This window comes from Loxodonta africana, chromosome X (assembly GCF_030014295.1).
Source record: "Loxodonta africana isolate mLoxAfr1 chromosome X, mLoxAfr1.hap2, whole genome shotgun sequence".
Lineage (NCBI taxonomy): Eukaryota > Metazoa > Chordata > Mammalia > Proboscidea > Elephantidae > Loxodonta > Loxodonta africana.
In genome coordinates, this window is record NC_087369.1 from 121,724,199 (window position 1) to 121,795,823 (window position 71,625).

Here is a 71,625-nt window from a genome sequence, read left to right on the forward strand (position 1 = left end):
ATCATGGAGATCACTCCATAGCAGTGTATATAGAGACTTTTCTAATTCCTTTTTAATCTTGCTGCTGCTTTTTAATGTTTAAGAAAAGAACAAAAACCTCAACAATCTCTCCCCACTCCCCACTGAGTATCCGTGCCTTTGCTAACAAAGTGACGGCTAGGCAATTGACAGAGAAATAATGTCTTTGCCACAGCAGGCTAGGACTGAGTTCCTTCCTCATCCTTCAGAATTCAAGGTTTTTTTTTTTGTTTTTAGCAAAAGGGAGATTTTTCTGGAATGGGATTCAAGGGTCAGTGCAGAAAATTTAGTTGCTAATAGTATAATAATTCCATCTGCCAAACCTCATATCTACATTCGTATTCATAGCACTTATCACTGCCTGGCGTTATAGTGTATGTGGTATTTCACTGTTTATTGTCTGTTTCTTATTCTATATTCTAAGAATCTAGAATGTAGGCTTCATGAGAGCCAGGACTTGTTTTGTTCACTAATGTATCCCAAATACCTAGAACACAGTCTGGTACACAGAAGTGCTCAGAGCCTGCTTCCTTCCATTTACCAGAGGTCATGATTGCAGCCCCTGCATGAGAAGGTGGGTAATCACCCAGAGACCAAGCCCAGGAGTCGCTACCATTCATTCATTCATTTATTCCCATGTGCTGAGTGACTGGTGTGTGCCAAGCAGTGTTCCAGACAAGATGGCAATGTTTGTGTTAGCCCTGAGGTTCCAGTCAGCTACTACCACTTTGCCTGACCAGGATCCTGACTGGACATTGATAAACTTATAGCCAGACTGATCAGGCAGCAATGATTTATCTCCAGTAGTAAACTAGATGTAAAGTAACAGGGCCAAGGAAGCATGTGGAATAAAAGGAAATGGTTTGAGTATTTTCTTGCCCTTCTCCCATTCCCTCAGGACTCATCCCACAACACAGGCATGGCACGGAAGTGTCATACATTATACACATGTGTGTATATTTCACGTCTTGCTTTCATTTCCAGATGCTGTCTATGATAGCTGTGTTCTAGGTAGTTTGTATCAAAATACTCTCTTCTACGTGAGAGAGAAAGCAAGGCAGGCTGAGACTAGCATTTGTTGAAGTCCTATTGTGTGCCAGGTATTCTTTATAGATTTCTCATTATATTTCCTATTATAGTCAATTAGAAGATAAAGTAAAGAGAAGAAAGCACATTTAAAAAAAAAAAAGAAATGCTGTGAAAAATTTCCATTCTTTTCCCACCTCCAGAAAGTGATTCATTTTATAACACAGAAATATCTACAGACACCACTTGCACAGGATTTCCCATTTAGTCCTCGCATCACTGTGGTGAAATGGGGGAGTTTATCATGTCCACCGAGGAGACTGAGGCTCAGAGAAATGATAACATATAAAACTCTATCAGTCTTTTATGGATGAGAGCAGAGGTTCCCAAGCTTTAGGGTGCATCATCTGTAGGGCATGTAAGTAGTGACTGCCGGGCCCCACCCCTAGAGATTTTGATTCAGTTCATCTAGATAAGGCCCGAGGATGTACATTTCTAACAAGTTCCCAGGTAATGCTGATGCTGCTGGTCCAGGGACTACAGTTTGATATAGATAATGAAAAATAAACAGATAAACAACAATAGCACTTATCCTTTACGTGAGTATCTAGATATCACATGCTGAGAGGGCCAGTGGAAGTACAAGGCCTGGGATCAAAGCGAAAGGGTCATGGTGCACAGTGAGCCCAGGCCCATGACTTGGCCTATGGACTCAGCCATGGGTGCCACTATGTTACTCCCCTAATGAGTGAGGGGACCAGTCATTGGTCCATAGAAGAGCCCAGACCCAATCCTCCAATGTAGGCATTAGTGATTTCATCATGTGTCCCATCCTGGGAAGCCCTGTGGGTAAGGGATTAAGTGCCAGGCTCCCACCACCTCCTTTGATCTTAACAGCTATTCAAATTACTTAGTATTAAATTCATAATTCAGACCAGGGAAGTTGGAAGAGGTTAAGTAAATCAAGGAAACAGCCTTGTAAATGCATGCTAATAGTTAAACCTAGAATTGTTTTAAAGCTTTTCACATTGAGTCCTGAAACCTCCAGGGCTCTGAATGTGTTAATCTCCCTGGGCAATCCATGTTGTTCAGGTATTATTCAATTTCTATGACAATGATCTGTATTGCTTTAAAATTAAAATATTTTTGAAAAATTTAAAACACTGTGTATGGCAAAAAAAAAATCAATAAAGCTTGCCTGAAAAGGCTAGAGTAAATATTTGCACATATAATTTGTATGTGGCTAATGCTCATGACATATGAAGTATGCTCAGAAACCAGTATAGAGAAATGGGGAAATGATGCTGTGGTCGGCAGCCTCTAAAATGACCCCCAATGATCCATGCCTCCTGGTATTCACCTTCATGTGTAATCACCTATCCTTTTTTTTTTTAAATAATTTATTTTTGTTGTTGTTGAGAATATACACAGGAGAACATACACCAATTCAACAATTTCTACATGCACAATCCAGTGACATTGATTATATTCTTACCCTACTTTTCTGAATTGTTTCTCCCCATTAACATAAACTCACTGCCCCCCAAGTTTCCTATCTAGCCTTTCAAGTTGCTGTTGTCAATTTGATGCCGTATAAACCAAAAAACCCAACTCATAGCAATCCTATAGGACAAAGTAGAACTGCTCCATAGGGTTCAGAGGAGAAGCTGGTGGATTCCAACTGCTGATTTTTTGGTTAACAGCCAAACTGTTAACCACTGTGCCACCAGGGATCCTGATTCCAGATAAACCAAAACCAAACCCATTGCTGTGGAGTTGATTCCAACTCACAGTGACCCTATGGGACAGAATATAACTGCCCTATAGCTTTTACAGGTAGTGGCTGGTAGAGTTGAACTGCTGACCTTTTGGTTAGCAGCTGAGTTCTTAAACCACTGCACCACCAGGGCTCCACTGATCTCATATAGATAGAGCTTAAAAAAGCACAATGCTCAAGGCAGGCTTTTTTTTTTTAAGGAAACCCTAGTGGCATAGTGGTTAAGAGCTACAGCTGCTAACCAAAGGTCAGCAGTTCAAATCCACCTGGTGCTCCTTGGAAACTGTATGGGGCAGTTTTTCTCTGTCCTATAGGGTTTATAGGGTTGATATGAGTCAGAATCAACTCGAAGGCAGTGGGTTTTTTTTTTTTAAACTATTGTTTGGTTTTAAGAAGACTTCAGGGGATTTTCTGTTTTGAGATTTAAAGATTTTTTTTAGGGCAATAGTTTCAGGGGTTCATCCAGCCTCCAGGGCTCCAGGGAGTCTGGATGTAATCATCTATCCTTGAATACTGGTTGGGCGTTCGGAGAGGGTAGGAAACCTGGGAAACCCTTGTGGTGTAGTGGTTAAGAGGTAGTCTGCTAACCAAAACATTGGCAGTTTGAATCTACCAGGCACTCCCTCGAAACTCTGTGGGGCAGTTCTACTCTGACCTATAGGGTCGTTATGAGTTGTAATCGACTGACAGCAATGGTTTTTTGGGGGGGTTTCAGTGAAACCTGGTGGTGCAGTGGTTAAGAGCTTGGCTGCTAACCAAAAGGTCAGCAGTTCAAAGCCACCAGCCGCTCTTGGAAAACCTATGGGACAGTTCTACTCTGTCTTATCGAGTCACTATGAGTCAGAATTGACTGGACAGCAATGGGTTTGGTTTTTTGGTTAGTGAAATCTGGAATTACTTTAAATCTTTCCTTTTGTATATATACTGAAGTCTCCAGGGCTATGAATGCTGTAATCTCCCTGTGGCTGCCATTACATGTCCCCCCTTCCCCGGTGTTGCTAAATTCCTGTTACAATGAACTGCATTATTACTTATTAAAAAAAAAAAAAACTATGTTAGAATAATTTTAGATTTACAGGACTGTATGATTTTAATACATAGCATTATTGAAAAATTTAAAACACTGCATTTGCCAGGAAAAAAGTAAAAGTTATATGAAAAGTAGAGAAAGAATATTTGCAAACTATATGGCATTCATATCCGTGATATGTTAGAAGACTTTCTAACCAACTGAGAGGTAGGTAAATTATGTCAATAGAAAAATGCACTTAAATAGCAATATTTGTGCCCAATAAACATTAGTTTGGGGGCCAACTCGGTGCCAGCTAATAACGACAGTGAAATGCTAGTGAAAATCAGAGATCTCATATTAAGTGAAATAGGCAGGTTGCAAAAGAATATGTATAACATGATGACAATTTTGAAGAACATGCGTACTTTTGTATATTTTATCTACATATTTTTGTTTCTATATAACTATACATTAATAAGGAGCCCTGGTGGCACAGTGGTTAAAAGATACCGCTGCAAACCAAAAAAAGGTCCGCAGTTCGAATCCACCAGCGGCTCCTTGGAAACCGTATGGGCCAGTTCTACTCTGTCCTACAGGGTGGCTCTGAGTTGGAATCGACTCCACAACAACGCGTTTGGTTTTGGTTTATACATTAATAAATTAACTACAGAGAAACACATCTGGAGAACATGTACCTATTTTCAGTGGATCTTTCTGGGTCACGGAGTGGACGTCGGGAGTTACAGGATAATTTCAATGTACACATATACATTTTTGTTGTTTGAAATTGTGTCATCAGGAAAATCTATCAACATAAAAATTTGTAAAGAGCAAAAATAAGTAACCCAACTGGCAAAAATTATGTACACATATATTACGTTTTGGAAATATGTTCACAGTATACTAGTTTGTTGGGAAAAGAGTAGATTAAAACAATTTATTTGACAGTGTATCCGTGTCAGTGGTTAAGTGCTCCACTGCTAACCTAAAGGTCAATGGTTCCAACCCACCAGCCGCTCTGAGGGAGAAAGATGTGGCGGTCTTCATCTGTAAAGATTACAGCCTTGGAAACCCTGTGAGGCAGTTCTACTCTGTCCTATGGGGTCGCTGTGAGTCGGAACAAACTCGATGACAACGGGTATATCTGTGTATGTGTGTGCTTCTATGTCTCAAACTTCTTCACTGTCAATATTCACACATTCACACATGCCGCTTTCTTTTCAGCTTAGAGACCACAGAAAGTCCTATATACAGAGGGACTGCTGACCAAACCAAAAAACTCGTTGCCTTAGAGTGGAGTCCGACTCACAGACCAGGTGGTAAATTCCAAAAAGGTCTGGCAAAACCATCAAATCTAAGCCCCTCCCTCATTCCCTCCTCCCATTGCAAAGCCTCTTGTTCTGAGACTTTCAGAATTGCAACTCTGACTCTGATCACCAGGTGGCATGTCTCCATTTCTCTCTCTCTCTTAAAGCAATATTTTTGGAACAAAATGTTATTTTTAAAGCAGCCTGTGGAACAATATATATAGTGCTGTAGGGGAAAAACATCACAAAGTTTAGTAAAGCAAAAAGAAAAAAGTGGGAAGTGGACAAGCATGCTGCTAGAGCCATGTCTGCCCGAGTCCAAAGAAATATTAACAGAATAGACAAAAGTGGGAAAACGGACAAGCATGCTGCCACAGCCCGGTCTACCCGAATCTGAGGAGGGTTACAGAATCATCAGGATATATTAACGTTACAAATGGGCAAAACCATTGAAAGCGTCACCTTTTCACAGATTGGCTAGAAACTGTGATCTTACATTTTGAATTGCCTTTCTTAACAAACAGTGGTACAGATTCCAGTAACAACAGTCAGGAGGGTCTTCATTAGTCCAACAAATTTCTATTCACTATGGGTTTTATATGTTAATAGAAAAAGATAAGAGTGGAAAGTCTTTTGTGTTCTGGCTTATGTGAAAGGTTTCTTAAAAGACATTTTCTACGATTATTCTATCTATTGTATTTATACCTCAGGGCCCAGTTGATGTGTCATTGTGAGCCCTTGTAAACCCAGCTCCTGCTGGGTCACATTCTCTATGCTCAAGGACAGGGAATAATGACTCTAATATTATTTCCTAAATCAACAGGATGATAAAATTGCTTTTTAAAAATGTTTTTGTATATAAAAAGACAAAAAGGATATTTACTCGATTTCATATACACTTTATTTATTGATCGCTCTCTATTTCCTTCTCCCTCAGCTCATCAAGGTTAGCTGACCTGTCTACACTGTAGAGAGGGCCCCCATGGACAGATCAGGTGGTTCAAGCTCCCAGACTTTCTTTCCGTCCACCCCTGTGTTGATTTGGGACATGATATTGGAACCATTATTCCCTGTCCTAAAATCTGACCCAGCTGGAGCTGGATTCACAAGGACACATCAACTGGGCCCTGAGGTATAAAGATAATAACCCACTACCAAACCCACTGCTGACGAGTCGATCCCGACTCATAGCGACACTATAGGACAGAGTAGAACTGCCCGATAGAGTTTCCAAGGAGCGCCTGGCAGATTTGAACTGCCAACCTCTTGGGCAGCAGCCGTAGCACTTAACAACTACGCCACCAGGGTTTCCATAAAGATAATAGTTAGGACAATTTGGGAAGATATCTTTTAGGGAAACTTTCACATAAATCATGAAAAGGAACACAAAAGATTTTCTATTCTTAACTTTTTCTACTAGCATTTAGTGTGTAGAAAGTTTGTTGGACCAGTGAAGACCCTCCTGATTGCCGTTACTGAAACCTGTACCAATGATTGTTAAGAAAGACAATTCAAAATGTAGGATCACAGTTTCTAGCCAATCTGTGAAAAGGTGAAGCTTTCAAAGGTTTTGCCCTTTTGTAATGTTAATATATACTGATGACTGTAAAGTTCCTCTGACTCGGGCAGACAAGAGGCAGACAAGGCTGTGGTAGCATGCTTGCCCATTTTCCCATTCTTGCTTACTCTAATTCTTCCCCGGATTCAGGCAGATATTAGCTCTGGCAGCATGCTTGTCAGCTTCCCACTTTTGCCTTTTTGAACATATGCCGAATAAAACTTTCTTTTTGCTTTACTAAACTTTGTGATGTTTTTACCCTACGACACTGTCATCCCTTCTCCAGGCCACTTTACACACAGCTGCACAAAACAGTTTCCCTGAAGTGGGTTCTGATATCATCACACAAACACCTTCAGAGGTAGTCCTCTGCCTACAAAGAGAACTATCAACTCCTTTCCCCAGCTGGCATTCAAAGTTCCCCATCCCATGGACACAGCCTACATTTCCAGTCCTGTTTCCCAAGCAGTCTGTGCTCTGGGCAAACCACACCATTGGCGGCTCCCTCAAGGGACTCCTGCTTCCTGGCACCTCTTTAACAGGTTGGGGATCAATTTGCACAGGGCTTGGCCCCTACACACATGTAGCGGCGTTGCGTACTTACACTTTGAGGGAGGGTTGTTACCTCATGTTAGAAATGTGGAAACTGAGTCTCAGGAAGGGTGGGAACCAGCATTGTCTTTGGGAAAGATGCTGGCATTACAGAAATAAGAGACAGTGATAGCTTGGTAGGGCTAAATAACAGTGTTATTTTGCTCTGTAATAGAAGAATGAATAAGATGCTCACTACTATTCAGTGCCTGCGGTGGGACAAAGAACTAAATCTGGCTTTTTGTATCCGGTTCCTGAAAATAACTTGAGCAATTAAGGTTCCTTTTGTCTTTCTAGGAAACCCTGGTGGCGTAGTGGTTAAGTGCTATGCTGCTAACCAAAGGGCCGGCAGTTCGACTCCGCCAGGCGCTCCTTGGAAACTCTACGGGGCAGTTCTACTCTGTCCTATAGGGTCGCTATGAGTCGGAATGGACTGGATGGCACTGGGTTTTTTGGTTTGGTTTTCGTCTTTCTAAAACAGCCAGGCCATACTTAAACATATGTAAATGAATTGGGAGCACCCAATTCATCTCCTTGACCAGAGGCCTCAGAGAGGGAGGGGGCACGATGAGGTTTCCATTGCCCCACCCTCCGAGGTGTGATGCTTGCCCAAGTAGTGGGCCACGTGGGCTTTGGGATATAAAAAAGACCTGCTGAGGAATCTCATGGTCTCCTCAGCTGTGGTGCTAGGGGTTCCTGTGTAGCATTAATCTTACAGCTCACCGAAATGGACCTACCTGGCCAGAGGACTACTGGCAGTAGGTAGGTTCCCATGTGTCCCTCACCCACAATGCTACTCAGAGGGCTTGTGTGAAAAAGTTCTTTTTATCCACTGGAACAGTTTCTAGAAGCCAGGGGTTGGGCATCGGTGTGTCATATAATTGTCCCATTTAAATACCTTACTCATGACACAAAGTGGGGTGTGCATGGAGAAATCATCTCTGCCTTGATAGCTTTTGAGCCTGGGGGACTGCTCTCCTGTTTTATGCTGTCTGCTTCTTGTTGTAAGTAATAAAAGCTATTTTCCACGTGCTAACATGTGTTCAGACTCTGATTGGAAAGACATGATGTTTATGGAACTATCCATATTGGTAGTTCCCTTTTTCTGATGGCCTCCTGGCTATCTAGAAATTGGGGACCACCTGTAAGTGCCACCCAGATTTGGTGTGATGCATCTTACCTTCTATGTGCAAGATTGATTTTATTTTTTCCCACATGTTCTTTGTAGAGAATTTGAAAAATACATTAAAACAGAGAATGGGAATAAACACCCACGATACCAAAATTTGAATATCTTACATCCCTTCCTTGGAAACCCTGGTGGCATAGTGGTTAAGTGCTACGGCTGCTAACCAAAAGGTCAGCAGTTCCAATCTGCCAGGCGCTCCTTGGAAACTCTATGGTTCTATAGGGTCGCTATGAGTCGGAATCGACTCAAGCACAATGGGTTTGGTTTTGGTTTTTTATTTAGGATTTGCTGACATCTAGTGGTGGATTCAAGAATGTCAAATTAGAACTGTAAAAGATAAAAAAAGAAAGATAAGAGGGTCAAAATTTTTCCAGATTACCCAGCCTGGGTTCTTACCCTGGATTCAGTACCTATAACTTCCCAATTTTATCACAGTGCTTCCCCTTTCGGATGATGGACTTCTAGAGTCCAGGATCCGGCTGTGTTGAATTTGCTTGGAAGGGTGTGCATACATTATGAGGAGAAACATGCATATTGGGTGCTAGTTCATCAACTTCTCTTGGTGAAGGTTTTTTTTCTAGTTTTAGAAAATAGTGAAGATAAAATCCCTTTCCTCATGCTAAAAGACCAAAGTGTAGGCCCGACATCACTTGATTGGTCTCCAAGGCAGAGATATATAGAGGAAAAAGCACATATTTTGGATTAACAGATAGGAGTGGGGGATGCAAAAAATAAAATAAAATAAAATAAAAACCTTCGTACCTCATATTTTACACAAAAAATAATTCAACATATATAATTGATTTAAATATAAAAGTTAAAACTATAAAAGTCTAGAAGAAAGCAAAATAGAAAATCTTTGTGATCTTTGGTCATACAAGAACTTTTTGATAGGACGCAAAGAGTACAAGCCATAAAAGATAAATCGGACTTACCAAAATTAAAAACTAGTGCTGTTTGTAAGGAGCTGTTAAGTAAATGAAAATTGAAATGGCAGAATGGGGTAAAATATGAATGAACATAGCTAATAAAGGACTTGTATCCAGAATATATAAAGAACTCAAACAATTCAATAATAAAAAAAGCAAGCCAGTTTAAAAATATGGGCATAAAGCAAGTATAGATAGATAGATGATATATAGATAGACAGACAGACGAAGAAGCCCTGATGGCACAGTGGTTAAGAGCTCAGCTGCTAACCAAAAGGTAAGCAGTTCGAATCCACCAGCTGCTCAATTCTACTTTGTCCTGTAGGGTCGCTATGAGTCAGATTTGACTCCATGGCAATGAGTTTGTTTTTTTGGTTTATATATATGCAAAATATTTGAACAGGCATTTCACCAAATAAATATGGATGGCAATAATCACAAAAAAAGATGCTACATATCAACTAGTCATTAAAAAAAAAGTCATTAGGGAAATGTAAATTAAAACCACAATAAGATACCACCATACACCTATTAGACTGGCTTAAAAAATGATGAAAGCAAGTGCTGGTGAGGATGTGGGCCCCCTGGAACTCTTGTATAATTCTGGTGGGAATGCAAAACGGTACAGCCACTTTGGAAAACATTTTTTTAATGCAGTTAGGCATACCCTTACCATATGATCCAACAACCCCACTCCTAAGTACACAAGAGAAATAACAGGCTAACACAAAGACTTGCAGGCACATTTTTGTAGCAGCTTTGGTTTCACTGGTAATTGGCACAAATGTCTATCAACTGGTGAGTGAATAAACAAATTGTGCTACATGCATGCAGTGGAATACTGCTGAGCAATAAAAAGGATGGAACTATCGATACAAGTAAGATGAACAAAGCTCCAAAGCATACATCAAATGAAACCCAGGCACAGAAGATTGATTTATATGACATTCTGGAGAAAGCAAAAGTAGAGGGGCAGCAATCAGATCAGTGGTTTCCAGAGGCTGAGGCTTGAGAGAGCGGATTGAGTACAAAGGGTGTGAGGAAACTTTCTGGGGTGATAAAGACATTCTATACCTTGATTGTGCTGGTACTTACATGACTCTACGAATTTGTCGAAGTTCAAATTTTTATACCTAAAAAAGGTGACCTTTACTGGGTGTAAGTTACACCTCAATAAATCAGACTTAAAAAAGCACCCTGTGAAATTAAGAAAGGCTGAAAATAAATTATCAAAGCATCTATCTTGAGAAGCTAGGGGGAAAAGAAAACAAACTGGGCTAAGCTGGTGATTCATGATTCCTCCTTTGTAAAGTTAGGTTTTTCCCGTCATGACCAGCGCCTGATGGTTTAAGCAGCTATTGATGATCCTTGCCCGAATCAATTATTTCACTGAGGGTGAGATAATATTTGAATTTTATTATTCTTTTATGTTTATTGATCAACGTTCTAATCTAAAAGGAAGAGTTCCCCCTAATCAGCTGGGCTATGTGGTTACCTAAATATCCTTTCTGCTGAAAATGCAGGCAGTAGCAATTTATTCTTTAATGGAACCAACTGCCCCTAAGAATGCTCTGCCTTGGTTTTGGTCAGTCTAACAGTTTTAGACAATATGAGATATTTGCTTTCTTTGGGTGTCATTAAAAAGGCATTGGTTTGATTGGATAATGTTAAATATATAATTTGATGACAAGCATATTACAGAATAGTATGTATAATATAATACTTGTGTTTAACCCATATATTCTCACAGATCCAAGTGTATATTGGAATTACGTGTGTGATAAAGGTAGTATTTCAAATCAGTAGGGGATAGGATGGGCAATTCAATAAATGCTTTTGGGGAACTAGATATCCATTTGGAAAAAAATTAAATTACACCCTTGTCTCACATCACTTATTAAGTTCCAAATGGCTTTTTAAAATTGTCTTATTGTGGTGAATATATATATATAACAAAACATTTATCAATTCAACATTTTTACATGTACGATTCAGTGACATTGGTTATGTTTGTTATGTTGTATAACCATCACCACTATCCGTTTCCAAATTACTCCATCACAGTTAACAGAATCTCATGCCCCCGAAGCAAAGACTTCCTTTTCGCCCTCCGTCCCACCCCTGGTACCACTAACAAACTTTGGTAGCTATATATTTACCTATTCTAGATATTTCATGTATGGGGGAATCATACAATATCTATCCTTTTGTGATTGACTTATTTTACTCAGCATAATATTTTCGAGGTTCATCAATGTTGTAGCACGTATCAGACTTCATGGCTCTACCTTCAGAGAAATGGACCAGACCAATCGATCATTGTTATTTGCCATCGGGTCGGCTCCAGCTCACGGTGACCTGATGTATAACAGAACTAAACGTTGCCTGGTCCTGCACTGCCTTCACGACCGTTAGTATGTTTGATTCCATTGTTGCGGCTATTGTGTCAGTCCATTTCATTGAGGGTTTCCCTCATTTTCCCTACCCTCTGCTTTACCAAATACAGCGTCCTTTTCTAATGAGCAGTCTTTCCTGATGATGCGTCCAAAGTAAGAGATTGTCTCGCCATCTCGTTTCTAAGGAGCATTCTGGTTGTATTTCTTCTAAGACTGACTTTTTAGTTCTTTAGGCAGTCCATGGTATGTTCAATATCCTTTGCCAACATCACAGTTCAAACACATTAACTGATATGTTCAAAGTGAGTCTTATCAGGTATTAAACCATACTAAATAAGGATCCCTGGTGGCGAAGTGGTTAAGAGCTTGGCTGCCAACCAAAAGGTCAGTGGTTTGAACCCACCAGTTGCTCCACAGGAGAAAGATGTGGCAGTCGGCTTCCATAGAGATTATAGCCTTGGAAACGCTATGGGGCAGTTCTATTCTGCCCTACAGGGTCACTATGAGTCAAAATTGACTCCACGGCAATGGGTTTGGTCTTTTTTTTTTTAATAAGCTACTATAATTGTAACAATGTGGTATTGACACAGTAACAAACAGAACAATGGAACAGAATAAAGCCAAATCCAGTGCCGTGGAGTCGATTCCAACTCATAGCGACCCTGTAGGACAGAGCAGAACTGCCTGATAGAGTTTCCAAGGAGTGCCTGTTGGATTCGAACTGCCGACCTCTTGGTTAGCAGCTGTAGTACTCAACCACTACACCAGCAGGGTTTCCATGGAACAGAATAGAATGATTTAAAAACACTCATTTCATATGAGAATTTAGTGTGTGACCATAGCAGAATCTTAGTTCAGGGAGTATATCAATCTTCTGAAGAAGCCAGCGCTCTAAGTAGAGGAGTTAACACACTGCCACTGTGTGCTAGGGAAATGGAAGGGGCACTGGTCCCTCTGCAACATGTGATAAAGGAACAGGCTGTCAGGTTTAGAGAGAATGAGCGGTGGAAATCAAGACTTCTTGGTGGGTATCTATCTACAAAAGAAAACGTTATCAGGGCTAATAAAGGGGGGTAGGATAAAAACAGAAATGCATAACCCCCAGGCTTCTATAGGTAAAATAAATCAATGCAGCGTGAAGGAGGAAAAAAAAAAAAGGTGTAAAAAAGCATGGTAAATAGAAAATGTAAAAAAAGGTGACAGGAATAAATCCAAAATGTATCATAATCACAATGTGAATTAGGTAAATTTATTTAATAAGAGACAGACTCTCGGATTGTGTTAAAAATAAAATAGAAATCCACCTCTGTGTTCTATTAAATAAAAAGATGGAAAAATATAAACCAGGCAAAAACCGATGAGAGGAGGAGATGCAACATTATCAATATAGGACAGGGGAGAATTTCAAACAGAAAGGTCTAAAAGGGACAAAGAGGGGTACTTAATACTAATAAATACGGTTATAAAACCAAAACTAAACCTGTTGCTGTCAAGTTGATTCCCACTCATAGCGACCCTAACTCCCCTTAAGGTTTCCAAGGAGTGGCTGGTGGATTCGAACTGCTGACCTTTTGGTTAGCAGTCAAGCTCTTAACCACTGTGCCGCCAGGGGTCTAAACATTGTTATAGTGCCTAAAAACATAGCAGTTATAAACTTTTATGCAATTAACAATATAGATTCAAAACATGCAATGCAAAACATGATATAAATACAAGGAAAAGTGTTAAATTCACAGTCATAGTGCACCTCTTTCAGTAATCCACGGATTAGCAAGTATACAGAGGATTTGAATTGCATAATCAATGAGCTTTAACTAATCTCTCTAATACAAACAACTTGGTACATAACAGAGAATAGCATTTTTTTCAAATACACTTGGTTTACAAAATTTGCCCATGTATTAGAACATGCGGTATGGAACCAAGGAACCCTAGTGGCACAATGGTTAAGCGCTTGGCTGCTAACAGAAAGGTTGGTCATTGGAACCCATCCAGCAGCTTTTCGGGAGAAATACGTGGCAGTCCTGGGAATCCCATGGGGTAATTCTACCCTGCAGGAGTTAAAAAGAGTGAAGCAGCTTTAAACATACTGGCTTGTAGGGTTCTCTGAGACATAATTTTAAGCTGGGGGTGGGGGGAAACAAGTCGCAAAACTGTATGTTAAATATGATCTATTTACATTTTAATAAGACATGTTTGTCTATATAATGTATAGATAAGGGTTTAACGCACCAAATTTAGAGCAATGGGAAGTAATTGATTTGAATGAGGATAGTGGAGTTCAAGGGGTAGGTATTACTGCTTTTTCTGAGTTTGAATTTTATACTAGAATGTATTCTTATGGAATTTATGTGTAATTACAGAATAGAAACAACAAAAAAATAAAACAAAATACCCCAAGTATGTTTCCATCAGGACACATAGACCCAACTCCTTTTTTTTAAATCAGCCACATTGTATAAATCTAACATAATTTAATCTTTCCTCTACTGATGGGAATCTTATGTTCCTTCTGTTTTCTTTAACCTTTTCAAACGCTGTGATAAATACCCTAGTACACATACCTTTGTGAAACCGTGTAGGTATATACCAAAAACCAAAAACAAACGTTTGTTGTCAGGTCGATTCTGACTCATGGCGACACCACGTGTTACAGGGTAGAACTTGGGTTTTCTTGGCTGTGATCTTTACAGAAGCAGATCACCAGGGCTTTCTTCCGCTGTGCCACTAGGTGGATCTGAACTGTCAATCTTTAGGTTAGTAGTTGTGTGTAAACCATTTGTACCACCAAGGGACTGGTATAGGCATATAAAAAAAATTTTTTTTTTTTATAGGCTGGCTAAATTCTGAAGAATAGAATTGCTGGGTCAAAGAATTTGTGGAACATTATATTTATTATTTAATAGATTTTGCCAAATTGCCCTCCAAATAAAGATTCCATCCAACAGTTTGGGAGTGTCCATTTCTCCACAAACCAGTCAACAACACGACCAAATTTCTAAATTTTGGCAAACTCATAGCTGAAACGTGATAACTCACAATTATGTTGATTTGCCTTTTTTTTTTAATTGTTGTAAATATGTAGGTAACAAAACATTCGTCATTTCTACAATCTTCCCAATACAGTTCAGTGACATCGATTATGTTGATCGTGTTGTTCAGTCATCACGATTAACTGTTTCCAGATTTCTCCATCACCCTTAACGGAAGCTAGTTGTCTCCTAAGCATTTTGTCTTCTTTTCCTCCTGCCTATCACCCACCCCTGGTAACCACTAATAAATTTTGATCTCTATATACTTGCCTGTTCTAGATATTTCATATAAATGGGATCAGACAGTATTTGTCCTTTTGTGACTGATTTATTTCACTCAGCATGTTTTCCAGGTTCATCCATGTTGTAGCATGTGTCAGTACTTTATTTCTTTTTATGGTTAAGTAATACTCTGTTGTATGTATGTACCACATTTTGTGTATCCATTCATCCATTGATGGACATTTTGGCTCTTTCCACCTTTGGACTATTTTGCCTTTTTTTTTTTCTGAAGTTGAGCATCTTTTCATATATTTAGCAGTCTTTTATTATCTGTGAACAAATCTGTTCATGTCTTTGGCCCATTTTTCTATTGTGTTGTTTATCATTTTATTAATAATTTGTAAGAGTTTTTGGATTGCTATAAATTAGCATTTTGACATGTTTTTTTAAACTTTAGCAAAGATTTCAAATATTATGTAATGAATTTATTTATCTTTTCCTTTGGTGGATAAACGTAAGTTTGTTAACAGCAATTGTGTTCTGAAAAGCCATCTATCAGGTTCTGTGGCACTGTGGGCTCCTTGGCTGGCCTCAGGGAGGCCACACAGGGGCCCCTCACAGGGGGAGCCTCCTGCTGGGGTATCCGATTTCAGCATTCTAAAAAAGAGGCTGCCTGGAGGGTCTATATTTAGAGTATGACCGGATGATGTCTGGGGACTAACTTCTGCAAATATTGTAGGGGAGTTCTGGGATTATTCTGAGGGGCTTGAGCCAGCGGTGCAGTGAAATGGGAACAGAAGGCAGGGAATGAAAGGGCCTCTTTCTCCTGGGGACTGCTTGGGATCCTGTACACTGTCATCTGAGGGGTATTGCAGTGATTCACAGTCACCCACAGACCCTCAGCACCATCTCCACTGGAAAGTGTTGAACACTTAAAAAAAAATCAAAACAGTTGCTAATTCAGACTCATGGCGACCCCACGGGGTTTCAGAGTAGAACTGCCCTCCATAGGATTTCAATGGCTGTAATCTTACTGAAGTGTTACGGTGGTGGCGCTGGGTAGCTTGGAACTGCCAACGTTTCAGTTAATAATTGGGTGCAAACCATTTGCGATACCTGGGGACTTGTTGTTAGGTGCCCGTTGAGTCAATTTTGACTTATAGTGACCCCATGTAACAGAGTGGAACCGTCCCTTACGTTTTTCTAGGCTGTACTCTTTACAGGAGCAGACTGCCAGGTCTTTTTCCTGAAGACCCGCTGAGTGGGTTCAACGTTAGTAGCCGAGTGCTTAACTGTTGCACCACCAGGGCTCCTTACCCAGGGACCTAGCCACTGCTATAATATACAAGAGACTGATACTGGCGATATCGCACTAATGCCATGATAGAAAGATTCCACTTGCTAAGCCTCATTTCCATCAGTGGGAAAGCAGTTGGCCCTTTCATGGGTGTAATGAGGCCGATTTCATCACATGCTGTGGAAAACCCAAAAAAAGCCCCTTGAATGGAGAGCAGGTTACTCTGTGACGTCACTAGTTTCTAAGGCACTGAATCCTTCAGGAATTGGGTCTTCATTGAGTCATCCAGGAGTCATCTATGAAGTTCTAAGACACCTGACAGGAGACCGACCATGAGTTCAGCCAGAACTGCAAAAAGTCGTAAATCCCTTGTGTAAAATGGCCAAGATTAGAAAACTGAATGCCTTTCCAAAGATTAATTTATAGATCACATTGTAAATGTGCTAGTTTTGTTTGGGAAAGTTTTATATTTAAAGTGTCAATAATTGCTAGTCTGTTTTGAAAACTGTGAAACAGCTTATAAAACAAAACAAAACAAACCCATTGCCGTCGAGTCGATTCCGACTCATAGCGGCCCTATAGATCAGAGTAGAACTGCCCCATAGAGTTTCCAAAGAGCGCCTGGTGGATTCGAACTGCCGACCTTTCGGTTAGCAGACGTAACTCTTAACCACTACGTCACCAGGGTTTCCGAAATAGCTTATAATAACTAGAAAATATGTTTTAATGTAGTACCAACGAACGAGTCTCGTTATTTTTACAACATGAATTTTTTTTAATGTCGAATGGAAATGGCTTTACTGCACTTTCCGACTACAAAAACAGCGAATGTATGGTATGGTAACGTTAAAAGAAAAAAAGGAGGGGTTGGGGGAATGTAACCCAAAAGAAAGTTAAAACTAAACTTGTGCGCGCCACTTCCCTTCCTAACACCCCCTTCCCTAGCCAATTTTGGTGCAGACCAGTGGACTAAGAGAGAGGAGGTTGTGTAGGGAGGGAAGTAAGGCTGGTGTTAGAGCTTAAGAGAGAAAGAAGATTCCTCAAAGAAGCAGAAAAGGCCATGGCCAAGCCTGTGGAGGAGGGGTGGGGTGGGGTGGGGCGCAGACCCTCCCTGGTAACCAAAGAAGCGCAAACTCCATCCTCAGGGCTGCGATGCCACTTGTGGACCCTGGGATTGGAGAAGCTGGAGATGAGTGACAAGCCTTGCGCGCAGCGACACCGCGAACAGAGGGGTGAACGGGAACGTCTGCGTGTGGGCGGGGTGGGGGGTTGGGGGGTCCTGCTGCGCTGCCCGCCCCCCCCCGGGGGGAGGGGGAGGGGGAGGGCGAGCTCAGCGGTGACGCGCGGCCCTCACGTGACCGGGAGCTGCAGAGCGACGCAGTCTTAAGTGCAGTCGTCACTCCAGTCTGGGTACCAGCTCCCCGCTGCCTGGCGCAAGGCGGGCTGGCATCGGGCCCGGGCAGAGTGCAGCAGGTAAGACCCAGGGCTCGCACGCCTCGCCCAGTCACAGTGGCCCCCTGACACCAGAAGTGGGAGGGGGCAATGCAGGCTCAAGTTGGAGAAACCTTCGCCTCCGATTCTCCCGACTCCTTCCCTCTATCTCTCCCACCCCATCCCCCCACCTCGCGTCCCTTCCCCCTACCCCATCTTCCCACCCTCCCACCTACACAGGTGCAAGGGAACGGTGAGCTTTGACCGGGCTGAGTGGAAGGTGGGGGAAGTGTCTCAAGAGGGAATTAAGAGGTTAATTAAGATGCCCATCCTCCTCTCTGATTCTAATCACGGACTGCACATACCTGTCCCACCTCCTGCCCATTTCAGTGGAAGGGGCTCGCCACTGTGGTGTTTGTAGAGAAAATGGTGGGCCTTAGTGACTGGACGGCGGGTATGGTGGGGGTGGTTTCTTGGAATGTAGGGAGGGATGTTTGACAACCAAGTTCCTGAATCCGGTAAAGGCGAGTACTGGAATCTGTATGCTGGATGCTGGTCCCATCACTCAGTGCCTTTACTCTTTCCTGTCTGTCGCACAACAGTTTGGTGTGGCACCGTTTGTGGCAAGGCAATGGAAGAAGGAGAGGAGCAAAATGCCCAGGATCTGTGTCAGTGCGTGATCATGGGCACTGTCTGTGAACCACAGAGTTTCAATATAAACTCTACATGACAGGCATTTAGGTGTGCTATGACGGCACTGGGTATTTGGTTGAGCTGTGGGACGGGGCTAGCTAGAGGACTTTTCTTAGATTGCATTTACTGACCAAGTTTAGGATTTTTAACTTAGGTGTATGTTGATGATTAATAAAGACAACAAACTTTTTTTTTATAGATGCTTTTATTTGCAACTCAGATAATTTTGATAATATACCAATTGTTGTCTCAAATGGTATTACTCTTTTTGTGTGTGTGTCTTTGTTGGGGGGGAGGTAGTGGTTTTACAAAAACAAAAGCCTTCCCCTACATCTTGTTTCCTCTACTGCCGGAGACTCCTGGAGATGTTTCCTCTACTGCCGGAGACTCCCGGAGATGATGGGTTTAATGCGGAGCAGATGGCAGGAGGCTGTGATTCTAGAGTGTGGGATCTAGGGGCTTCCATGTCTCCCACCATCCTCCAGTTTTTCAGGTACCCCCACCTACCTGACTGTCTTGATGAAGAAAACGGTGGGCTTTTGGGAGAAAGCCCTAGAATCCTACAGGTGATTTTCAAACGAATTGCCTGTCTTTTCCCTTTTATTTTTCCTGCTCCCCTTTTCCACTCAGCCCATGTCAGTGCTGGGAAGCCACAGGTTCTGCCTGCCAGGAAAATGGGTCTCTGAATCCAGAAAGGCAGGTATGGGAACCCATGTCTTAGATGCTGGGATGTCACACACACTCAACATTCATACTCTTCTTTTTTTCTATCTGTTCCTAGGTCTTCCCATAGGCCCATAGTAGAGTGTTTACCACTGGAAACAAGAGACAGGCAGAGAGATTGGCTTGGAACCATGGAGGTTGGTGTAAAGGTGGGCAGTGCCTGGGGATGACAAGGGAGGGGGGACATAACAGGTGGCTGAGACTTGAGAGTGTCTCAGAGGAGGGAACTTCTGCCTTTCCTATACTCTGCCAGATTTCCACAGTGCTGCCATATCCCCTGTTGATTGTGGTGCAGGAGATGGTAGGATTATTGGGGTAAGGGTGGGCTGGAGTATGAGTGAAAGATTTGAGAGGAGGACCACAAGATGGGACACATTAACAAACTGGACCTGGGCTCTGGAAAGACAGGTTTTGGGGTCAGGGACCAGGTGCTTGTCTGTTCTACCAAGGCCTCAGTCTTCATTACCTCCTGTTTGTTTACTGGTCCATAGATCTACCTGTAGGTCTGCTGTAGGGATTGGCACCACTGGAAGCAAAGAAACAAAGAAATTGTCCCAATCAGTATAAACCGGTAAGAGGATGGGGACTGCCTGTGTACACCTGTAGGATGGGTTGGTGGAGACCAACATGCATCCAATAAGGATCAGTGTCCAGTCTGGAGGATCCTCAGCCTCTCCTTTTCCCAGTTACCGTTCCCACTACCCCTGTTACCTACCCCAACCCCAATCCTCAACTTTGTTTTGGTACAGGGGAAAGAGTATGACAGCACTCAGGGGAGTGGGGTGAAATGAAGCGGGTAGAGAGGTAGTTTGCTAATAATATGCCTATCCCATCGAGAACAAATCTCTACTCCCATTTATCCTTCCATTCTGCCTGTCTGTCTCTAGGTGTAAAACTCTCATGAATGTATAGATCTGCTTTATGGTGTATCATCAATCAAGAGAAGGAAAGAGGAAGGAACTGCCTCAGATCATTACAGGTTGGTATGAGAATGGGGAACTATGGGAGTGATGACCAGAGTAGGTCCAGTAAAAATCAAGCTCTGGAGACTTCTCAGTCTCCCACTCAAAGCCAGCTCTCCTGCCATCCTGCCCACTGTTCATTTGGTGTAGGGAAATGTGTATGGGAGCATCTTGGGGGAAAATTGTTGGGAACTGGGAAAGATGGGGAGGGGATGAAATAAGAGGGATGGAGACAGTTTGTTAATCATCTACTCTTCCCACCAAATATATGATCTTTTTTTCCCGTCCCACTGTGTATCAATCTATATGATGCAACTGACTTAGAAGAGAAATTTTAGTCCCATTTCCTTCCTCCGCTTCTAGGTCCACCTCCAGTGGCAGCTGTAGTGGCCTTTGAGTGGCTAAAGACCTACACCCAAACCTACCATCGTCTTTCCCCAGCCTAAGTGAGCACTCTCTGTTCCTTGTTCGTGCCTTCAGCAGGGGTGATTACATGGGCCGCATTCAGGAAGTGGGCTGGGTGACTGCAGGACTGGTGATCTGGGCTGGCGCCTGTTACTACATTTACAGATTAACCAAGGGAAGAACCCAGAGTGTGAGGAGATCGACCAGAAATGGGTCCAGAGTCAAGAAGGAGACTGTGGTTGAGGTACAGAACCAGATTTTGGCCATGAGTGAAGCCGTGGCTAGGGCTAAGATTGAGACTATACCCAAGGTCAAGATTGGAGCAGAAACTGGAGCAAGAGGTGAGACTAAGGCTGAAGTAGCCCTAGCCACTGCTATAGCCAGCCCCAAGGCCAACTCCCAGGCCGAGGCAATGACTGGGGCAGAGGCCAAGGCAGAAGCAGAGCCCCAATGTGAGGCCAAAGCAGTTGTTGGAACAGTGGTCAAGACAGAGGCAATGACTCTGACTACGGCCAAGGCCGAAGCCAGGGAAGTTTTCAAGAAAGAGGCAATGACTCAAACTGAGGCTGAGGCTGGGAAAGTAGTAAAGAAAGAGGCAGTGACCCAGACCAAAGCTAAAGTTTGGGCACTAGCTGCCAGGTCAGAGGCCAGGAAAGAAGCAATGACCCAGACCAAAGCTGAGGCTCGTACATTGGCTGTAAAAGAGACAGAGATTAAAAGAGTAATGGTGACACAGACTGAGGTCTTGGCAGTGACTAGGGAAGTGGCCAAGATGGAAGCCACAAATAAGACTGGAGTTGTGACTGAGACCGAGGCAAGAGCCATGGAAGAGACTGTGAGTGTAGCCAAGCCTCAGTTTGAGGCCAGGCCTGGTGCCACGGTTGATGCCAAGGGAAACTCAGATGTCATGTCTCCAGTAGTGGCTGGAGTGGGTATGAGGTCCTGTGTACAGTCTCAGGCTGTGGACAAGATCCAGGTTGACGACATGCCTGGTGCCAGGGTTGAGGCCAGGGGGAATTACAAAACCACATTTAGGGCAGAGTCTGGGGCAGACATGAAAGCTTCTACTCAGCCTCAGAATGTTGCTGAGGCCCAGGCTGAGGGCATGCCTGGGGCAAGAGTTGATGTCAAGAGTAGTACAAATGCCATGGGTAAGGCAGGGGCTGGGGAAGATATGACAGCTTATATACAACCTTGGACTGTGGCCAAGAAACAGGCTGAGGCTACGCCTGGTGCCAGGGTTGATGGCAGGGGAAATACTAATGTCATATATAGGGCAATGACTGGAATCGACATGAGGGCTGCTTTTCAGCCTCAACCTGTAGCTGGTACTCAGGCTGAGACCATGCCTGATGCCAGGGTTAAAGCTAGAGGCAAACCCAAGGCCAAATCTAAAGCAAGGGCCAGGGCAAACCTGAGGGCCAATGCCCAGGCTGAGACCTTGTCTGATGCCAGGGTTAAGGCTAGAGGCAATCCCAATGCCATGTCTAAGGTAGGGGCTGGAATAGACACGTTATCCTGTACACAGCCTCAACCTGTGGCCAGTGTCCAGGCTGATGAAAGAATTAAAGCTAGGGCCAATACCAGTGCTATGTCTAAGGAAGAAACTGGAACAGACACAAAGGCACAGCCCCAAGCTACAACCAAGAGCCAGGTTAAAGCCTTATGTAGTGCTAAACGTAAGGCTAGGGGCAAAGCCAATGCCAAGTGTAAGACAAAGGCTGGGACAGACACGAAAACCTTTGCACAGGCTCAGGCTGGGAATAAGACCCAGGCCGAGGTTGCGTCTGATTCTAGGGTTGATGGCAGCGGGGATCCTAATGCCATTTCTAGGGCAGGGGCTAAGGCAGACTTGAGGACCTGTGGTCAGCCTCAGGCTGTGGCCAGTTCCCAGGCTGAGGCCCTGCCTGGTGGCAGGAATAAGGCCAAGGTCAATCCCAATGCTGCATCTAAGGCAGAGGCTGGGGCAGATACAAGGGACTGTGCCCAGCCTCAGACTGTGGCCAGTCCCCAGGTGGAGGCCTTGCCTGGTGGCAGGAAGAAGACCAGGGGTAATCGCAATGTTGTGCCCAAGGCAGAGGCTGGGGCAGATATGAGCGACTCTGCCCAGCCTCGGACTGTAGCCAATTCCCAGGTTGAAGCCTTGCCTGATGGTAAGAATAAGGCCAGGGGCAACCACAATACTGTGTCTAAGGCAGAGTCTGAGGCAGATACAACGGACTCTGCCCAGCCTCAGACTGTGGCCAATTCCCAGGCTGAGGCCTTGCCTGGTGGTAGGAATAAGGCCAGGGGCAACCGAAATGCTGTGTCTAAGGCAGAGTCTGAGGCAGATACAATGGACTCTGCCCAGCCTCAGACTGTGGCCAATTCCCAGGTCGAGGCTTTGCCTGGTGGCAGGAAGAAGGCCAGGGGTAATCGCAATGCTGTGTCTAAGGGAGAGGCTGGGGCAGATACAAAGGACTCAGCCCAGCCTCAGACTGTTGCCAGTTTCCAGGTGGAAGCCTTGCCTGGTGGCAGGAAGAAGGGCAGGGGCAACCGCAATGCTGCATCTAAGGCAGAGTCTGAGGCAGATATGGGGGACTCTGCCCAGCCTCAGACTGTAGCCAATTCCCAGGCTGAGGACTTGCCTGGTGGCAGGAATAAAGCCAGGGCAAACCTCAATGCTGTGTCTAAGGCAGAAGCTGGGGCAGATGCAAGGGACTCTGCCCAACCTCACGCTGTGGCCAGTTTCCAAGTGGAGGCCTTGCCTGGTGCCAGGAATAAGGTCTGGGATAATCCCAATGCTGCACCCAAGACAGAGCCTGGGGCAGATAAAAGGGACTCTGTCCAGCCTCAGACTGTGGCCAATTTCCAGATTGGAGCCTTGACTGGTGCCAGGAATAAGGTCAGGGGCAATCCCAATGGTGTATCTAAGGCAGGGGCTGGGGCAGATATGAAAGATTCTGCCCAACCTGAGACTGTGGCCAATTCCCAGGCTGAGCCCTTGCCTGGTGTAAGGGACAAGGTTATGCCCAGGTCTGAGGCAGAAGTCATAGCAGATGTTGAGGTCTATGCAAATCCTAAGGCTGAGGCCATGCCCACTTCTGAGAGTGAGGGTGGGGAAGACATTCAGGCCCTCAGAAAGACTCAGCCTAAGGTCCACCACTATTACTGGAATGGGATTGGTATTGAGGATTGGATTGCTGCTGAGCGGTGGATCAAATTTAGGTTTCAGGCCAGGGATGGATACTGGGAGAATAGTATGTCCTGGGCTGGGGATGAGAATGAAGTCACTATTGAGTCCTGGAGTGGGGCTAGTGATGAGGCTAGTATTCATAGGTCCTGGGCTGCGACTTGTGATGAGACCAGCATCAAGTCCGGGCCTGGGGCTGGGGCTGGAGGTGGGGCTGAAAATGAGGTTGGTATTGGGTCCTGGGCTGGAGCTGGGGACCAAATCAATGAAGGGTCCTGGGTCACTGAGTCTGGGAACCAAGCCAGTGGTGGGCCCTGGGCTGGGGGTCAGGCCAGTGAGGGGCCCTGGACTGGGAGAAAGGACAGTGGGAGTTCCTGGGCTGGGGCTGGGGATAAGGCCATTGGAGGGTCCTGGACTGGGACTGAGAACCAGGCTAGTGGGGTGTCTTGGGCTGTGAAAGAGGCTAGTAGAGCATCCTGGATTGGGGCTGAAAACCAGGCCAGTGGAGAGTCCTGGACTGGGGCTGAGGCACAGGTCAGTGGAAGATCCTGGAATGAGGTTGGGATTCAGTCTAGCAAAGGGTCCTGGGCTGGGGCTGAGGATCAGGCTGATGGTGGGTCTAAGCCTAGATTTGAGGATCAGGCCAGTGGGATAGGATCCTGGACTGGGGCTGGTGGCCAGGCTGGTGGAAGACCCAGGTTGGGGCCAGAGGACCAGTCCAGGGGTGGGTCCTGGGCTGGGGCAGGGGATCAGGCTGGTGACTGTCCCAAACCTGGATATGAGGATCAGGCCACTGGAGGAGGGTCCTGGGCTGAGTCTAGGCCTGGGAATGAGGCCAGTGGAAGGTCTAGGCTGGGGCTTGAGGCCCAGGGCAGTGGAGGGCCCTGGGCGAGGGCTGAGGACCAGGTCACTGGAAAGTACATGTCCGAGGCTGGGGACCAGGCTGGTGAAGGATCCAGGCTGGTGTCTGAGGACCAGGCCAATGGATGCTTTTGGGCTTGCACTAGGAATCAGACCAGTAGAGAAGGATCCTGGGCTGGAAATGGAGGCCAGGCTAGTGGAAGACTCAAGCCAGGGCCAGAGGGCCAGTCCAGTGATGGGCCATGGGCTGGCACTGGGAGTCAGGTCGGTGGAGGCTCCTGGGCTGGGGCTAATGACCAGGCTGGTGGAGTACCCAAGCTGGGACCAGAGGACCAGTCTAGGGATGGGTCCTGGGCTGGCACTGGGAGTCAGGTCAGTGGAGAGTCCTGGGCTGAGGCTGGGGATCAGGCTGGTGACTGTTCCAAACCTGGATTTGAGGATCAGGCCACTGGAGGAGGGTCCTGGCCTGGGTCTGAGCCTGGGAATGAGGACAGTGGAGGGTCTAGACTGGGACCTGAGGACCAGGCCAGTGGAGGGTCTTGGGCTGGGATTGAGGACCAGTCCAGTGGAGAGTCCTGGACTTACACCTGGCACCAGGCTGGTGGAAGGTCTAGGCCAGGGCTCTCAGACCAGTCTAGTGGTGAGTCCTGGGCTGGCGCAGTGAATCAGGCCAATGAATCTTGGACTGGGGCTGGGGATCAGGCTGGTGACTGCTCCAAACCTGAATTTGAGCATCAGGCCACTGGAAGAGGGTCCTGGGCTAGGTCTAGGCCTGGGAATGGGGCCAGTGGAGGGTCTAGGCTGGAGCCTGAGGACCAGGCCAGTGGAAGGTCTTGGACTAGGGCTGAAGACCAGGCCAGTGGAGAGTCCCAGGTCAGGGCTGAGGTGGCGGCCACCAAAGGATCCTGCTTTGGGGCCGGAAAAGAGACTAGTATAGGGTCCTGGTTCTGGGAAGGGGAAGAGGCTGGTACTGTGTCCAGCCCTGGCGGTAAGGATAAAGCCATTGCTAAATCCAGATCAGGGACTGGGGAAGAGACCATGATTAGTTCCGGGTCTGGGGCTGAAGACAAGGTCAGTATTGGGTCCTGGATACAATCTGATGATGCATCCTACGGGGGTTCTTGTGCAGGGGCTGAAGGTGGGGCTGAGGCTAGGATAGGGTCTTGGTTCTGGGATGGAGATGCAACCACTCAAGGGTCTAGTCTTGGGGCTGAGGGAGAGCCTGGCGTAGGATGCTGGACTTTGGCTGGGGATGTAGATGAGGAAGAGCTAAATAGCAGGTCCAGCCCTGATATTGAGGAGATCAGTTTAAGGTCCTTGTTTTGGGCTGAGAGTGACGACAGTATTGAGTTCAGACCCAAGACTGGGAAAAATGTCAAATTTGAGCGTGGCCCTGGGGATAAGGCCAAAATCCAGGATAAGTCCGAGGCTTCTGGTGAAGTCCATGAAAGCTCTTGCTTTCCTGATAATGAGAACAGAAGCCAAGGAAAATCTAGACCTAAGGCTCAAGCAAATATGTCAGCTGAGTCAAGAGGCACATACTCGTCTGTGGTCCCTGGGGCAGGAATGGGGTCATGGGCTGGAGCCATGATCTGGACAGAAATAAACTTTCCATACCAAAATGAGTCCTGCCTCCCACCTGAAGATGAGCTCAGAAAGCAGATCAGGGCCGGGGAGAAGATTCAGCCCTGGGCCTGCCGCTGTAAACGTGAAGCTAATATGGATCCTCGAGAGTTTGAAAAACTCATTTGCATGATTGAGATGACTGAGGATCCTTCCATTCATGAAGTAGCTAATAATGCTCTTTTTAATAGTTCTGTTTATCCCTGTTCCCAAGAAGTCGTTCGTAATGTAGGTGGAATCTCAATTATTGAAAGCTTGCTCAATAACCCCTACCCCAGTGTTAGGCAGAGGGCTTTAAATGCGCTAAATAACATCTCAGTGGCTGCTGAAAATCATAGGGAAGTTAAAACATACATAAACCGAGTATGTGAAGACACCATCACCTATCCTGTGAATTCAAGTGTGCAGGTAGCCGGACTAAGATTGATAAAGCACCTGACTATTACCAGTGAATATCAACATATGGTTACAAATTATATTTCAGAATTTCTTCGTTTGTTAACTGTGGGAAGTGGAGAAACTAAAGACCATATTTTGGAAATGCTTTTGAATTTCTCTAAAAATCCATCTATGACAAAAGACCTGCTCATTGCCAATGCACCAACATCCCTGATTAACATCTTTAGCAAGAAAGAGACAAAAGAGAATATTCTTAATGCTCTTTCACTATTTGAAAATATAAATTACCATTTTAAAAAAAGAGCAAAGGTATTTACCCAGGACCAGTTCAGTAAAAATTCCCTTTACTTCCTGTTCCAACGACCTAAAGTGTGTGCCAAGAAACTTCGAGTCTTAGCAGCAGAATACAATGACCCTGAGGTGAAAGAAAAAGTTGAGCTATTAATAAGCAAACTCTGATTGGCTGTATGGTTCCAAATAAATTTGAATAATATTTTGGTTTTGTAGCCTGGAAGTAATGTACATTGTAAATCACATTATAACTTCAAAACTGATGTGACCTATGATGGCCTATAGCTGGACCATTTTATGAACACCAAATGAGCTCAAACTTGTTCTGAAAATATATGTGTTGATTTTTATCTTGCCTGGATTAAGATATTTTTAGTATGTTTCATGAGCAGAAACTGAACTGATTCCACGTAAGATAATCTTTGGTCCTTTGCGTGGACTTATGTTTATACATTTGAGACTTTATTTTTATGTTATCAATAAACTTGTGTGTTTTAAGCAGGAAAAAAAAAAAGAATCGTCCTCGTCTTTGAGTTTATAATCTATTTGGAAAGGCGAGATACGGGGAAACAAAAAGATGATCACAGCCAGATGCTTTTCATGGGTGCTTAGAGGAGGCAGAGGCTGCTGCTGGCAACAGTGCTCAGGAAAGTTTTACAGAGGAGGGGACGCTTACGTAAGCTGGGCTTGAAGGCTAGGGCAAGCAAGGGTCAGAAGGGCATTTCAGGAGGGAGGGGTGGTGGGAAGAAAGCATGGGAGTGGGAATCCTGCTCCAGAGAGGAGGCTGGCCTGCCTGGAGGGGAAAGTGGAGAGCAGAATATTGGGGGATGGAGTTGGTCAGTGGGGTGAGCTCTGTTGGCGAGTGAGGTGTCTGAGTGTTACTCCATCCACCCCTGGGAGCCACCAAAGCCTTTTATGACCAGAGGAATGACTGTATGAAAGGAAAACGAATGTGGCTGGTCTGTGTGAAGGATGGGTTGTAGTGGGGTGGGAGAGGCGTGGCAACTGGAGTTTGGAAAACGAGTTAGGAAGTTACCACCATAGTCTAGGCATGAGATGATAAAGGCATGGAATTTCACCGGTGGCCGTGGGGATGGTAAGGGGAGGATGGAAGTGATAGACCCTTCGAAAGATTAAGTGCTGGAACCTATTCTGGGGGCATACAGAGAGGGACAATTTTATGATTCAGTGGGTATTTGATAGGAAAATGTCCTCTTTCGGCTGTGGGAACCATGGTCTCGGGGAACATCTAACTCTAAAGAAAATGTTCTACATTCTGCTTTGGTGAGTAGCACCTGGGGTCTTAAAAGCTTGTGAGAGGCCATCTAAGATACCCCACTGGTCTCACCCCATCGGAAGCAAAGGAAAACGAAGAAAACTAAAGAAAAAAGGGAAAGATTAGTCCAAAGGACTAATGGACCACATCTACCACGGCCTCCACTAGACTAAGTCCAGTACAACGAGATGGTGCCTGGCTTCCACCACTGACTGTTTTGACAAGGATCACAATAGAGAGTCCTTGACAGAGCTGGAGAAAAATGTAGAACAAAATTCTAACTCACAAGAGGCCAGACTTAACTGGCCTGACAGAGACTGGAGGAACCTTGAGAGTATGGCCCCGGACACCCTTTCACCTCAGCAATGAAGTCACTCCTGAGGCTCACTCTTCAGCCAAAGATTAGACAGACCCATAAAACAAAATGAGACTATAGGGGCACACCAGCCCAGGGTCAAGGACTAGAAGGTAGGAGGGGAGACAGGAAAGCTGGTATTGGGGAACCCAAGGTTGAGAAGGGAGAGCGTTGACATGACGTGAACTCATGACTAGGATGGCTCCTCAAAGTATGGAAAAAACAATAGTCCACATTAAGTGAGGTATAAATGCCAGAGTGGCCATAGAAGATGGTGGAAGGAGGGATTAAAGGCTCAGAGACCTGGGCATGACAGAATAAATACATTATATAAGATCAGAAAATCCTCCAAAGGACTATGTTCTGTAGGAGGACCCAAAGGATACATCATTTACCAAAGCTATAAGGAATGCACTGATGAGAGGGGCACCAGCATCACTAAGAAGTTCAGTGGTGGCTCGCCTCTGAAGGCAAGGGCTCAGAGTAGGAGAGAGCATTATAATGTTGGAGAATTAGAATCACTAATAGAAATGATGGTGATCCTGAAACAATAGAGGCAGGATTGCTGCACTTAAGTGTTTGAAGCCAGGTAGATGCAAATATCATAATGCACAGCACTGTCAGAGTGGCAGGCATGGAGGCGTGACCTGCAGAGAGCTATGGAAAATGGTTAATAGAGCACAACACCCCTGGGGAATGGTTAATAGAATACAGATGGTCAATAGAACACAGTGCCATGGGCAAAATAGATAGGCAGCCATCAATTTGTACTCAGTCTGCCCAATCAAAAGAAATCAAACATGGTCAAGAGTGTGAAGGAAGTTGCCTCAACTAAAAAATCACAGTTCCTTGCCCAGCTCTAGACCTAAGCCAATTTTTTTTTACCTGGAATACATTGTTTGAAAGAGAGGCTGGGTGCTCAGGAAGAAGAATCTTACAACATATGCATGATAATGATTCCTCCAGTCCTTCATTTTGAGGACTGACACTGGGTTTGAGTTGATGTTGATACTCAGAGACCTGAAGCATCATCATGGCCACCCTGTTAGAATAGGGGCCAGGCACTAAATGGGATCCTGGCTTAGGTCCGACTTACAGTTGATCCACAGACCTACCTGGTGGTCACTTTTCTGGTCTCTGAGTGTGTAACTGAAATGGGCTTATTTGGCAGTCCACATGTCACCTTGAAGACTTCATTTCACTTTGAAGACTAAGGTGTGCCTGACCCAAGCCATGGTATTTTCAATCGCATCATATGCATGTGAAAGCTGAACAAAGAATAGGGAAGACTGAAGAAGAATTGATGCCTTTGAATTGTGGTGTTGGCGAAGAATGTTGAATATACCATGGGTTGCCAAAAGAACGAACAAATCTGTCTTGGAAGAAGTACGACCAGAATGAACGCTCCTTAGAAGCAAGGATGGCTAGACTGCGTCTTACATACCTTGGACATGTTGTCAAAAGGAATCAGTCCCTGGAGAAGGACATCATGCTTGGTAAAGTACAGGGTCAGCATAAAAGGGGAAGACCCTCAGTGAGGTAGATTGACACAGTGGCTGCAGCAATGAGCTCAAGCATAACAACGATTGTGAAGATGGCTCAGGACCGGGCAGTGTTTTGTTCTGTTGTGCATAGGGTCACTATGAGTCGGAACCGACTCGATGGCACATAACAACAACAACACATTGGAGACCTTGGTAAGACACATACACTCCAGAGGATGGGAGATAAACCCTGCAAAGATCCAGAGGCCAGGCATACAAAGTACGATTTTTCAGGGTGGAATGGTCTGGGGCATGCCAGGACATTCCCTCCAAAGTAAAGGATACATTATTGAATTTTTCACCTTTCCCATGAAGAAGGAAGCTCAATTCCTGGTAGGCCTCTGAGTTCTGGAAGCAGCACATTCCATACTAGAGATTATTGTTTCCGTCCCTATACTGGGTGTCTTAGTTATCTGGTGCTACTGTAACAGAAATACCACAAGAGGATGGCTTTAACAAAGGGAAATTTATTTCCTCACAGTAAACCCAGTGCTGTCGTAAAGTAGGCTAAAAGTCCAAATTCAGGGTGTCAGCTCCAGGGGAAGCCTTTCTCTTTCTGTTGGCTCTGGAGGAAGGTCCTTGTCATCAATCTTTCTCTGGTTGGGGAGCTTCTCAGCACAGGAACCTTGGGTCCAAAGGATGTGCTCTGCTCTTAGCGTTGCTTTCTTGGTGATATGAAGTTCCCCTGTCTTTCTGCTCGCTTCTCCGTTTACATCTCAAAAGGGGATTGGTTTAAAACACAATCCAATCTTGCAGATTGAGTCCTGAGTCATTAATATAATTGCCACTAATTCCACCCCATTAACATTATAGAGATAGGATTTACAACACGTAGGAAAAATCGCATCAGAAGACAAAACGGTGGACAATCACACAATACTGGAAATCAAGGCCTAGCCAAATTGATACACATATTTTGGGGGGACACAATTCTATCCATGACACTGGGTGACACAAAAAGCTGCCAGCTTTGAGTGGGACCTAGAGCAGAAAAAAACCCTGTTGCACGTCCAGGCTTTAGTTTCAAGCAATTTTCCAACTAGGTCCATATAAAAGATAGAGCCTATAGTGTTAGAAATATCTGTGTTGGGAAAAGATGCCATGTGTAGTTTTTGGCAAGCCCGGTGGGAAAATCAGAACTTTGACGCCTGTGATTCTGGAGCAAAGCCATATCATATGGAGTGGAGAATTATACACTTTTACAAAACAGCTCCTGACATGCTACTGACTCCTGGTAGAACTGGAATGCCTGACCATAGGACAACAAGTGGCCGTGCAGCCAGAACAGCTCATCATGAGATGAAGTCTGTCAGATTCACCAGGGTATAAGGTTGGGCAGGCTGAGCAATAAGACGGACGTTTTACATATAGGATCAAGCACAGACAGAACCGGAGGATGCAAGTGGCTGCACAATCAGGTAGAGTAGATCCTCCGTGATACTCACTACTGCGGCTCTGTTGGATGCACGATCAGTGCACCAGTCCCTCAGCTTACGCCTATGGCTTCATGGGGGAGCCTTTATGACAAGCTGACTGAGGAGGAAAAAACCCCAGCACTTTTCACAGATCGGTGGTCTTGATATGTGAGTATCAGCAAGTGTAGCAACTTCAGCCTGAGAAAGGCGTGGTTACCAGGGATGAAGGTCTGGGTCATACCACCATATAAACCACCAAGATCTAGAATTGATAGTGGAGGAGAGAGACGATCATTTACAGCTTTGAGACCAGCTTGAGAGCAGTGTTGGGGGCTGTAGTTTGTCCCACTAGCATTCATGTCATATTTCCCCCAAGAAGAGAGGCCATCAGAACTCTGAAGGAGCTGATCCCAGAACTTACCTGAAGAAGTGGATCTGGGCAGCCAAGGTGTGGACTGTGGTGGACACTGTGATGCCCTGCTTAGAACTCCCTTTAGCAATTAGTTGCTTCAGTTGCTAGAAATATTGCCATCAGAAAGCCCTTGACTGTCAGCTCCCTTCAGGGATTGCCTCAGCTAAAGAAAGCTGCCTTGCTCAGGATCATACCCCATTCTCAGGGTAGCCTACATCCAGTGACTCATTGATGCTAAGTTGCATCTTACTGTCAGAATTCCCTACAGGTCTGCTGAGGCCTTCGGTTGACAGTGCATTGGCATTTGGCTTCTCGCTCTGCTCGTTCCTGCGTCTTTCCCGTTCCTCCCACAAGTGTTGATCTCGGGAGCACTCCCTGATAAACCTCCTACACTCTGATCTTTGTCTCAGAATCTGCTTCCTTGAGGAATCCAATCTGTGACAATGCGTTACCCTTGTTATCTATCTGTCTGTCTGACTTTCTATCTATCTTTCTGACTATGTACTAAAATAAAGAGTAATGCGAGTTGTTAAATATTGCAAAATGTTCTTCAGCTGCCATATGCAACTGTTGAAAATGCTGCACAAATTTTTATTACTTTTGGAATCAGAAATTGGAAAATGAAGAGAAACAAGAAAATGGACACTGGGCACTATTGGGGAATGATAGTTTGTTAAGGGAAAAAAATAAACTACTGCATTTATGCTATCTGAGAAGAAAGCTTTGACCAGTTAGTTTTTTCTCTTCCCTAAGTGCTTCCATTGCTTGAATCTTCCCTGTGGTCTGAAATAATGTCTATCTCCTGTGTTAGCTGTGGTACAGTCCACAAATCTTCATGACATTTGGACACAGTTGCCTTTTCTTTAGAGGCCATTGAGCAACAGATGCAGAAAAGCATTTTCCTGGAGCCTGAACCATGTTACTCAAAGAGCAGATGTTTAGGGTTACGAGTTGCACTGTGCCAGCAATGAACACCAAATCTCATGTGACAGAGGCACTTATGTATTCTTTAATAAATGTGTGTGAGCAAGAGATACAGGACCCTCTAAAGCACGGAGCCTAGGGAAGCCCTCGTGACCAGTTCTAAGGGTAGCACTGAGGCTAGGATAGCAGTGAACAACATCCCTAGATATTCTGGACAGTTAAATGGTCTTATGGCTAGTTCTGGGCTTGGCTCTGGTCCCAGGTCCCCAGATTCTTACTCTAGTGTAGTAGCTGACTCAGGGCTCAGGGGTTGGTTTAAGATTTTCGGTAAAGTGGCCCTTCTGGGTCATGCACATGTGAGGAAACATTTAACACAACTTTTGTGTGAGTGTGGTAAAAAATATATGTAACAAAACATTTGCCATTTCAACTTTGTTATGTGTACAATTCAATGGGATTAATTATGTTTACCATGTTGTGCAACCGCCACCAGTACCAATTTTTGAAGATGAAAATACAATCCTTCCTCTTGGGCAAAAAGGCCCATTTCTGGGAATTGCACAAACAGATTAATTGCCCTTAAGGCAGTGTAGTATAGGAGAAAGAGTACGATCTGGAGTAGGGGATGAAGGGGGAGGGCAGTAACATTTCTCTTCCCCCTTCTATTTGTAAAACATAAAGAAGCAGGTTTGAGAGGGGAAGAGGATGGATCTTCATTTGACATTTTTGAGTTTGAGGTGTCCGTGAGATTTCCAACTGGAGATGCTCAGTGGCCATTTGGAAGTGTGATCTATAGCTCAGAAGGAAGGCCTGGGCTAAAGGTGCACGTTATGGATGATAACTAAAGCCAGGGAGTGGGTAAGGTAGCTCCAATGAGGGGTTATAGGTTGGAAAAACCTACAGAAGCCTGAGGAAGCTCAATACACACAGGACTTTTGCAGAGGCAGAGAGAATTGGAACTCAGTGTACAGCCTCCCATCAGTATCACAATGCGTATCTCTGTACATTCTGTACACAGTATTGGAGTCGTACTGCACACACAGTTCCAGGACCTGGCTTTTGAAAGTGTAATTTTCATTGTTGTAGAGTACCATAAGGCTTATAACAACAACAACAACAATAACCACCCCAGCAGAACCTTGCCTCATTCTTCCCCACCTCAAATTTCTACTTCCCAAAGACAATCACTTTTAAATCCTTTAACTGTTTTTTTTCCGGTATCATCTACGTATTTCTAAATAACCTGTTTATACTTTTCATTCTTTTTTTGTTTTAGTATTATACAACAGCTATGACGCCCTACAATGAATGGAAGGATTCAGTTGTCTTACACTTCCTTCTCCCACCACAACCGTACTCTTCCCACGTTCTCCCAATACACTGTTGTATATGTCTTTTTTAAAATCAATATTCATTGTTTATATAGTGTATATGTAAATATTATTCACAGCTGAGCCATGAGAAAGAACAGTAGTTAAGAGCATAGACTCTGTCACCAGACAACCTAGTTTCAAATCCTGGCTTTGCACACGCTAGCTGTGTGATCTTGGGCAGATCTCTTTACCGCTTTCTGCCTCGCTTTCCCCCTTTTCTTGGCTGGATGTGCCTGGAATAGAGCTTTTTTTCACATGGATTTGGGGGGTGGGTGGAGAAAGACGGAGGGGATCATGGCTCAAATGCCATAGACTCTCACTTTTCTTTACCGAGATTTGGTAGATGTTCTTGAATGAATGTTTTGCCTTTGTTTTTCTTCTTTTGTACGTCTTTAGGAAAATTTTCAGAGTTTGAATGACTTTAAAAAATAATTTTCACTAGTTAAATTGTTGTTTTTCTGGAGAGAGGATCTACAGAGATCCTTACTCTATTATTATGGGAGCCCTGCCCACCTCTCTCACCAGAGTCTGTTGTTTTACGGAAGCATGCGTTTTCTGGGACGCAGGACACAGGGGAATGAATGTGGAGCGCCTGGAAGTTTTGTACACTTTGGAACACAATTTGATAGTGTTTTCTTTTATAAAGTTGTACATACTATATTACCCAGCAGTTCCACCCCCTCAGTATTTACTGAAGAGAAATGAAAACATAGGCCTACACAAAGATCTGTACATGAATATTCATAGCAGCTTAATTCATAATAGGCCAAAACTGGAAACAGCCCAAATGTCTGTCAATACATGAATGAGTAAATTCCACACAATGGAATACTACTTAGCATTAAAGTAGCTAATTATGTATACAACATGGATGAATCTCAAAGGCATTATATTGAGTGAGAGAAGCTGTACACAGAAGAGTACATACTGCATGATTCCATTTTTATGAATTTCCAGAATAGAAGAAAAGAAAAACTATTCTAAGGTGAACAAAAATCCACAGTGTTTGCCTCTCTGGGGAAGGAATGAAAGTTGACTTGGAAGGCACACGAGGGAACTTTCTTGGGAGATGGGGATACTTTATATCATGACAGGGATTTGAATGACATGGTGTATCATTGATCAAAATTGAATAGCTAAGATACCATACATTTAGATACATTTCAATGCATCTAAATTTTTAAGGAAATAAAAAATAACCTAAAATAATCGAGTGCAGATTGAAGTATAGATGTTGAGAATTACTGAAACTGGGTAATGGATTTCTGGGGGAATAATTATACTATTTTTACTTTGTAAATGTTTGAAATTTTCCATCATAAAAGCTCAAAAGATTAACTACCAAAAATTATCCATCTGGGAATGGAAAAAAGATGTATATTCTAAGCAACTCTTTGTTTAAAGAGAAGATAAAATCAGAGATTATACAGTCTTTATAAATAACACTGGCAGTGACTGCATCCATCCAAGTCGTCAGTTCCTGCAAGAAGGCCCCTCCTCCATGGCTCCAGCTCTCACTAGGCTCCAATAATAGTATTTCTTCTTCTTTCCCTTTTACACCTGGGTAACAGCTTTCTAGGAGCCCTGGTGGCACAGTGGTTAAGCAGTTATCTGCTTACCGAAGGGTCAGCAGTTTGAACCCACCAGCTGCTCCTCGGGAGAAAGATGTGACAGTCTTCTTTTGTAAGATTACATACGGCCTTGGAAAACCTATGGGATAATTCTAGTTTGTCCTATAGTGTTGCTATGACTTGGAATTGACTCTAAGGCAATGAGGTTTTTTTTTTTTTTTTTTTAATAAAAGCTTTCTACTACTGCTAGTCTCTGGGTGTCTCAAAATTCCTAGCTGGATCTCTTAACCTTGCATAAGCCTCTGTAAGTAGCTCCTACATTTATGTCTTTTGAACTATCTGAGTTGAATTCTTTTTTCCTGTTGGGACTCTGACTGATGAAGATGTGCGGTTGTAAGGCCTAGAACAATTGCAGCTATTTTGCTTCCATGAAAGTGGCCAGCTTGAGGATAACCTTATATTTAAGCAAAGGCATAACAGAGCATAACATAGAAAAATTAAGCCAATCATAATTAAATTGCACTTCAAGCCAGACATCTTCTGGATACAATTTATTGGAATAAGAATAGGTGGATACTTCCTTAACATGATAAAAATATATGAATTTCTAACAAAAAATGCATTGGCATAAGGGTTAAACACTAGAAGCACTCCCATTAAAATCAGAAAAAAGAAAAGGATGCCAGTTATTTCCACGATTATTTCACTTTTTTTTTTTACTGTACTTTAGATGAAGGTTTACAGAACAAACTACTTTCTCATCAAGCAATTAATACACATATTGTTTTGTGACATTTGTTGCCAACCCCACAACTTGGGTTCCCCATTACCAGATTTCCTGTCCCCTCCTGCTTTCTCATCGTTGCCTCTGGGCTGCTGTGCCCATTTAGTCTCATTTTGTTTTATGGACCTGTCTAATCTTTGGGTGAGGGTGAATCCCAGGAGTGACTTCATTACTGAGCTATAAGGGTGTCTGGGGGCCATACTCTCGGGGTTTCTTCAGTCTCTGTCAGACCAGTAAGTCCGGTCTTTTTTTTTTGTTTGTTTTATTTTTGTGAGTTAGAATTTTGTTCTACATTTTTCTCCAGCTCTGTCCAGGACCCTCTATTGTGTCCCTGCCAGAGAAGTCAGTAGTGGTAGTCAGACACTGTCTACTTGCGCTGGACTCAGTCTGATGAAGGCTATGGTAGTTGTGGTTCGTTAGTCCTTTCCACTAATGTTTCCCTTGTGTCTTTGATTTTCTTCATTCTCCCTTGCTCCCGACAGGGTAAGACCAGTGGAGTATCCTAGATGGCCACTCACAAGCTTTTAAGACCCCAGACTCTACTCATCTAAGTAGAATGTAGAACATTTTCTTTATAAGCTATGTTAAGGTAGATGTCCCTCGAGAGCATGGTCCCCAGCCCTCAGCCCAGTAATTCGGTCCCACACGGAGTTCGGATGTGTCTGCAGAGCTTCCATTACCTTGCCTTGAACAAGTTGTGCTGGCATCCCCAGTACTGTGTACTGTCTTACCCTTTACTCATGTAGCCACTTATCTAATGTTTTTCCCTCTCACCTTTCTCCTTCTTCATAACCATCAAAGATTGTTTCTTTTTGTGTGTAAAACTTTTCATGAGTTTTTACAGTAGTGGTCTCATACAATATTTGTCCTTTTGTGATTGACTTATTTCACTCAGCATAATGCCCTCCAGATTCATCCATGTTATGAGATGCTTCGCAGATTCATTGCTGTACTTCACCATTGAGTAATACTCCACTGTGTGTATGTACCAGTTTGTTTACCCATTCATCTGTTGATGGGCACCTAGGTGGTTCCCACCTTTTTGCTATTGTGAACAATGCTGCAGCGAACATGGGTGTGCATATGTCTATTCGTATGAGGGCTCTTATTTCTCTAGGATATATTCCTAGGAGTGGGATTGCTGGATCAGATAGTATTTCTCTTTCTAGCTTTTTAAGGAAGCATCACATCATTTCCCAAAACGGTTGCATTCCCACCAGCAGTGCGTAAGAGTTCCAATCTCCCTGTAGCTTCTCCAACATTTGTTATTTTCTGTTTTCTTAATTGTGCCAGTAATGTCAGGGTATTTCCACAATTATTTAACGTTGTTCTGGAAGTACTAGCTAATGCTTAGCCAAGGGAAAGAAATGTGATATTAATTTTGGAAAGGAGGAGGCAAGATTATCATTGCCATAAATTAAACAAATCCAAGAGAATAAACTAATAACTATTTGAAACAGTAAGAACTCCATAAAGAGGCTGGTTATAAAATATTGCTTTCCTATATTAAAACAATAAACATAAAATATAAGATCAATTTATGAAAGCCATGGAAAAAGATAAGGACACACTACTTATGAATAAATTTAATAAAAAATCTATAAAATACAGTCATTCACTCAACAAATATTTATTGGTAATCTACAGTGTGCCAGGAAGTATTCTAGAAGTTATTTTTAAAAAATACAGATCTCCTGAGAAATATAAATGAAGACAGATAATTAGAAAAATTTTGTTCTTGGATAGGAAGCTATTCTTGTAAAGATGCCAATTATTCCTCAATTAATTTATAAATTAAATGTAATTCCAATGGAAATAAAACAGGTTTTTTAAGGCAAATTTGACAAAATAATATATTTTATCTCTAATTCAATACATGTGAATAAGCCGGTAAATTCTGAAAAAGAGGGGTAATCAGGGAGGCCTTATCCTACCAGATTTTAAAACACGTTATGGAGCTAAAGAGGGGTAATTTGATAATTAGTGTTAAGAAAATTTGCTAATCATTTGGAAAACATAATTCCATATGTACCAAACATTTAAATAAAAAAAATTAGAAAAAAAATACAGATCTTCCTAAGCAGGACTCAAAATAAAAAAAAAGTAAAGAAAAAATTGATAAATCTTGTATATAAGGATTAAAAATATCTATACAGCAGAAGCCCAAAGAAAACTATAACCTGGGAAAAATATTTACAACACTTATGATAATCAAAGGGCTCATTTCCTTAATTTACAGAAACTTCTTATGTGTTAATAAAAAAAGACGAACAACCTAGTGGAAAAGTAGTGAAAGCATATAAATAGGCAGTTCATAGAAAGAGAAATACCAATAACTACTAAACTTATGGAAACCCTGGTGGTGTAGTGGTTAAGAGCTACGGCTGCTAACCAAAAGGTGGGCAGTTCGAATCCACCAGGTGTTCCTTGGAAACTCTATGGAGCAGTTCTCCTCTGTCCTATAGGGTCTCTATGAGTCGGAATCGACTCCATGGCAATGGGTTTGGTTGGGTTTGGTTAGCAGCCATAGCTCTTAACCACTACACCACCAGGGTTTCTGGCAAAAAACAAGGCTCCAGTAATTGATGGAATAGCAACTGAGATAGTTCAACAAAAGGATGCAGCGCTGGAGGTGCTCACTCATCTATGCCAAGAAATTTGGAAGATAGCTACCTGGCCAACAGACTGGAAGAGATCCATATTTGTGCCTATTCCAAAGAAAGGTGATCCAACACAATGCGGAAATTATCAAACAATATCATTAATATCACACACAAGTAAGGTTTTGCTGAACATCAGTCAAAAGCGGTTGCAGCAATACATCAACAGGGAACTGCCAGAAATTCAAGCCAGATTCAGAAGAGGACATGGAACCAGTGATACCATTGCTGATGTCAGATGGATCCTGGCTGAAAGCAGAGAATACAAGAAAGATGGTTACCTGTGTTTTATTGACTATGCAAAGGCATTTGACTGTGTGGATCATAACAAATTATGGATAATATTGCGAAGAATGAGAATTCCAGAACACTTAATTGTGCTCATGAGAAACGTGTACATAGATCAAGAGGCAGTTGTTTGAACACAACAAGGGGACACTGCGTGGTTTAAAGTCAGGAAAGGTGTGTGTCAGGGTTGTACCCATTCACCAAACTTATTCAATCTGTAAGCAGAGAAGCTGGACTCTGTGAAGAAGAACGGGGCATCAGAATTGGAGGAAGATGCATTAACAACCTGCTTTATGTAGATGACACAACCTTGCTTGCTGAAAATGAAGAGGACTTGAAGCACTTACTGATGAAGATCAAAGACTACAAACTTTAGTATGGATTGCACCTCAACATAAAGAAAACAAAAATCCTCACAACTGGACCAAGTAGCAACATCATGATAAGCAGAGAAAATATTGATATTGTGAAGGATTTAATTTTACTTGGATCTGCAATCAACGCCCGTGGAAGCAGAAGCCAAGAAACCAAATGATGTATTGCATTGGGCAAATCTGCTGCAAAAGGCCTCTTTAAGGTGTTGAGAAACAAAAAGATGTCACCTTGAGAGCTAAGGTATGCCTGATCCAAACCATGGTATTTTCAATCACCTCATATACACGCGAAAGCTGGGCAATGAATGAGGAAGACTAAAGAAATATTGACGCCTTTGAATTATAGTGTTTGGGAAGAATACTGAATATACATACCATGGACTGCCAGAAGAATGAACAAATCTATCTTGGAAGAACTACAGACAGAATGCTCCTTAGAAGCGAGGATGGCAAAACTTTGTCTCATGTACTTTGGACATGTTATCAGGAGGGACCAGTCCCTGGAGAAGGACATTGTGCTTGGTAAAGCTGAGGGTCAGGGGAAAAGAAGAAGACCCTCAGTGAGTTGGATTGACACAGTGGCTGCAACAATGGGCTCAAACTTAACAATTGTGAGGACGGTGCAGGACCGGGCAGTGTTTTGTTCTGTTGTATGCTGGGTTGCTATGAGTTGGAACTGACTCGACAGCACCTAACAACAACAATAACGCTTTCAAGGTTCAACCACTTTATAGCATGTATCAGAACTTCATTTCTCTTTATGACTGAATAATATTCCATCGTGTACCACATTTGTTATCCATTCTTCTATTGATGGTCACTTGGGTTGTTCCTACCTCTTTCTTGTTGCAAATAATGCTTCGATTACATATAAACTTTTTTTTTAAATCTATGTGACCCTACCCATTGCTGTCAAGTTGATTCTGACTCATAGCGATGCTATAGGACAGAGTAGAAATGCTCAATACGGTTTCCAAGGCTCTAGTCTTTACAGAAGCCGACTGTGACATTTTTCTCCCGTGGAGCAGCTGGTAGGTTTGAACTACTGACCTTTTGGTTAGCAGCTGAGCACTTAGAGCTTAGCTACTGTGCAATCAGGGCCAACTAAAAAGTTAGGAGTGATTGTCACAGGGTTTATCCTAGGATGGGGTAGATAGGCTATCACAATGTTTATCAGACGGGTGGAGAATCTGAGACATTTTTATTTTCTGCTTCCTTCTTTTCCTACTCAATACCCGCTTTCCTTCATGTCAGCTCAAGTTGTACATCCCTCCCTGTCCCCCACAAGGAGGCTTTCTCTACAGCCAGACTGTACCACTTCTTTTACTACATTAACAGTTCTCCTTTCCTTCGCAGTGTTTTTCTCTGTGCCTATGTGTATTTAATTCAATAAGGCCTTGTGTCCCCTATGAGACCAAGGTCAGTGCCTGCTTTTGCTCAGCTATATTCCCAATAAGCACAGCACTTGTGGCAGCTCTCCCTACCTCCCAATATTATGATATGGACGATTGTATTTTCTTCAGTCTTAAATATAGGATTATGAAAGTGCAACTTTTATACATCCTTTCCCTCTCAATCACAGATACATAGAAGAAGAATACATCAGAAACAAACTGCGTTCACTACACTAAACGGTGCAATATTAAGGGCATTCCCATTAACTAAAAGAACAAGATCAGGGTGCCCGCCATCTTCTGGAAGTTCTGGTCAATGTAATCCATCCAGAAAAGGAAAGAAAAAGATGTACGAATACTGGAAAGGAAGAAATGAAAAATCATCACCTACAGATGGTTATGTATGCATACCTAGAAAAGCCAAAGATATCAACTGAACAACTATTAAAAATAATAAGAAATTTCACTAAAGACAAATATATCATAATTAATTACTTTTCCTTAGACAGGCAACATGCCATTCACAAAAGCACTAAAGTAACCTTAACGGTAACATTAACCATGGAATAAACTTAACAAGTAATGAGTATGACCTACCTGAAGACACTTATAAAGTTTATCGAAGACCATAAAAGCTGACCTGGATAGAAATACTCAATTTTTAAAGAGGTCAGTTATTCTCAAATTAAAGTGTAGCTTTATTGTAAATAAATACCAATAGTCTTCCTTAAGTATACTGTTGTTCAACTTGGAACTTGACATACATGAATACATATATTTTTTGTATTTGCATGAAAAAAGGTGGAAATTGTTGAAGGTGGTTGGTGGTGGAACAGGCTTTGCACTCTACTTCATACACTTCGGCATTGTTTTCATATTAAAAAAAATAAGGAGCATGTGTTACTTTCATGAGAGAGAAAGAGAGACAGAGCCAAAGACAGATTAGATATTCCTTTTGGGGGGTATGTTTTTTTTCTAGGTGAGTAGTTCTTAACTATTTTTTTTAAGTCATAGTTGCCTATGAGAATCTTATGAGAGCTATGACCCCTCTCCCCACTAAAATGAACACAACTTTGCATACAATTTCAGGTAGTCCACGGACTTGGTCAGGTGAACACACCTACGCTAGCTTTATCAGTATGATCATGGGGAGAATGCCTTAGGCTCAGGCATAAATTTGCCTGAGGGGGCACCAAGGTGGGTGTGGACTGGAAAACAGTGATCCTGCATCAAGGCTAAGTTCTTCCTGGATGCCCTGGAGTTAAGGAGACCAGAGATAAGTGGCCCAACAGGGTGCACTTCTCAGGCAAGGTGGGTGTCAGCAGTGACTACAGGCAGAGAGCAGGCAGGCCTGGGTGCTCACCTCTCAGCAATCACTTCTTCAGGCTTCTTGAAAACCACCAGCTTCAAGGGTAGGTGGGAATAGCAGTTCTCAAAGGCTGAGTTTCTTCTTGGTGGATTTGGTGGAGAACGGGAGGAGGGAAGGAAAGAGCCAAAGGCAGCTACTCAGGTCACCAGCTTGGTCACATGTCCATGTATATTTTTGGAGTGAGCAACAGTCAGGTGTCTGAAGCAGGAGATGTGATGCTTCAGAATATGGGAGAGGTGGGGGAAGCAGCACCTTCCCCACTTCTTTACAGGGCAGGGGGGATTGGGAGGATCAGACCATCTCTGCAGTCCTCAGACCCTCAGCTGCCTTGGACTCAATAGAGTGGAAACTAATCCAGGAGCAGGTGTTCAGAACAGCCATCAAATCACAGGAGGTTCACAGAGCAGTCAGCCAAGTCTTTGGGACGTTAAATACATGATTTTCTGTACTAAAACAAGACAGGACTGTGTTGCTTTTATTTTAATGATTTATTTTATCAAATTGCAAGGTGATCCAAACCAAAAACCAAACCCACTGCCGTCGAGTCGATTCCGACTCATAGCGACCCTATAGAACAGAGTAGGACTGCCCCATAGAGTTTGCAAGGAGTGCCTGGCAGATTGAAACTGCTGAACTCTTGGTTAGCAGCTGCAGCACTTAACCGCTATGCCACCAAGGTTTCCCGCAAGGTGATCCAGAAAAAGTAAAGGATTATTTACATAAAGTGGCCAAGATTAGACAACTGGCATCTCTTCGTGGACAATTAGTAGATCATGCCAAAATCTTGCTGATTTTGGGGTGGTGGTGGAAGAAATTCCAGCTTTCAATTTTAAATCAGATACCTATGTTGTGAATGCTGCTATTCAGCTGTAATCAATAGAACCATTTTCCTGGTGTTACAAATAAATGTAATGAAATTAATGAGGCCTTTTGTTTTTTCCTCCTTCAAGTTAAATCTTTCTCCACACAAGTGAAAGTAGCATTATTTTGTTTTCTCAATACAAAAGCAATGCATATTGATTTAAAAAATGAATATAAAGTTTTCAGAATAAAGTAAGACACTGATTTCCACTCCCTATCTCCTCTTCTGAAACCCTGTCCCCTCCACCCCTCCATTTCCTACAGGGGTGCAGGGGCAATGTTGGGCCTTCATGGCTGAGAGAAGGGGATGCGAAGGGATAGGCGGCTTGACATGGAGCAGAGAAGAGAAAAACATTATTCCTCAAAGGGGCAGAAAAGGTCAATGGCCTTGGAGCAAATGCAGCCTCTTTCTGTCAACCAAAGAAAGGAAAATCTAACTCCAAGGAGAAGGGGCTACTTCTGGTCTGTGGGATTGGCAAAGAGGAAAATGAATGACAGGACCCGATGTCGTGGGGAAGGGAAGGGGGCGCGGGCTGGCTCCTGCCGCACTGCTGGTGGGAGTGGAAATCGAGGTCCTGAGCTCACTGGTGACGTGGCCCTCACGTGAGCAGAGCCAAGGAGTGCAGACGTCCTTCTAATCCTGGGCTACATTTGGTTCGGTTGCCAACCCCCTATAGCCTTGAGGGTTCGCGGGCCTGTGTTCCTGGGGAAGGAGGAGGAGGTATCTGCCCCATCTCAGCAGGTCTGTGTGTGAATGGGAGCTGCCTCGGGACCCCTGCGGTGCGGTAGTGGAGGGTGGATACCGAAGGGGGACACAGCCTACTTTCTCTGCTCCCTTGAACTATACCTAGCCATTTCAAAAATAAAAATAGTGGATTTCGGGGGCCGTATTCCGGGGGAGGCTCCAGACCAGGAGAGGGGAAACCTTTGGCATCCTAGATGTTGAATCGGGAAGGGCAGGTATTAAGGATTAGTGTCCTGTGTGCTGGCCCATGCACCAAACCAGAATTTGGGGGCTGTGCGTCTGCCTGACCGTCTGTCATTCCACCTTGTCTTTCAGTAGGGCGCTGTACCAGTAGGAACAAGGGAATAAAGAATCTGCCCCAAATCCTTGCAGGTCCCCAGAAGGGCGAGGATGGCTGAGGTCCTTGCCTTATCTTGGGCCCGTTCCTGACTCTCCAGCAATCTTCTTTCCGTTTTATACAGGCAAAAGATGTGGCAGCGCTCACAGGAAAAACGGCTATTATTAGGGGCGGGGATGGGTTGGGGAGGGGACTGGACAGATCGTTTCGCGCTCCGCTGGTTTTCCACACTCTCTCGCCCCGCCCCCTCCCTTTCCGCGGCTGGAAAGAGGCGTGGTTTTGGCTGGGAAAATGGCTGACCGCTGGGGGGTGGGGATGGAGCGGAGGGGGTCGGGGCCGGGGACCTCGGGAAGGAGAGTGCTGGTGTCAGCCGAGTCCTAAGAAGTGGGGGTAGGGTGAGAGACAAACGGTGGAATCCCTTTGACAACCAGGACCCTGAATTCGGAAAAGCAGGTATTGGGACCCTCTCGAGTGCTGTTCTGTCCGCGGAGTCCTCCGTCTCTGCCTTGTCGCCTGTCGGTGTCTGTGACTCTTGCGCCTGAAGACCAATCTGCAGGGTGACGCCGAAGCCTGCTGAAGCCTACCGAAGAAGAAGAAAATTGTCCAGAACCAAGTAGGTGAGAGCGAGGTGGTAGCACTGCTTCGAGCTCCTGGGGTGGAGGATGGTGGAGACCGCAAACTCGAGGGGGGCCGTGGGTCTCCTCCGCCTCCCCCTTCCCTCCTCTCTGCACACTATTTCGGAGTTTGGAAAGGAAAGGACTCTGCAGCTCTAAGCCAGGGAAGGCAGTGGCTGAAGGGGACGGATTCAGGAGAGTTCTGAGGTGGAGGTGGGGAGGACATTGTTCCGAATAGCAGGCACACGCTGTCTTTGTTGTTGATCCACGCACCAAACGCTCAGTTCCAGAGTTGTTTATTCCTTAGGTTTCGTGGAGGCGGAAACCGAGGGAGGGAAGAAGGAAATTGCTCCGGAGCAGTGGAAGTTGGTATAATGGTGACAGGGATTGTCCTGGTACCCCTGAGATAGTGGAGGTGCGAAGCCAAGAGCAGAGTTCCCAGACCTCTATGCATTTCACACCTCTCAGGCTTCCAGACACTGTCACCCCACCACCATCCATTTTGTTACAAGGAGGGGGGTGTGGCGTCATCTTCTGAGGAAGTAGCTGGGGGGGAGGGAGGGGAGGGTCAGAGGAGAGGATGGAAGGAGGAGGGAGAGGGAGAGAATGAGTTTCAAAGCAGTGCCTCTGAGTGGAGAGTAACTGAAAGTGGGAAAAGTTAAGCAACACAGGGGGAGGGCCTGGGATTCATGAGAGGGAAGTGTGTCCCTACTGATGTGAGGGCCATCTGTCCCTAGAGCTCTCAGCATCCCCCTCCTGACCCCCTTGCCTGCAGGTTTTCAGGAGGCAGTGCACCTGCACCTTGAGGCAAGAAAGAGGAGAAAAAAGAAACTGCCTGCCTAGATCAGTGTGAGTATATGTGAGGGCGCTACTGTCCTGGGACATCTGGAAGGGCAAGGTGGTAGGGGACTGATTGTTGTTAGGTGCCCTCCGTTCAATTTTGACTGATAGTGACCCTCCCATGTGAGAGAGTAGAACTGCCCCATTGGGCTTCCTAGGCTGTGATTTTTCGACAGGAGCCATCACCAGGTCTTTTCTCCTTTGGAGCAGCTGGGTGGGTTCAAATCACCAGCCTTTCTGTTAGCAGGGCTCCTTGGAAACTGAATCCAAAATCAAACCCGTTGCAGGTGAGTTGATTCTGAATCATAAGGACCCCGTAGGACAGGGTAAAACTGCCCCATAAGGTTTCCAAAGCTGTAATCTTTATGGAAGCAGACTGCCACAGCTTTCTCCCACACAGCCGCTGGTGGGTTAGAACTGTTGACCTTTTGCTTAACAGCTGAGTGCTTTTAACCACTGCACCACCAACACTCCAGGGAAATGGTTAGAAACTTTAAATTTAATGCACTGGTGTGGGGCGGGAGAAGCCCTGGTGGTGCAGTGGTTAAAAGCACTCAGCTGCTAACTGAAAGGTGGGTGGTTCCAACCCGCCAGCTGCTCTGTGGGAGAAAGATGTGGCAGTCTGCTTTCATAAAGATTACAGGCTTGGAAACATTATGGGGCAGTTCGGCTTTGTCCTAGAGTGTCGCTATGAGTCAGAATTGATTTGACTGCCAGGGGGTTGGTTTTGTTCTTTTGGAGAGTGGGTTGGGGGAAGGGGAGGTCGGAAACTTTCCAAAATAAGCTCCTTAGGAAAGGACTAGGTGGTTTAGATACCAAGCCCTGGGCCTGTGCTATGTCCATCCCTTTCTTGGTCTGTGGTTCAGTATGTCTGCATGCAAAGGCACAAAAGGAGGAGGAGTCTGAACCCTCAAATCTTCCCTTTATTTCTAGATTCCACTTTCTCTGCAGCTGCAAAAGAACCTGCCAGCAGTAGCTGAAGCCTCCAGCTCCTGACTCTTCTGGGCCAGAGGGAGTCCACTCCGCCTGCCCCTGGGATTCAGAAATTCTCCCCAACTGTACCATGGGCCGCACTCGGGACGCTGGCTGCGTGGCCGCCGGGGTGATGATCGGGGCTGGTGCCTGCTACTGTGTATACAGACTGACCTGGGGAAGAGATGAGAATGAGAAAATCTGGGACGACGAGGAGTCTAGTGATGGGGCAGAGACTGGGGTCCAGACTGAGAAAAGAGCTCAGGCTAACCCTGAGGTGGTGGCTTCAGCCAGAGCTGAGGCTGACTTAGTGGCCAAAGCTGAGGTGTGCTTGGAGGTCAAGAGTGGTCCAGACGTAAAGGTGGAGGCCCATTCGGGGGCCCAGAGTGGGGGTGGCTTAGAGGCCAAGGCCAAGGCTCTTTTCAGCATCCTGAAAGAACAGGCAAGCGCAAAGATGGGCAGAGGAGGCAGGGTGGGTCTCGGCTCTGGGACCAGGACACTTGCACCAAGTTTACCCTGCCCAGGAGGTAGGGGTGGAGGCTGCCACCGCAAGAGGGCAAGGGCTGGGGGCAAAGCAAGTGGAAAACCCAAGGGAAAGCCCAAAAGCAAGAGCACTAAGCCTCCAGCTGCAGCATGGCCTGCCCGCAGGGTTAAGTTCAACTTTCCCTATAAAATTGATGATATTCTGGGTGCTACAGACCTTCAAAAAGTCCTTAACATCCTAGAGAGATCAAATGATCCTTTCATTCAAGAAGTAGCTTTGGTCACTCTGGGTAACAATGCAGCATATACATTTAATCAAAATGCCATTCGTGAATTGGGTGGTGTCCCAATTATTGCAAAAATGATAAAAACAAAAGATCCCATTATTAGGGAAAAGGCTTACAATGCCCTTAATAATTTGAGTGTGATTGCTGAAAATCAGGGCAAGATTAAGACGTATATCAGTCAAGTGTGTGATGACACTGTGATCTGTCGTTTGGATTCAGCTGTGCAGATGGCTGGGTTAAGACTGTTAACCAACATGACGGTGACTAATCATTACCAGCATTTGCTTTCCTATTCTTTTCCAGATTTTTTTGCTTTGCTATTCCTGGGAAATCACTTCACCAAGATACAGATTATGAAACTAATTATAAACTTTACTGAAAATCCAGCCATGACACGAGAGTTGCTCAGTAGTAAAGTACCATCAGAATTGATTTCCCTCTTTAATAAAGAACGAGACAGAGAGATTCTCCTTAATATCCTTACCATATTTGAGAATATAAATGACAACATAAAAAGTGAAGGGTTTGCATCATCCAGGAAAGAATTCAGCAGAAGTTCACTTTTTTTCTTATTCAAAGAATCTGGCGTGTGTGTTAAGAAAATCAAAGCATTAGCAAATCACAGTGATCTGGTGGTGAAAGTCAAAGTCCTAAAAGTACTGACCAAACTGTAATTGGGGGTTTGTCCCAACGAGTAGTGAGGTAATTTTTTACTTTGCAGTTGGGAACAATGTATTTTGTAAGTTCTTTGTTTTTCACTGTGCTCATAGGGCAAAGGGATCTTTTCAGCTGCCATTCTGGAGTAATGAATAGCACAGATCACCAACAGTGATGCTGGTTGTGAAGGCTGGGTTTACGCTGAACCATTTTAAAGATCCCAAATGAATATTAGGGCTTGTACAAAGAAAGCATTTATTGATTCAATATTGCTACCTAGACCGAGATATTTTTATTCTTTACCTAAACTAACAGCGAAGTAATTATATATCATGAATAAGCTACACTTTTGTATTGGTTTACATTTGTTAATCTAAACCTTGTGTTTCTTCAATAAAGTTGTGTGTTTTAAGCGGGAAAAAAAAAAAAAAAGAATCGTCCTTGTCTTTGAGTTTATAATCTATTTGGAAGGGCGAGATATGGGGAAACAAAAAGATGATCACAGCCAGATGCTTTTCATGGGTGCTTAGAGGAGGCAGAGGCTGCTGCTGGCAACAGCGCTCAGGAAAGTTTTACAGAGGAGGGGACGCTTACGTAAGCTGGGCTTGAAGGCTAGGGCAAGCAAGGGTCAGAAGGGCATTTCAGGAGGGAGGGGTGGTGGGAAGAAAGCATGGGAGTGGGAATCCTGCTCCAGAGAGGAGGCTGGCCTGCCTGGAGGGGAAAGTGGAGAGCAGAATATTGGGGGATGGAGTTGGTCAGTGGGGTGAGCTCTGTTGGCGAGTGAGGTGTCTGAGTGTTACTCCATCCACCCCTGGGAGCCACCAAAGCCTTTTATGACCAGAGGAATGACTGTATGAAAGGAAAACGAATGTGGCTGGTCTGTGTGAAGGATGGGTTGTAGTGGGGTGGGAGAGGCGTGGCAACTGGAGTTTGGAAAACGAGTTAGGAAGTTACCACCATAGTCTAGGCATGAGATGATAAAGGCATAGAATTTCACCGGTGGCCATGGGGATGGTAAGGGGAGGATGGAAGTGACAGACCCTTCAAAAGATTAAGTGCTGGAACCTGTTGTGGGGGGACACAGAAAGGGACAATTCTATGATTCAGTGGGTATTTGATAAGAAAATGTCTTCTTTCTTGGCCAACTGTGGTGTCTATGTAGCCGAATAAGTTAATTACCGTTCTGAAACCATAAGAAAATATAGCAGTGTAAAGAATAATTTTCAGTTCTTATATCAGATTTAAAAGATTGGTTGGGGCGGGGCCTTTATGGGACCATTGATAGTGATGTTGGGATTCATATAGGAGAAGATCTGCCTCTCCCACCCCATAGCGTTGGTGAAGGTGTGGAGAAAGGGGCATTCTCAAGCTGTGCTGGTTGGTGGAGTATACACTGGTACACGGTCCCTTTGGCCACATATTTCAGAAGTCTTTGAGATGTGCATACCCTTTGACCCAGGTATTCCACTTGTAGAAATTTAGCCTTTGGAAACAAGTTATTGGTGTGTATGAAGCTATGCATCTTCACATTAGTATTATTTTTTGCTGGAAGTTTTTTTTTTTCATCATCTTGATCAAGATTACATAGAAACAGGCATATTACTTATTTAGTATCCTGTAACTTTCCCTATGAAAAAGGGCAGTGAGGCAAATTGGCCATGGTGTATAATGCTATTTGGCTCAAATAGCATTATACACCATTACCTAAGTTTTTTTTTTTAAATCATCAGTAGGGTTCAATAGTGCAGTATCTTGGTGTTCAGATTTGGGGCCCTGAATCGCAACTCTACCATGTACCAGCCTTTTTTTTTTTTGCTTTAAAAAAAAATTGGGCTGGAACTCCACAAGACTGCCTTGTTTTTCCAGGTCTCAACATTTTTCCGCCTTTGACTGGTGCAGTCTTAGCACTTTTGTATTGCTTGTTTTAGTGTAAGATATTTGTGTTTTCGTTCTCTGACAGGTTCCCCCCCACACACAGGTTCCAGCTTTTGCAGGTTTTATTGTAATTCAAAAAGTTTGCTCTTTGAACCATTTTTATGTGTACAATTCAGTGACATCAATTATATTCAATATGTTGTGCTACCCTCACCACTATCCATTTCCAAAAGGTTTTCATCACACTTAACAGAAACTCAGTACCCCTTCAACAATAAATTCCATTCCCTTCTCCCCACAGCTCCTGGTAACCACTGATAAACTTTTGTCTCTATACGTTTGCCTAATCCAGATATTTCATGTGAGTGGGATCATACCATATTTGTTATTTTCTGTCTGGCTCATTTCACTTAGCACAATGTATCAGAACTTAATTTCTCTTTATGGCTGAGTAATATTCCATATGCATGTGAAAGCTGGACAATGAATAAGGAAGACTGAAGAGTTGATGCCTTTGAATTACGATGTTGGTGAAGAGTATTAAATATACCACGGATTGCCAGAAGAACAAATCTGTCTTGGAAGAAGTATAGCTAGAATGCTCCTTAGAAGGGAGAATGGCAAGACTTTGTCTAACGTACTTTGGACATGTTATCAGGAGGAACCAGTCCCTGGAGAAGGACATCATGCTTGGTAAAGTAGGGGGTCAGTGAAAGAGAGGAAGACCCTCAAAGAGGTGGATGGACACAGTGGTTGCAACAATGGGCTGAAACGTAACAATGACTGTGAGGATGGTGCAGGACCAGTCAGTGTTTCCTTTTGTTGTATATAGGGTTGCTATGAGTTAGAACTGACTCAATGGCACTTAACAGCAATGATATTCCATTGAATGTATATGTCAAGTTTTGTTTATCCATTTATCTGTTGATGAACACTTGGATTCTTTTCGCCTTTTGGCTATTCACATTGTTTTTAAGAGTGAAAAATTGTAAACAACCCAAAAGTCTCAAAACAGGCAGTTAAGGCATGTCTACACAGAGAAATATTATGCAGCCATTGAAAAGGATGATGACCACCTACATTTATTTGCATAAAGGAATTCAGCATATAATTGTAAGTGAAAATGCAGGTTACATGACAGTATACACAGTATATCCATTTTTGAGTAATGTATGTACATGCATTAAAACTTCTGAAAGGCTATATACCCTAATGCTAAAAGTGGTTATCCATGAATAATAAGATAATATATGAATTTAATATTTTAATTGTTTATCATCTATGTTTTCTTGTTTATCTGTAATATATCTTGTTTGTTTGTGTAATTGTTGGAAAATAAAAAGGTTGGATACTGGCTAGGTTGGGAATGAAGGAGGTGATAGAATGGAAGAAAGGGTAGGGTTTATATGGATATATTTACAGCATGTACTGAGTGGCAAGATATTTAGATCAAAAAGAGAGCTGTGTTAAAATGATAAATGAGTTGTGAAGATGTGGATAATAAAAGTACCTATCTTATAGGATTAAATGAGGTAAATGCACGCAAAGTGCTTATAACAGTTCTGGAACATGGCAAGTTAATGAGGAAAAGTGAATGCCCTCTGTTCCCTAAAAGATAGGATTGATAATTTTTGGTTGACTTTTTCCCCCCAGGTATCATTCTGCCTTAAGCTAGTGGTATTTAATAAATAAACTGTTAAAACAATTCCTCTGAAGAATAGGGTCTTTGTCCCCTCTAAGAACTGAACTTGGAGAGGTTAGGTAAATTTTCCAAGATCACTCAATCAGTAAGAGGCAGAGCTAGTGGCCTTCCAAACTTGAGCAATCGGTTGCTTATAATTGCTTAGTATGGAATCAAACACTTGTATAATGCCTGTATAGGTACTCAACAGAAATCTACCTCTTGATGAAGATGGAGATGGAGATGAGATTCTTTATATCGAACCTATAACTTTAGAGATGTCCATGCAGCAAGGTGTAGAGGAAAGAGCACAGCCTTGGGTGTTGCCAATAGGTGAGGCTTGGGTGATATTTATCTTGTTGCTTCAATGTGTCAGGTGGAAAGAGCAAGTTTTGATAAGAAGCAAAAGTAATAACTTCTCTATAGATAGGTTGAATTCGAGATGCTGAGTGACTTTTATAGCTGGGGTAAACATGAGGTTAACTTCCCAATAATAAAAAGCCACAGTGAAGCAGAGGTGAAAGCCTGACCAGCACGCATCTGCTCTTGCAGCTCTCTTTTCTCCTCCCCTTGTCCCTTTGCATTCTTCTTTCCTCTTTCTTCCTTACACTTCTTTCTTTATTTCCTCCTTCTGGAAGATAATTGGTGATAATTTTTAGGGGCCATTGTGATTCTGTGTCTTCCAAGGTGACTCTTTAATTCCCATGAAACTATCCCATGCACCACTGGGCATTTAATACGGAATAGTAATTGTCGTTGTTGTAGTCATAAGGTGGCTGTGGTTGCAACCGAATACCAAGATTTTTTGGAACCCTTGTTGAACAGAGACTGGGAAAGAATGAACTAGCCTTAGATTTGCACAGCCCTCCGTGCGCTGCATGCACTTTTGATGTCCCCCCCTCCCCCCCGCCGGCTTTACTGGCCTTTGAGAAAAGTGCTGTGTGAAACAGTTGTGTAACTGGTCCAGGCCGATCACAGGGCCAGGCTACACACCAATGTCCCAACGTTTCCACTTTGGACATTGTCGCTCTCACTCATTCAGAGGAAGGGCACAGTTGTAGGACTGTGGTGGTGAACCTGTTTGTGGGGACAGGGAAGAGGCAGGGTGTTCTCTCTAGAGGGGTTGGCTGCTGCTGGGCAGCTGAGGAAATTGGGAAACACAGAGAATAGCCTGCTGTTTTGTTCTCATTTAACTGTTTTAGGAATAGGGGAGGGTTCTATCTCAGGATGGGACACAGCTCTCTTATCAACTGTCACCCAGAACATAATATTTCAAGGCTCAGGAAAATAGTTTTCTTTTTTTAAAATCCATATTTACCTGCCTTGTTTCAAAAGAGATCCCAAGCGTAGGTTTAATAAATTGATGTGGTTCAGGCAAATTTTGTGTTTATGGCTCTGTTTGGGTAATTTCTCTGCTCTTATGTTCCCTTGAGAATGGCTTTTCTTATAAAGATTATGATTATTTTCAATGCCTGCTTTTTATTTTAACTTTACATCACATCCCAGGCTGATGGTTTTCTCTGGTTTCTCTGTTTGAACTATGACTCTTCTTTGCCATTAAATCAGAGCTGTCTCACTGCCATCCTGGGGCACAGAAAACTAGGATAACGGCCCCTGAGAGGGTGGTATTAAGCAAGATAACTGATATTCACTTTTCAGAGTGGTATACTTCCACCCTTGACACTCTCCATTGAGTCTCTCTCAGGCCTCCAGCAAAGGGCTTGGGCAACGTGTGTGTTTGGTGATGGGAGTGTTGGTGGAGATGGAAGAGGGAGGGAAGTAAGTCTTTTTGAAAGGTTAACTTTGTTTATCCTGCAGGTTCCTACAAATGTAATTCCATCCACCATTGAAAGTGGAATAAGTGTAGCTCTTTGATCCTGTTGACCGTTTACATTTTAAAAAAGTGAAGGCTCAGGTATAATACAAGTTATTTTTGCTTAGGCATAGAGCCTACTCTGTGATTGAAGCCTTTCTAAGTTTGCAGAGGATATATAATTCTATCAAATAAGGTAGATTATTTTTTTGAAAAAAAAAAACAGAATAATGATTGATGTTACTGTTTTGGGTGCTGTCCAGTCGATTCTGACTCGTAGTGACCCTATACGACAGAGTAGAACTGCTGATAGGGTATCCTAGGCTGTAATTTTTATGGGAGCAGATCACCAGGGCTTTGCTCCCTTAACCCCTTAACCATTGCACCGCCAGTGCTCTTTTATGTTACCATAAGAAATATAATTATCAAGCAGAGTAGATTCTTAGTGTTTAATGATCAGAACATTCTCTAAGATCTATTTACATTATAAACCAAATTATTATTGGAAGGTTGTTTATTTAGTGCTCAAGAATTAAGGCAAACTGACTTAGCTAGTGACGGTGCCCTCAAACTAGGAGGACTTGATGGAAATTTGACTTCTTTGTTCATATTTTCCTTCTTTTATATAGGTGATCGAGTATCTCATATTTTCCTGTTTATGGCTTCTAGGTCATACTGAGGAAGGTGCTTCTTACCTCTAGGTTATACATAGATTCACATTTCCTTCAAACTTTTTTTTAATTTTATTTTTTGTTGTTGTTGAGAATATACACAGTAAAACATACACCAGCTCAACAGTTTCTACATGTAGAATTCAGTGACATTGATTACATTGCTTGAGGTGTGCAACCATTCTCACCCTCTTTTTCTGAGTTCTTCCTCCCCCAATTAACATAAATTCACTACCCCCTAAGGTTCCTCTTTAATCTTTCAAGTTGCTGTTGTCAATTTAACCCTATATGGATAGTTCTTAAAAGAGCATAATGCTCAAAGTAGACATTTTTTACTAGTTAAACTAAACTATTATTTGGTTTTAAGAAGATTTCAGGGGATATTTTTGATTTAAGGTTTAAAGATTATCTCAGGGCAATAATTTCAGGGTTCACCCAACCTTCATGGCTCCAGGAAGTCTGGAGTCCATGGGAATTTGAAATTCTCTTCTGCATTTTCCCCCTTTTGATCAAAGAAGGTGATCCAACAGAATGTGGAAATTATTGAAAGATATCATTAATATCACATGTAAGTAAAATTTTGTTGAAGATCATTCAAAAGTGGCTGCAGCAGTATATTGACAGGGAACTGCCAGAAGTTCAAGTCAGATTCAGAAGAGGTCTTGGAACAAGGGATGTCATTGCTGATGTCAGATGGATCTTGGCTGAAAGCAGAGAATACCAGAAAGATGTTTACCTGTGTTTTATTGACTATGAAAAGGCATTTGACTATGTGGATCATAATAAATTATGGATAACATTGCAAAGAAGGGACATTCCAGCACACTTAATTGTGCTCATGAGGAATCTGTACACAGAACAAGAGGCAGTCATTTAAACAGAACAAGAGGATACCGCCTGGTTTAAAGTCAGGAGGGGTGTGTGTCAGGGTTGTATGCTTTTATGATATTTATTCAATCTGCATGCTAAGCAAATAATTAGAGAAGCTGGACTATATGAAGAAGTACAGGGTATGAGGATTGGAGGAAGACTCATTAACAACTAGCAATATGCAGATGACACAACCTTGGTTGCTGAAAATAAAGAGGACTTGAAGTACTTGCTGATGAAAATCAAACACTACAGCCCTCAGTATGGATTGCACCTCAACATAAAAAAAACCCACAAAAATCCTCATAACTGGACCCATAAGCAACATCATGATAAATGGAGAAAAGATTGAAGTTTTCAAGGATTTCATTTTACTTGGATCCATGACCAACGCCCACGGAAGCAGCAGTCAAGAAATCAAATGATGCATTGCATTGGGCAAATCTGCTGCAAGAGACCCCTTTAAAGTGTTGAAAGGCAAAGATGTCACTTCATATGCATGCAAAAGCTGGACAATGAATAAGGAAGAGTGAAGAAGAATCAATGCCTTGAATTATGGTGTTGGCAAAAAATATTGAATGTACCATGAAGTGCCAGAAGAACGAACACGTCTGTCTTGGAAGAAGTACAGCCAGAACACTCCTTAGATGCGAGGACAGTGAGGCTTTGTCTCACATACTTTGGACATGTTATCAGGAAGGACCGGTCCTTGAAGAAGGACGTAGTAGTTGGTAAAGTAGAAGGTCAGTGAAAAAGAGGAGGACCCTCAAAAAGATGAGTTGACTAAGTGGTTGCAACAATGGGCTCAGGCATAACAATGATTGTGAGGATGGCACAGGACCCGGCAGTGTTTTTTTCTTTTGTACGCGGTGTCTCTAGGAGTTGGGACTGACTCGATGGCACCTAACAACAACAAAATGATTGGAGTCCTGCCTATTACTTCTTGTAGTTCTGTCAATTTTTGCTTTACATATTTTGAAGTTTTGTTTTTAGATTCATAGAAACTTGGGATTGTTATATCTTTCTGATGGCTTATACATTTTTTCCCTCATGGAGTGTCTTTACCCTTATTTCTAGTAAAGCTTTTTCTTTTAAGTCCATTTTATTTGATGTAGATATACCTTCATCAGCTTTGTTTTGGTTAGTGTTTTCACGGTATGTGTCTCTTGTGAACAACCTATGGTTGGGTTTTATTTTTAATCCAGTCTTGCTATCTTTATGTTTTAATTAAAGAATTTGATCTTTTTATTTAATGTAATTTCTGATACATTTGGAGTTAAATCTCTTGTCTTATTCAGTGCTTTCTATTTGACCCACCTGTTCTATGTTCCATTTTCTTTCTTGTCTTGCCTTCTTTTGGATTTATTGAATAATTTTTATTATTCCATTTTTTTCCTCTATCAGCTTGAAAGTTATACTGTTTTATTATTGTTTTAGTGGTTATCCCAGCAATTATAGCATCCATTCTTGATTTATCAAAGTCTACTATTAATTGGTCCTTTTACCCTCTTCTCAGACAATTCACAGGACTTGGAACACTATTTACCCTTATCTCAATTTATATGCCATTGTTGTCATGTATTTCAATTCTATATATATTCATACCTTAATTCTCTATGTATTTTAATGTTTCAAGATATTCTTATTATTGTTTTATATAGTCAATAATTGTTTCATTCTATCCACATATTAACCCTTTACTTTGCACTTCCTTTCTTCATGCTTTGTAGCCTTGTATCTGAGATAAATTTTGATTCTTGCCTAAGAACAATGAGGCCTGGCGATGCAACAGTTAAGCACTCAGCTGCTAACTGAAAAGTTGGCTGTTTGAACCTACCCAGCGGCTCTGTGGGAGAAAGACCTAGTGACTTGCTCCCATAAAAATTACAGCCTAGAAAACCCTATGGGACAGTTCTACTCTGTCACATGGGTTCGCTAGGAGTTGAAAATAGCTCGACAGCACACAACAAGAACGACTTCTAGTATGGGTTTGCTAGTGAATTTTTTCAGTATTTAGTTGTCTAAGAATCTCTTTATTTCACCTTTATAGTTGAAGGATATTGTCTATGGGCATATAAACCTAATTTAGTTGTAATTTCCCTTTAGCACTTTAAAGATACCCTTCCATTGCCTAATTTCCAGTTTTTTTTTTTCCTGTTGAAAGGTCACCTATCCATCTAACTGTTGCTCCTTTGAATGTAATTTGAGTTTTTCTTTTTTTCTAGCTGATTTTAAGATATTCTTTTTTTCTTTGGTTTACAGGAGTTTTAGTATGATGTGTATAGGTGTGATTTTTCTATTTATCTTATTTTAGGTTTAAAGGACCTTTTAAATCTGTGACTTGATGTTTTGGAAAATTCAGAAAGTTCTCAACTACTATTTCTTTAGATACTACTTCTGCCTGAAGCATTCTCTCCTCTTCTTCTGCATTTCAACTACACATACGTTGATTCATTCTGGATAGTTTCTTCTGACCTATCTTCCTGTTCAATTCTGCTGTTAAATCCATCCATACAATTGTTAATTTAGGTTATTATATCTTTCAATTCTAGAATTTCCATTTTATATTTTTACAGTTTTCAGTTCTCTTCAGAAATTCTCGATATAGTTTTTTATCTTCTTAAATATAGTAAGTATATTTATTTTACAACTGTCCAATGACTCTAATATATGAAGCCTCATTAATTATTTTTCAATTGTCTTATCACTTCTGCTGGCTTTTGTTCATATTGACTTGTTTTCTTGTACAGTTGGTTAGTTTCTACTGTGTGCCAGATAATTGTAGTTTGTAAAACTTTAAAAATAATTTGAGGTTGATTCCAAAAGAGGAATCAAAACCAAACGAGGATTTGTATTTATGTTTGTTAGGCACCTAGGGACACTAACTAGAAAAAAAAAATTTTTTTTTTTTTTTTAGCACTCTGGAATTACTGTAGCCCAATTTTAAATGATTGAGATTATTCAAAGTTGAACTGCAATCCTGATGAGAGCCTGACTACCTCTGGTTCATCCTGACTCTGAGGTACAACTTTCAGGACCCAAACCCAAAGAGATTGGGGTTCACCAGGTACCCCCTCTTGGCAATATCTAGATTCCAATCTGCCTAGCCTCTCATCCAGCCAGCAGTCCCCTCAATAACTACATATGCACCCTTAGAAAAGAGGCCCTAACATTAGGCTCAACTCTCTATAGTTCTTCCTGTTCTGAACCAGTTATTCTTCACTATGTTTTTAGATCTCCAGTGTCTTCAACCAAATTAAAAAATATTTATTTTGTCCATCTTCCCCAGATCAGTAGGAAGATTGGTTCCATTTACTCACTTCCCATTTCCCTGGTATACTGTTGAGGTTTTTTGGTAATCTTTTGTTGAAGTATACCACATATATAGAAAAGTGCAAATTCTAGGTGTTCAGCTCAATTCATTTTCACAAAGTGAGCAAGAAACAAAACATTACCTGGAAGCTCCTCTCATGCCCACACCTAGTCACTAACCCATCCCAAAGATAACCACCATGACTTCTAAAACCATAGGTTAGTTTTGAATGCTTTTAAACTTTATGTAAATGGAACATACATACATATTCTTTTGTGTCTGACTTCTTTTGTTAACACTGTGAGATTAATCCATACTGTTGCATGTGTAGTATTCATTGCTATATAGATTATATTCATGAATGTATCATGATTTGTTTTATCCATCCTACCTGATGGATATTTGGGTTGTTTCCAGTTGAGGCTATTATGAATAGTGTTGCTAGGGACATTCTTATACATGTCTTTTGGTGAACATATTTATTCAGTTCTGTTGAGTATAAGATCAAAAGTTGCGTATATTTTTAGTCTGAAGACAAAATTAGGGTTTGGAACCTGGACCGTGCGGAACTCAGGAAGGTAAGTGCCAGGTGTTCTTAACCTAAGAGATAACTCTGTTCATCTCCATGTCCCATTGACTTTAACATTTGACACTGTAGATAGGGTGTATTTTGCCTTAAATCATATTCTTAGAAATATCCAGCACTGATACTTTGGCAAACATTGCTCCAGACAATACCCTATATGTATGAAAGCACGTACAATCTTTTTTTTTTTTAAGTTAGCATTTTCAGGGAAAATGAGCAAAGGCCAGAAATAAATAATTAAAAAATATTTTTCTCTCCCTGCCTTATTTCATAAAATCTGCTTTCTTATGGGTCTAGGCAAAATGACTAGTATTAGTGGCTGAGGGGAGGGGAAGTGAAGAGATGGGTTGTTGCCTTGTATCCTAGGAGAAGAAGAAGAAGTAGAAATAGTTAATTGCTCCAGAAAAAGAGATATTCCTTCCCTGGCAATCAGAGAAAAGCAAATTCCAACAAGACGTAAATGCTTTTCTTTCTGCAAAGAAAAAAAAAACGAGTGACAGGTCTGGTGTGCTCGGGTGGGGAGGGGAGGAAGGCAGACACATTACTGTATCATTCCTGGTAGGAGGGAAAATTAGGAACCATGTGATATGTATCTCAGGTGACCAAGAATTGTGGAGAGGCGAAGTCTTTCTGGTCTAGCTATCAGCTTCCTGTTGGCCTCAGAGAGATGTGTTTGTAATTGAGTGAAGAAGAAGGAAGAAACTGTTCTGGTTGTGTGAGGTTTCTGTGAGAATGAACATTGCAGGGGGAACCTTAGGGTCAGGGTGGGGCTAGGGGACAGAAACCTGAAGGGGCAGAGTCAGTTTTTCCTACAACCTCACCCCACCCACCAGCTCATTTTAGTTCTCTAAATGAGGCATGGGAGTGGCGGGAGAGCTGGTGCTGGGGAGCCAGGAGCAGTAGGTGGGAAATCTTTGACAACCAGAGTCCTGAATAAGTAAAAGGTGCAAACTGCAGCCTACCACCCAGCACCAAATGCTCACCGACTTTTACCTGTTGGTTTGCTTGTCTGTCTGTGGGGGGTGGCACAACGCAAAAGAAAGGACAAAAAAACAAACAAAAAAACCAAAGCCGATGCCATCAGGTCAATTCCTACTCATAGTGACCCTATAGGACAGAGTAGACCTGCCTCATAGGGTTTCCAAGGAGCGCCTGGTGGATTCCAACTGCCAAACTTTTCGTTAGCAGCCGAACGCTTAACCACTATGCCACCAGGGCTTCCCACTGCACCACCAGGGCTCCAAAAGAAAGGAAGAGGAAGAAAATTCCAACCTATTTTGTGAAGACCGAAGCAACAGAGGTCTCCTCGTCTTTGACACACGTGGTGTGGCTAGGCACCGAGGGATAGAGCTAGCTGGCGGGATGGTCAGAGGGGTCAAAGGAAAAGTAACCATGGTGCTCAATAGTTTGGATAAGATGATTCAACTCCAGAAAAACACTGCAAACATCAGGAATATCTGTTTTGGCTCATGTTGACCATGGAAAAACTACCTTGGCTGACTGTCTTATATCTAGCAATGGAATCGTCTCCAGTTGCGTGGCAGACAAGTTAAGGTATATGGACAGCAGAGAAGATGAACAGATCCAAGGGATCACTACGAAATCCACTGCCATTTCAGTCGCTGTTGTTGTTGTTAGGTGTTGTTGAGTCAGTTCCAACTCATAGCAACCCTATGTACAACAGAATGAGACACTGCCCAGTCCTGTGCCATCTTTATGATTGTTGTTATGCTTGAGCCCACTGCTGCAGCCACTGTGTCAATCTATCTCGTTGAGGGTCTTCCTCTTTTTCATTGACCCTCTACTTTACCAAGTGTGATGTCTGTCTCCAGGGACTGGTCCTTCCTGTTATGTCCAAAGTATGCGAGATGAAGTCTCACCATCCTCGCTTCTAAGGAGCATTCTGGCTGTATTTCCTCCAAGACGGATTTGTTCGTCCTTTTGGCATTCAATATTCTTCATCAACACCACAATTCAAAGGGGTCAATTCTTCTTTGGCCTTCCTTATTCATTGTCCAGTTTTCACATGCATATGATGCGATTGAAAATACCATGGCTTGCGTCAGGCACACCTTAGTCTTCAAGGTGACATCTTTGCTTTTAACACTTTAAAGAGGTCTTTTGCAGCCAATTTGTCCAATGCAATGCGTCTTTTGATTTCTTGACTGCTGCTTCCATGGGCTGCTTTCATGGACTGAATTGTGCCCCCACCCCAAATATCTGTCAATTTTTCTAGGTCATGATTCCCAGTATTGTATGATTGTCTACCATTTTGTCATCTGATGCGATTTCCCTATGTGTGGTAAATCCTATCACTTTGATGTAATGAGATGGATTAGTGGCAGTTATATTGATGAGATCTACAAGATTAGTGTCTCAAACCAATGTCTTTTGAGATGTAAAAGAGAGAAGCGAGCAGAGAGACAGGGGGACCTCATACCACCAAGAAAGCAGTGCTGGGAGCAGAGCGTGTCCTTTGGACCTGGGGTTCCTGCGTTGAGATGCTCCCAGAGCAAGGGAAGACTGATGACAGGGACCTTCCCCTAGAGCCGACAGAGAAAGAAAGTCTTCCTCTGGAGCCAGCACCCAGAATTTGGACTTCTATTCTAATGGACTGTGAGAGAATAAACTTTCTTTGCTGAAGCCAACCACTTGTATTTCTGTTATAGCAGCACTAGGTGACTAAGACAGGTGTTGATGGTGGATTCAAGTAAAATGAAATCCTTAACATCTTCAGCCTTTTCTCTGTTTATCATGATGTCGCTTATTAGTCCAGTTGTGAAGATTTTTGTTTTCTTTGTGTTGAGGTATAGTCCTTATTGATGGCTGTAGTCTTTGATCTTCATGAGTAAGTGCTTCAAATCCTCTTCGTTTTCAGCAGGTAAAGTTGTGTCATCTACATAACACAGGTTGCTAATGCCTCTTCTTCCAATCCTGATGTCCCATTCTTCTTCATATGGTCCAGCTTCTCAGATTATATGCTCAGCATGGAGTGGCATAGTGGTTAAGAGCTACAGTTGCAAACCAAAAATGTTGGCAGTTCGAATCTACCAGGTGCTCCTTGGAAACCCTGTGGGGCAGTTCTACTCTGTCCTACAAGGTTGCTATGAATCAGAATTGACTTGATGGCAACAGATTTGTTTTTTTTTTTTTGGTATGCAGATTGAATAAGTATGGTGAAAAGGTACAAGCCCTACGCACACCTTTCCTGACTTTAAACCACGCAGTATCCCCTTGTTCTGTTCAAATGACTGCCTCTTGGTCTTCGTACAGATTCCTCCTGAGCACAATTACATAAACTACATTACACAAAAGGCTCTCCAGGTTTGACTGCAGGTGGGAATCACTGACTGGCTTGAGGGAAGAGCTGACAGTCCACACTTGCCCCTATCTACCCAGGTGATTGTACGAATTTCTTCACAGGGAAAGTCAGGAGCCTTAGTACTTTGCTGGTCGAGCCCCAGCTTCCTGTTTCCTGGCTGTATCCTTGTTCTGCCCCATGGCTTGTGTACTGGGTATGGAGACTTATTTACTGAACTGTGGGTTGCCATGGGCAGCCCAAGCTTGCTATTCCCAAACCAGGATGCCATTTTAGCAGTAACACTTCCCAGAATTTATCTGGCAAAAAAAGTCATATAAGTGTGTGAGATATATGTTTGTGAGCTGATATTCACCAAAAAGTTGGTATTAGTGAAAAAAATGCCAATAACCTAAATGTCTGTCAATAGGAAAATGGTTAAGTAAATGACACAGCCGTGCTGTGAAAAGCTATGCACCTGTGAAAACAACTATGCTTGATACGCATGTATTTGGGTAGGAAAAAATGATATGGTAAGACACAAAAAGCAAGTATCGCAGTATTTTTGTAAGATATGAATGTGTTTTGGTAATAAAAAGAATAGTATGTATGTAGATAAAGGTGGCTAGGGGTACCTTAGTTATCTCCAAACCACCCAAAAAACCCAAGTCCACTCCTGTCAAGTGGATTCCCACCCATAGCAACCCTAGAGGACAGAGTAGAACTGCACCATGGGGTTTCCAAGGGTGGACTGGTAGATTTGAACTGCCAACCTTTTTTGGTTAGCAGTGGTATCATTTAACCACTGCACCACCAGGGCTCCAAAACAGAACCGTCCCATAGTTTTTCCAAGGCTGCACACCTTTACGGAAGCAGACTGCCACATCTTTCTCCCGTGGAGTGGCCGCTGCATTCAAACTGCCAACCTTTCGGTTAGCAGCTGAGCGGTTTAACCACTGCGCCACCAGTGCTCCTAGTTATCTCCAGGGGATGAACAATGGAGAAACTTGCACTTTCCGCTATATTTATTTTGTACTGTTTGAAAGTTTTGCAGGAAATGTGTATTTTTATAGTTAGGAAAACAAAACAAAATGAGTATGTTTCATTTCCCTAAAAAAAAAGACCAAAGCAAATGTGGGTTTCCTTAGGGAAATGTGAAGCCCGAATCGGTCACGAGGGGGCGGTAGAGGCAAGTGTGAAACCAGAACTTGCTCTTAAACTGCAGTCCTCTTCTCAGAACACCGTTACTTAATCCCAATCCCTTCTGGTCCGAAGAAAGCAGTGTCAGTGTCTACAGGTCAGAAATGGGGAGTGGGGCAGAAAAGGGGGCATTTGCGGGGAGAGGGCAGGTACAAAGGGTTGGCTGGGGAAAAGGGGAATGGAAAAAACAGGCATTTGTGGGAAAGGGTGCAAGGTGATAAAGGAGGCTGGAGGGCAGGGTAGGGGGTGTGTTTGGGACCTAAATGGGAACTCCTTGAAAGCTAGATTCCTCTGAGGCTTACGTGCCAGCGTATCCGCTAGTTTCCATCATCTCTTGTCTGTGTATCTGTGTATAAATGTAGACAACGGAGGAAGGCAATTACTGCACATGCTGTGATAGCCTGGAGATAAGAGGTGCGGACAGAGGTTTCAGAGTCAGAACAGTACAGGGTCCAGGGGCAATTTGGTGTTGGAAAAGGCGAGTGGTGTGCTTCTGGGGGAATGGTGGAAATGAGGCTGAGGAAAGTAAACACCAGACGAGAAACATCTGAATATTAAGTCCCTAAATCAGAAAACCAAACCCAAACCAAACTAGTTGCCGTCGAGTCGATTCCGACTCATAGCGACCCTATACTATAGGACAGAGTAGAACTGCCCCATAGGGTTTCCAGGGAGCCCCTGGTGGATTCAAACGGCTGACCCTTTGGTTAGCAGCACAACTCTTAACCACTGCGCCACCAGTACTACTTATAAACTTGTATCCTGTGTATTGACGTATCTATCTGGGGAGACTCAAATCGAAACTCTATGTATTTGCTTGGCCCTTAGGTTCAAGTTGGATAGTATTTAGGGCAGCTTGTGACCTGGAAAAGAACGTCCAAATATCTCCTTCCTAGGACACCACAACTAGATGGCTTTTTCAAGGAGTCAGACACATCCGTAACTTGTCACAGATGTGCTCAGATTGGGGACTTAGTGAAAGCAGGTCTGGTGGTAGGGGCTAGTGTTTATCTACTAACCTGAAGAACGTAGAACCAGAGTGGGAACTGCAGACACAAGGTGTGGACAGGTAAGGGCGGTGGTCTGAGATCAAGGCCACAGGCTGAGTAAAGCCCTGGAGATGAGGGTGGCAAGGAAGCAGATTCTCCCAAAGAGGAGAAGATCCTGATAAATAAGAATCACCTTTTCCACAATGAAAATAACGACTTTTGGGGGTGGTTAAGTTTTTTTTTTTTAAGGCACTAAAAGTGTCAGCTGTGTTCTTGACCTCTCCAAGAGTCCTTTCATTCAGGTAAAAGTGTTGTTTGCTCGGCCCAAGGATGCTGGTTTTTCACGTAGCCACGGTATCAATAGTCATTTGGCCAGCCTCTCCATTGTTGGAAACATGATCCCCACTCCCAACCCCACTGCTGAGGAGAAGGCTTTCTGTGCCCTGGGTAACTTCAACGTGAGTGCCGAAAATCAGGCCCAGAATAAGATGTACATCAACCAAGTGTGTCGCGAGACTGTGTCTCGTTGCTGCAACTCATTTCTGCAGCAGGCAGGATTAAATGTGTTAATAAGCATGACAGCTATTAATAACATGCTTGCCAAGTCCGTTTCAGACTTGAAGCTTCCTTTGATATCAGAAGGAAGTGGATGTACTAAGGCTCAGGTTTTGAAACCACTAATGGGTTTGTCTGAAAAGCCAGCCTTGGCAGGGGGGTTGCTCGGGGCCCACGAGCTATTGTCATTCATGCCCCTCTCTATCAGAAATGGAAACAGAGAGATTCTCCTGGACACCTTGGCCCCTTAAATGGCCATCCCAAACAGCAACGGACCGAATCCACCCAAAGCCCGTTTGTTGAGCACTCACCTGTGTTCTCACTCAAGGAATCTGCAGTGGGTGCTGTAGAAGATGCAGCCTTAGCCAATCACCGCATCACTGGGTGAAAGTTACAGTTGCTGAATCAGGGACCACACTCTCACTGGCCAGGCAGGGGTGCCCACAGAGCTCAGAGTAACCTCTTGGTTTTATAAGTCTGCAGGCAATGCGCATTGTATATCCCTCCCTTGCAGCCTTCTTCTTGTGAAGGGCTCACTGCAGCTGCCAGCTGTGGGTAAAAAACATCCTATTACAGCATCACAGAGCGATGTTGTTCCCTGTGGTGGTCTCCCTGTTTAAGCTGGACTGTTCTGTGGAGACCAGACACATGTCAGAGCTTGTGCTGGAAACGCATTTGTTGCTGCTTAGATTGAATTCTCTTTTTCAAATCTACTCTTTCTTCTCTGCGAGCTGACTATTCATCAAAAACCTATTCATACACTCCGCTTTTGTCAATTGTACCGACTTCACTTTACTCACCCAAGTCTTCATTTGTGTGTATCATCAATAAAGTTGTGTGCTTTGATTGGCAAAAAAAAGAGACATGGTCCTCGTCCTCGAGTTAACAGTCTACATGAAGAGAAAGACAAACACACACACTAAATGCTAACCAGCTGGGGCATTGGCTCCCTGACAAAAGCACGCTCACCAGTGCTCACAGGAGGCAGAAGCTGAAGTGGGCTGCAGTGCTCGGTAAAAGCTTCAAGAAGGGGCTGGGTGGTGGCGGGTGGGGGGGACAGGGCTTAGGAAATGAAGATGGAACGCGGAGAGGACTAAGAGTCAACACCCGTGAAGCAACCAGCACAGTTCCTGGCGCAGAGAAACTCCTTGATCAGGGTGCGTGCCCCTCCTTCCTTCCTAGACTGCCCGCCTAGAAAGGAAGGTCAGTATCTTTGGGGCTTGTCTCCCCATCCTAGGGAGGAACCCTGCCACGCACCTGCGTGCTCTTAATGCCTAATTATAGCACTAATGGTTGTCATTGGTTGAGTGTTCACTCTGTGTAATTCTAGCTCTCCCACAAAGCAACTGTTAACCCCCCTTGCAGCCCCCCTTTCTTCCTTGGGGTCCCAAGGAAGGTCCTGGCAGAATGCGAAGGGTTGGCACCTGCCTTTTTTTTTTGAAGAACCCCCTTTCTGTTCTACCCTTTGTCTTTTTGGTGGAATCTTGGGAGGGGGCCATGGAGCCCTCCAGTAACTCCCATTGAGGGTGGAAAGACAGATGCTTAGGGTGCTTAGCATGGCTGCTTCCATGGGCATTGATTGCTACTTTCAATGCCTCAATGCCCATGGAATCAGCAGACAAGAAATCAAATGACATATTGCATTGGGCAAATCTGTGGCAAAAGACGTCTTTAAAAATCTTAAAAACAAAGATGCCACTTTGACAACTAAGCTGCCCCTGACCCTAGCTATGGTATTTTCAATCACCTCAAATGCATGTGAAAGCAGGGAAATGAAAAAGGGAGACTGAAGATTTGACACATTCAAATTGTGGTGTTGGCGAAGAATATTGAATATACCATGGACTGCCAGAAGAAAGAAAAAATCTGTCTTAGAGGAAGTACAGCCAGAATGCTCCTTAGATGCTCCTCAGAAATTTTTTCTCACTTACTTTGGACATGTTATCAGGAGGGACCAGACCCTGGAGAAGGCCATCATGCTTGGTAAAGTAGAGGGTCAGTGAAAAAGAGGAAGACCCTCAATGAGATGCATTGGCACAGTGGCTGCAACGATGGGCGGAAACATACCTACCAGTGTGAGAATGGCACAGGACCTGGCAAAGTTATACACAGGATCGCCAGGAGTTGGAGCCGACTCAGTGGTATCTAACAACAACTGCAGCAGCAGCATAGCTATGGACTGTCCCTCCATCTGGGAGACATCTCCATACCCTCCATCCAAGTTCCCAGCACCCCTGCCAGGAAAGGGAGAGCGAGCCCTTGTGTACTGAACCCCTCCATGGATCTGCACAGCTCTTTCCGCCCCCTACCCTCCAGCATTTCTAGACCTCTGCCAGCAAGCCTTAGCCCCTGCATCACCAAAGCCAGGTAACCCGGGAGCTTTCAACGTGTCTATAAATGGTCCTTTTCCTCAAAGCCATGGCAAACACGTGAAGTATTTCTACTTTCCCTGGGCCTGATATTGGCAGTGCTGCTTCTGAGCCTGGTGCCTTCCCCTGCCCTCCCTGGATTGTTGTTTGGGTCTCTCTGTTCTGGGCAGCAGTGGCCTCTACAGCACTCTGCCTTCTGACTGCCCTCCTCTACATATAGCGTGGTTCTATTTCATCTTTTCTCCCTTCCACCAGAGTTTTGGTTCCAGGTTGGTTACACCTTTCCACCTTGTACTCATCTGCCCCACATTTCAGGTTGCCAGGCCCCCAAACTGTCTCTGGAGAATCCTTCAAATGGGAATGGAGACCCTGCCTCTTCCCAGGCCCTGGTATCTTGGATGACCAGTTTGTGACTTGAGCTTGCTGTGACGCAGATATGTGTGCACCAATGTTCACTGCAGTACTATTCACAATAGCCAACAGGTAGAAAGAACTCAAATGTCCAGCAATGGATGAATGGATAAACAAAATGAGGCGTATCCATAAAATGAAATTTTTACTCAGCCATAAAGAGAAATGAAGTCCTTACACATGCTACAATGTGAACAAACCTTGAAAACATTATGTTCAGTGAAATGAGTCAGTCACAAAAGGACAAATGTTATGTGATTCCACTTTTATGAAATATCTAGAATAGGCAAATGTATAGAGAGCAGAGTTTATTAGTGGTTACCAGGGACAGGTAGGAGGAGGAAAGGTGGGAGTTATTTCTTCAGGGGCACTGAGTTGCTATGAAGAGTGATGGAAAAAAATTGAAAACTGTTACTGGTGATGGTTGCACAACTTGGTGAATGTAATTAATGTCACTGAATTTTACAGGTAAAAATGATTGAAATGGCAAATGTTTTGTTATATATATTTTACAACAAAAGAGTAGAAAAATGCTGAACAAAGTTAAAATCAACAACTTTTCTAAGATCCATCAGAGAAGTGAGGACACAGGGTAGATCAATACACTGAAAGGTGGATAGACAAATACAGAGAATTCCAGCAAGGATCAGCTTACCTGAATTAGCAGCTTATGTAGCCAGGAACTGGTATGTGATCTGTGGTTGCTGGGACACCACACCCCCCTCAAGGCTGCTGAATGTGCGTGTGGCTGGGGAAGGTGGGGGCTTGGCCCTGCAGGCACTAGTGAGCAGGCCTCTTCCCCCTTCTACCTTCTCAGGACATATGCTGGCTCACAGGAAGCTTAGGAATCCTCACCCTGACAACTTCAGTGCCACAGGAAACTGGGGACTGGGCTCTCCCCTTCCCCAAATTACTATATTTGCATCAGAGAAAAGCAAGTTGCAGAATAGTGTATTGTGCATGTGATCATAAATGTTATACATGCTAGAGCACTATATACTATCATATATGATTTTACATTTCCTAATATATGCATGGACACCTGGTGGCACAGTGGTTAAGTGCTACGGCTGCTAACCAAAAGGTCGGCAGTTCAAATCCACCAGCTGCTCCTTGGAAACCCTATGGGGCAGTTCTACTCTGTCTATAGGGTCGGTATGAGTCAGAATCTACTTGACGGCAACAGGTTTGGTTTTTTTGGTTTGAACGTGTGCATAGAATAACTTTAGAATGTTTCACAAAGAAATACATAGCGTTTTTTGACTCCTGGCATGTATATTGGATTGCTGGGGTAAAAGGTCAATAAGAAAGTTTATTTTCTTTTTGTCTTCTCATTTTCTTTATATGTATTTCCGGAAACCCTGGTGGTGTAGTGGTTAAGTGCTACCGCTGGTAACCAAAGGGCTGGCAGTTCGAAACGGCCAGACGCTCCTTGGAAACTCTATGGAGCAGTTCTACTCTGTCCTATAGAGTCACTATGAGTCGGAATCAACTTGAGGGCATTGGTTTTTTTTTTTTTAATATGTATTTCCCATTCAAAAGTAAATCTAATAAGAAACAATTATTGTTAATGCATATACAAGCTCTTGATATAGGTATCGTCATCTTACAGGCAGGCTCTTTTGGTGAATTGTCTTATTAATTTTATTACTTTGGCTTCTTTTTTCCCTCTGGTTTTGTAAGTAGCAAACATACAGTTTACAAATTATGGCAGTGTTATCTCTTCCTAGTCAATATTTTATAGCTCTTTTCTTTTTCTTATCTCATTGCACTGTCAGGGACCTCCAGAACAACTGTATTGATGATACACTGCACACTTGTCTTGCTTCTGATTTTAATGGTCGATGTTTCAGCAGTAAGGTTGATGTTTGCTGTGGGCTTCTGGATAAATAATATGTCATATATTTGTATAATGGAATGTTATAAAGCAGTAAAAATGAGTGAACTAGATCTCTATATATCAATCTAGACAATTCTCAGAAACCTAATGTTGAGTGAAATAAGCAATTGTTGAAAGATACGGCATAATACCATTTATATAATTTTAAACATATGAAACACAACTATTTATTATTTTGAATACGTATATTTGTAGCAAAATTAAAAATGGGCATTGAAGGATGCACATCAATTTTGCAATATTGCTTACCTTTGGGGAGGGGGGGAGGGAAATGTGACTCCAACAACATATATATAGTTTATCTACTAAGAAAAAGATTATAAGAAAATACAAAAAAACTCTTAGCATTTGTTGTTGATTATGGATGATGTGTACATAGATCCTCATTGTATTATTTTCTGTATTACTTTTTTTTTAATTAAAAGAGAAGTGCATTGTGTGTCCAATACAATAAATCAAAAAAAGACCATAACCTAGACATATTCTCAGGACGTTTCAGAATAACAGGAATTAAAGGGAGAAGGGGGAGGAACGATGGTACTATAAATGACCTAAACCATCTTCTTTTCGTATCGGAAGGTCATTAAAAAGAGGTACAATTATTATTTTCAGAGTTTTGAAGATAATCACAAGAACAGGTATTTTGACCTGGGGCATTGTAAGATCAGCATCCCTGGCTTCTACCCACTAGAGTTTATCATTTAGTGGGGAATACAGACAAAGCAAATGGTAAATACAATGGAGTGTGATGCATGCTATAAAAGTTAATAATGGAAAGCTACTGCAACTGAAGATGCAATGGGGTGTGATTTAAGCATGTGTGATGTTATTCATTTTCTCTTAATAGGCACAAGCTCAGTTGACAGGACAGGAAGAAACTGTATCGTGAGTTCCCTTTGCTGGCAGAAAACATGGAGTTGCTTGCCTTTCTGGGCCTGACTACAGGCCCTGTCCAAACGGAGTCTCACAGTATTCTCGGCTCTGACTCCATAGAGAGGGTCTCCATGGAATTGTAATTGGTTTTATGCTTGACAGTCTACTCAGTTAATTTTCCAGAAACTCTCTGGCTATGATTATGCATTCTCAAGTCAGTCACTAGACACCAGTGAATCCCAGAAAGGGGAGAGGCTGTTTGTATATTTTTAAAGAAGCATGAACAAGTTGGCAGCAGGAGCCTCCGTGGACCCTACTGAGTAATAAGAAGCAGAACTAGATTGGCCTAAAATGATGGATTATAGAGACAGAGCACGTTTGCAAGAAGCAATAGGGAAAAAATCTAAATATCCACAAACAGGGGACAGACTAAGTAAATTATGACATATTTATGCAACAAATATGAAACACCGTTCAGCTGTTAAATAGAAAGGAAATTTTTATGTGGTGATATCAAAGTATTGATAAGATTATTGTTAAGAGGAAAAAAAATCCAAATTTCAGGTTAAGTACCATTTGTATTATTAACAGAAGAAATGAACACACATTCATATGTCTGTGTATATGCATATGCCATCTCTGAAATGATGCACAAGAAACTGATAACATTGCTTCTGGTGGGGGAGAACTGATAGCTGGAGAGAAAGGAGAGAGAAGGAGATTTTCAATGTATACCCTTTTTATCTATTGAATTTTGAACAATTAGGATATG

The 71,625-nt window shown here is 43.1% G+C and overlaps 3 protein-coding genes across 5 annotated transcripts; all 3 read left to right on the forward strand.

Annotated features, from left to right (window-relative positions):
• Nucleotides 1–19,330: 19,330 nt before the first annotated feature.
• ARMCX4 (armadillo repeat containing X-linked 4) lies at nt 19,331–27,440 on the forward strand. Its single transcript, XM_023541179.2, has 2 exons — nt 19,331–20,180; nt 20,527–27,440. Exon 2 carries the CDS (start codon nt 20,657–20,659, stop codon nt 27,080–27,082), a length of 6,426 nt encoding a protein of 2,141 aa, XP_023396947.2. The 5' UTR covers nt 19,331–20,180; nt 20,527–20,656; the 3' UTR covers nt 27,083–27,440.
• Nucleotides 27,441–43,820: 16,380 nt separating this feature from the next.
• ARMCX1 (armadillo repeat containing X-linked 1) lies at nt 43,821–48,861 on the forward strand. Of its 3 annotated transcripts, none has more exons than XM_010601379.3 (5): nt 43,821–44,256; nt 45,050–45,213; nt 45,518–45,625; nt 45,986–46,059; nt 46,984–48,861. In XM_010601379.3, exon 5 carries the CDS (start codon nt 47,114–47,116, stop codon nt 48,464–48,466), a length of 1,353 nt encoding a protein of 450 aa, XP_010599681.1. In that variant the 5' UTR covers nt 43,821–44,256; nt 45,050–45,213; nt 45,518–45,625; nt 45,986–46,059; nt 46,984–47,113; the 3' UTR covers nt 48,467–48,861. The 3 variants fall into 3 exon arrangements, with proteins under 3 accessions (XP_010599681.1, XP_023396921.1, XP_010599682.1); XM_023541153.2 differs by having other exon boundaries at nt 45,050–45,209; XM_010601380.3 differs by lacking the exon at nt 45,518–45,625 and having other exon boundaries at nt 45,050–45,209.
• A 15,073-nt stretch (nt 48,862–63,934) lies between these two features.
• Nucleotides 63,935–65,814, forward strand: LOC100654374 (protein ARMCX6-like). Its single transcript, XM_003422057.4, has 2 exons — nt 63,935–63,995; nt 64,995–65,814. The coding sequence occupies exons 1-2, from the start codon at nt 63,935–63,937 to the stop codon at nt 65,549–65,551; spliced, it is 618 nt and encodes a 205-aa protein (XP_003422105.1). The 3' UTR covers nt 65,552–65,814.
• Nucleotides 65,815–71,625: the final 5,811 nt, after the last annotated feature.

What these genes read in the sequence shown, in the direction of transcription:
- ARMCX1 (XM_010601379.3), top strand. Translation starts at nt 47,114, where the DNA reads ATGGGCCGCACTCGGGACGCTGGCTGCGTGGCCGCCGGGGTGATGATC.
- ARMCX4 (XM_023541179.2), top strand. Translation starts at nt 20,657, where the DNA reads ATGGGCCGCATTCAGGAAGTGGGCTGGGTGACTGCAGGACTGGTGATC.
- LOC100654374 (XM_003422057.4), top strand. Translation starts at nt 63,935, where the DNA reads ATGGAAAAAACAGGCATTTGTGGGAAAGGGTGCAAGGTGATAAAGGAG. An exon ending in AAAGGAGGCTGGAGGGCAGG is followed by an intron (nt 63,996 to 64,994) that starts GTAGGGGGTGTG and finishes TTTTTTTTTAAG; the next exon opens with GCACTAAAAGTGTCAGCTGT.